Source organism: Paramormyrops kingsleyae, chromosome 5 (genome assembly GCF_048594095.1).
Source record: "Paramormyrops kingsleyae isolate MSU_618 chromosome 5, PKINGS_0.4, whole genome shotgun sequence".
In the NCBI taxonomy this organism is placed as follows: Eukaryota; Metazoa; Chordata; class Actinopteri; order Osteoglossiformes; family Mormyridae; genus Paramormyrops; species Paramormyrops kingsleyae.
Window position 1 is genome coordinate 26,151,235 of NC_132801.1, and position 72,089 is coordinate 26,223,323.

General features: G+C 45.2%; 1 protein-coding gene, 1 long non-coding RNA gene and 1 other non-coding gene across 4 annotated transcripts; 1 reads left to right on the forward strand and 2 right to left on the reverse strand.

Moving 5' to 3' along the window:
- Positions 1-23,392: 23,392 nt before the first annotated feature.
- meox1 (mesenchyme homeobox 1) lies at positions 23,393-30,731 on the reverse strand. Of its 2 annotated transcripts, XM_023814268.2 has the most exons (4): positions 30,646-30,731; positions 29,627-30,414; positions 25,320-25,492; positions 23,393-24,132 (listed from the first exon to the last, which is right to left on the reverse strand). In XM_023814268.2, the coding sequence occupies exons 2-4, from the start codon at positions 30,087-30,089 to the stop codon at positions 24,010-24,012; spliced, it is 759 nt and encodes a 252-aa protein (XP_023670036.1). In that variant the 5' UTR covers positions 30,090-30,414; positions 30,646-30,731; the 3' UTR covers positions 23,393-24,009. The 2 variants fall into 2 exon arrangements, with proteins under 2 accessions (XP_023670036.1, XP_023670037.1); XM_023814269.2 differs by lacking the exon at positions 30,646-30,731 and having other exon boundaries at positions 29,627-30,438.
- Positions 30,732-34,529: 3,798 nt separating this feature from the next.
- On the reverse strand, positions 34,530-34,720 carry LOC111845181 (U2 spliceosomal RNA). Its single transcript, XR_002838565.2, has one exon. It is a non-coding gene; the product is annotated as a U2 spliceosomal RNA (small nuclear RNA).
- A 33,918-nt stretch (positions 34,721-68,638) lies between these two features.
- LOC111845127 (uncharacterized) lies at positions 68,639-70,493 on the forward strand. The gene is made up of 3 exons (XR_002838555.2): positions 68,639-68,801; positions 69,434-69,579; positions 70,166-70,493. It is a non-coding gene; the product is annotated as an uncharacterized lncRNA (long non-coding RNA).
- The last annotated feature ends 1,596 nt before the right edge of the window (positions 70,494-72,089 follow it).

The following is a 72,089-nucleotide window of genomic DNA, read 5'->3' on the forward strand; positions in this document are numbered from 1 at the left end:
TACTGAAAAAACAATATGGACTGCTTAAGTATTCTTTTGACATATTTCTACAGTTGTCCTAGAACTGGGGGGGGGGGCGGGTGGGGATCTGTGCCGGTGTTCTAACATTTCATCCTACCTATCGAAACATCCCACCACAGGGTACTGCGCATGCGCACCAGGAAATCATGCCCCTCTTCTCAAGCTTGATGAACCATCCATCGATCTCTTACCTCAGGGCCTCAGATTTATAGCTGAGTCTTGCATAATTAATCTTATTTGTGTATTTTCAACGTTCACACATTTGAAATATTTGATTAAATACATTTATGACACTTTGCTATCAGTATCGCACTGATTTACTATCAATATTTTCCTGACATGAGTTCTGCAGGCTATATGATGTATCAGTATTGCTCACATATTTATGCCAGCGCATCATTATAAAGTATCTTAGTCTACTGAAATTGGCTGCCCAAGTATTTCTTAAAGGTAGGACGCTCTGATTAAGTATTTCGGTCTATCTTGATGTGCTGCCTGAAGTTTTAACACTGGTAATATAATTTGAGAAGGTATTTCAATCTGTTCCGATGCCCACTTATATTACATTAGTTAGTGCTTTTTAATTAGGTAGTATTATTTTTTTTTTGTTTATTTTTTTTGACTATCCACTTTCAGTGTCAGCCCATGAAAATGACGATAGCATTTTTTGGTAGGGTAACGTTTTATCTGTCAAAACGCATAGGTCAACTCAACAAGATAGGACAAATTGATAGAACACCGGCAATCAGAAGGTTGTCAGTTTGAATCCCATGAATGCCCGGAGTGATTCTACTCCATTGGGCCCTTGAGCGAGGCCCTTAACCTGCAGTTGCTTCATCCTGGGTATGACGTTAATCTACATCCAGCCCTGCAAGCAGGTCCTGCCACTTACAGGGAAAACTTGGGGGTTGGTGGCAGGTTTGGGACTCACAGTGTTCCATTCCACTCAAACTAGCTTGGTGCTGAGGTATCACTCACCACATGGCTGCACTCGGCTTCTCAATCCTGAGGTGGTTTGTCATGTGGTGGGTGTGGCAATGCGCTGTATCAGCATGTGCTCCTTACCTGGAGCTAAGCCCTCATATCAGTAGCAGCTGATCCTGCTGTAGCTATGGCTGCCGTTGTTTGCTTCAGCTTTGCGTCATGCCGGCTGCCATCCCCTAGCTGCGCGTAAATTCCCAGCATGCCGTAGCTCGCCGCGCCGCGCTGTTCGTCTGTTGAGTTTGCTCAAAGAGATGATCCCTGGCAGAACTGTAGCTGGTGATGTTGCCTGTTCATTCCAGACTGTGAAAGGGGGCCGCGAGGAACAGAGTGAGGTTTCTCTCGGTGAACTGTAATAAAAAACAATGCTGAAAAACAGAATGTAAAGCAAGCTCCCCTGGGTGTAAATGCTGATGCTGGGTGTGGCCTTAGCTGTGGGCACTAAGTGCACGTTAGCTTTTGGGCAGCCGATTCCCCCGTCTGGCATCACCAGATTCAAGAACTTTCTTGGCCAGATGCAGCAGGTGCTTTGGAATGTTTAGTCATTCAGCCACACTCAGCTACTAAAGTCTAAAGACAGTGCAACATTAAAACACAGTGCATTAACAATAAAAAACAGTGCAAAACCGAATATGTAATCATAGGCACCCCTAATACATTTCAGACACCAGACACATGTCTCGATGCATCTCTCCATCCATTATCCATACCACGTACCCAGGAGAGGGACATGCAGAGCCTGAATCCATGAACAGGATTCCAGTCCATCAGCGGGCACATGCTCACACTATTGACAATTTGCAAACACCAGTTCAAATCATTGCATTGTCTTTTGGATCGCCGCGCTACCTACTGCCCCACAGTTCTTAAACTTGGTGTAATTTTTGCTTTAACAAAAGGTTACTCAGGTCAGTATCCTTGGGTGTGACTGTATACGGTTATCTGGGGACGAGAATTTTCTTTTTTAACTGGCTGTAGTAAGCTGAAGAAAGGAATTCAGCCAAGAAATTAACACAGAAAGCGCAAGAGAAGAAGAGACCGAGGGAGTATCAGGTCATGCTGTAGAGTGCAACAGTACAGAGTGCAGCAGTACGGAGTGCAACAGTACGGAGTGCAACAGTACGGAGTGCAGCAGTACGGAGTGCAGCAGTACGGAGTGCAACAGTACAGAGTGCAGCAGTACGGAGTGCAACAGTACGGAGTGCAGCAGTACGGAGTGCAACAGTACAGAGTGCAGCAGTACAGAGTGCAGCAGTACAGAGTGCAACAGTACAGAGTGCAGCAGTACAGAGTGCAGCAGTACAGAGTGCAACAGTTTGGGCAACAGAAAGGTAATTCTGAGACCTTCCGGAGGCCACATAATGGAAGAGGTGTGGAACAGGACCGGTGCCCAAAATTTGGCAGCTTGTTGTTCCAGAAGGACAGCAGGAGAGCACTTCACCGGAGATCCACCTGTATAAACAGGTTCTGCAGGTAGCTGCATAGCATCGCTGGTAACAGAGCACCCCCTCCAAGCACCAAAAGTAATAAATAGTACCAGATAGTCCCTGTTAACCTCATGCCACCTGCCTGCTGCTGTATCACTTTCCCTTTTACGACACGCGGTTATGCGTATGTGGCCTTAGTTGTCTGCTTGAAGCTGAATGGGCATTTGCATGGGGGGGGCAGAAAGCTGTGCTGCTGGGGGCCTGGGCAGAAGCGTTTGGTGGACCCCGGGGGGGCCGGGCACCCCGCTGTTAGGCCCGACCCGACTCCTCCCCGCTGGGCCCGAGCTGTTTATCTCTTCTGAGGCTTTAGTGATTAATGGGGCCCAAGGACACATCCTCTTTGCCCCAGACCTGGGGAGCACCGCAGCTGAGTAAACAGCCGGCGTTATTCCTGCCGGCCCAGCCCAGGAGCAGAGCAACAGGTAGCCAAAAACACCACCCCCCCCCGGGCTCTCCTTTCCCCACGGGACAGAAAACAAACAACAGAGCAGCACAGGGTGTAGGGGTTGCGTAGAATTAACACACGTGTCTCCCCAGCCCAAATTCCCCAGACCGATGCCTGAGATCCTGCGAAGATGCTGCCTTCCGCCGCCCGGGCAGCCTCAGGTCGACCTCCGATCACAGGTCCGAGTCGCCGGCGTCGCCAACAGCAGCCAGTGCGATGCTCCCATATCCCTGTCCTTCCTCTCTTTGTGGTTCCCACCATAAACAGTCAGCCTGACACCTCATCTCGCAGCAGCATTTGGTTTCCTAGTTTCGTGAAAGTTTCGACGCCTCCGGTGGCACTTAGAAATCAGCCCCCGAAAAGGTGTGAAAAAGTGAAAATAGCACCCTGGCTGCTTTAAGTTTATTTAGGGACAGACACGGGGTCACTTATGTTTTACAAATCTCTGGTTTGATTTCTAATAATAAAATGTTTCTGCGCACTGTGTCCTTTTCGTAATTGTTATTGAAAGTTCTTTAGCAAGACTTTTAATCAGTTCCACTTTAATGGTGAAATTTTATTACCTGTTGTTTCATGTATATCCACAAGAAGGTGTTTATGGCTTGTCAGGAGTGAAGAGAAAATAATTTGTTTAGGGTGGACACAAGTGCCAAACTTTTGTTTCCGGTTCTGGAGACATAAAACATCTCTCCTCTCTGTTACAGCCTGGAACTAATCTAAGGCATCCAGAATCTTTTATTACCCACAGTGCCTAATATCACTCTTTAGGAAGGACTGTGACCATATGGGACTGGATGCTTATTCCTTATTTTTTTATCTCCACAAGAAAACACAGCAATGAACCCTATGTCTATAGCACGTCACTTCGAAGCACGAACAACGTCGAAGAAAATTTATGGAGTACAGCCAGTATAGTAATAAAATGGGCTGATATATTTTTGCATCAGCTGAAATTATGTTTGGATCGATGTCATCCCAGGTCTGGATTAATCTGCAGGATCAGATGACTACCCAGTTGCTCCTTGTGGGAAACATCTGCAATTGGTTGGTGATGTCTTTGCCAACATGCCCTTCTGCTGGGTTGGGGAGTGGTTGGACTTGGGGGGGGGGGGGTGCTGAGGTGGAGGTGTGGGTGTCACTCTGGATGAACCTTGTGTCAGCAGGCGAGGGAGCGACTGATGGGACCCCGAAGACCAGTGAGTGGCCTGAACGAGGAGGCCCCTGGAGACTGATTGATCAGGTGGGAGGTGGGGGAGGGGGGGGGTTGGAATGAGGGATGGAGAGTGAACAGAAATAGGAGCATTACGGGTGACAGCGAGAGGAGCCGTCGCTGGGCGAGGCTAGAAGGAGAGAAGCAGGATGGAGATCCGACGGGTTGTCAGATTCCTCCAGACTGACCCTCGTACCACATGGGACCTGATGTCTGGGACCTTGAACAGAAGCCCCAAGAATTAAGAAGTGATGGAAAATCTTAATATGATAGTCCTGACTGCCCTGTTGTCATTATAACAACAGCTAAAGGATAATGCATTTGTTTTCTATCGATCTGTTAATGGTGACTGTCTGTTTTGTTTGTCTGTTGGATTCATTGTGTAAATCTGCCGCTAAGTCTGCTGTAAGTGCCCCCCCCCCAATCCCGGTCTATGCCCACGCACCCTGGGTCGGCGGGGCGGCAGGGCGGGGGTGGGCGGTGCTCGGGGGGGGCCCCCGCGGGCCGGCCATGGAAAAGCGCTTTGACGTGCTTCCTGCTCTGCGCCGGCCGCCCTTGCAGGAGCCAGCCAGGGGGAGCACAAACAGAGGTGCTGCGTGAAGCACAAATCCCCGCTTCCTCTGAAACTTCCAGGCTGCTTTTCTCCTGTCCAAATTCCATAGCCATTAAACTTTCCTGGCAGGCGTTCAGAAAACAGCAGAGCCACCTCACCCCCGCCCCGTCTCTGCATGTCAGGGATCTGTGGCCTGGCTCCTTAAGTAAGGATCTGACTTCATACTCTTTTTCATGGATCAGATTCCCTCCAAAGTGTCTCTGCTCTGAAAGGGGTCGCGGTGGGGTGAGCTCAGGGGCTCCCTTTCCGCTGTCTCAGGCGGTGGGTCCCGTCTCCTCACGTGCTCTGAGATCTTGTGAAAGTGGCCGCCTGAGCAGTCAGACGCGCGGCACGTGTTCACGTGTCACACCTGCTTTACCGCTGCTCATTTAGCCCAGTGCATATTACACTACACTCTGGTGACTTCTTAAAGATTTTTTTTATTGCATCATGTTAAGATAATTAAATAGGGATTCTCAAGGATCAAGGGTTTTTATTTGTCCTTGAGAAAATGGGATACAGAAGTACAGCAAAATTTAGTAGCAACTCTTATAACAACATTCATGCATTCATATGCATATTTACATGCATAAATACACATTTACTTACTATTAATCTCTATGGGCATAACCCTAATCCAGCCTATGATAACCTTAACCGCTACTTAGCACTAACATTAGCTATAAGTAACCAAATAAAATACAAGACTTTTGGCATTTTTTCATTTTTTTTGCATTCCCTGTAAGCAGACCTCCAAGTTGCAGGGGAAAACTTGGGGGTTGGTGGCGGGATTGGCGCTCCAGCCACCGTAAAAACTTCACACAACTCCAGCAAAGCAGACAGGACTCATTTCTGTTCTCTGTGGGAGTAGCTCTGCTGCAGCCGCCCACAGGAAGGCTGCACGCACCATGAAGGGGATGGGGGAAAGGCCCCGGGGAGCTGCGTTCCCAGATGATGGGATTGGAACTAATGCTGAGGCGTCGCCCACTACACAGCAGCACCCGGGTCCTTATCTTGATAGATGCGTGGAACTTCTGCTCTTTGGCATGATGACCCATGCTTGTTCGGTTAGGCTTAGGTTAGGGTTAGGGTTAGGTTTCGTACACCCTGCATTTCAGTGGCGGCACTTTCTGAGGTATGCAGATCTCTGTAGGTGGGTTCACCTATTATTGGCCCGGTCACTCTGCTGGCTGCCACCTTGGTATTGAAGGTTCTTATCCGGCACAAACGTGAATATTTGTTTGCAGCCTTTGTCAATTTTCATAAAGCATTCAGCTCAGTTGATTGAGCTGCCCTGTGGGACGTCCAGAGACGTATGGACGGGGTGTTGGGCAGGGTCATGAAGTCCAGCAGCTGTGGGGTATCTATTGGTGAAGAAAGATTCGCTGATCCTGACCTCACCGACGATGCTGTGAGTCAATCGAGGCTCTGATCGGGGCTCTTGAGAGACTGAGCGAGGAGTCTGAGTGTCTGCGCTTGCGGGTGTCCTGGATAAAAACCAAGATCCAGGCCTTTAATGACCTCTTGGGCACAGTGTGTCTGACTGTGGAGAGAATGTCGACCGCATTGAGAAGTTCACTTACCTCAGCAGCGACATTCATGTCTCTGGTGACTCTTCCTATGAAGTCAGTAGACAGATTAAGAGAGCATGGGGGTTCATGAGATCACTGGAAAGGGGTGTGTGGCGCTCCGGGTATCTTTGCAAGAGGACGAAGGTCCAGGTCTTTAGAGTCCTGGTGCTTCCTGTCTTGCTCTATGGCTGTGAGACATGGACACTATCCAGTGACCTGAGACGAAGACTAGACTCCTTCGGTACTGTGTCTCTTCGGAGAATCCTTGGGTACCACTGGTTTGATTTTGTGTCGAATGAGCGGTTGCTAGAGGAGTCCTGAATGAGGCACATTACCTGTATTGTGAGGGAGCGTCAGTTACGGCCCTATGGCCATGTGACGCGTTTCCCTGACGATGATCCGGCTCGCAGGATCCTCACTGCTGAGGACCCAAGCTGCTGGACCAGGCCAAGGGGACGCCTACGTAACACCTGGCTGCAGCAGATAGATGGTCACTTCCGGAGGGTGGGACTGGACGGTGTGTCTACCTGGGGGGTCACCAGCCGGGATCCTGATGTGTTTCATTGTGTGGTGGGTGTGGCGACGTGCTGTACCAGTGCGTGCTCCCCAACCTGACCTGTCTTGATTGCGTTCATGGATTTTTATAAAATTAAGTTTCCAAAAAAATGTCCCTACAAGGTCAAAATAACAGTGCCACATGCACATATATGTACTCAGTTAAAGTGCACTGCACTGTTGATGTGCAGTGACAGTATTGTAAACAAACTACATGATCAGACCACTGTTTACTGAAGCTGTGGTACATTCATCATTTTACATTAATTATTTAAACAGTGATTTTACTGCAAATGGTTGTTTTTACTACTTAAGTAAACATTGAATTTAAGACCAGATTCACAAATAATAAGATCAGTACTGTTAAAGACAGATTTCATAATTAATTGGATCAAGTCTTAAAAATGCTATGCTTTAAAATATTAACCCATACAGTAATACTTTTCCTCACCTTTTCAATACAGTACAGTGATCCTCCGCTATATCGCGGTCGCGCCCCCACTATATCGCGGATTTTCCCCCGACACGTCACAGTTCTCTGCTTATCACGTACCTTGCTTGTGGTCCAATTGTTGTGAGCAAACTTTTTGTGAATTTTTCATTTTAAGTCCTACGATTTAAGGCTTAACCTATAAAAAATTGTTTATTTATATGGTCTTTATATATCGCGGATTTTCACCTATCGCAGATGGGTCTGGAATGTAATTTCCGTGATAGGCGGGGATCATTGTATAGCGACTGCAGTATTTTACATTTACTACCTATTCTAGACCTATTCTGCCTATTCTACTCCACTCATTCCAGAATATTGTTCAATTGTATACAAAATAAATGTGAAAATTTGCTTTGATTTCAGATAGACAAACTTCACAATATCACTGTCACTTACAGATGCGGAATTAGGAAAGAGGAAAGGAGGAAAGAAAAGCAAAAATAAAGGTAAAGGCTAGTTAGCTATATGGCATGAAGTTAAGTAACGTTTATTAAATAGAGTAAAACTTAGTAAAAACAATGTTAAGTGCACTTCTAATTATATAATTAAATTATTCTGAATTTATGAAAAAAATGAAAAACAAAAGAGAAGTCAGCACCATGCCAACTTTGAAGAGATGGAGACACGTTTCTCCAAGTCAGGGGAGGGCAGCCATCCAGGAAGGGCGGGGGCTTTCCCCCTGTCAGTCACCCCATCTTATCTCTCTTAACAATCCAGATTCCCGGGAGGATTACTGGCCAACCAGCTGCTGAACCCTGTTAAAAAAGCACAGAGCGGTAATGGAGTGAAGGACAAGGCAGAACGGCAGCCGCGTGGGATACAGGCCGGGTTTTACGACTAAACGAGAACAATCTGGAGCCGCCCGTGAGCCCGACTGGGGTACACTTGTGGGGGGGTTGGGGTTTCTAGGAATGCCAAAAAATAGGAAGAAAGAGGTCTGACACCTGTGCTGAGAGCCCAGCGTGCTCCTGGGGCCCCGTTCCTGGAGCACGGTGCTGTGAAGGGCCGGCCCGCAATAACTCAACCTGGGCTTCGTCCCAGAAAGCCGATAGCCTGGCAGGGATCGGGTTACAGACCAGCTCCAGGTCTCTGGGATGCGAGCGGCCAGCATGGAGTGCAGACTTCCCGTCAGACTGAGGCTAGCTTGAGTATAATTGCTGTAGGGCTAGATTTCCTGTTTTTGCTTATAGAAACTGGGAGGGAGTGAGTACTGGGGGCTTTCATTATGATGGGATGTGTGATGGTATGGGGGAAGGTGAGAGGGGTGGCGGCTAAGTGTCCTTAGAGGGTCTCTGGCGTTTCAGTCACCGTCTTTATTAGTGGTGTGACATGGTGTGCTGCTTAAAATTTAAAGAGATTTCTGTGTCTCTCTGGATCAAAATATAACACATTTAGACATGAAACAGAGCTGGTGCTCCTGCTGAGGTTAAGTGTACATAAACTCCATAACACTGCCTATAAAATTAGCAGAAAAGTATCTTGATAATTTTTTTGGCAATCAAAAAGGTAGCTTTCTGTTTGAATTCTGTGGAATATATCTTACTTTTCTTGAGTCTGAATTTGTCTGGGGATGAACAAAGTTTAATGCAATAGCTTGATGGATGTAATTCCAGTTTAATACCATGAATTAATATGTGCTTGACCTTTCTTCAAACCAGGTCATTCTGCACAGTTCAGTTGTCGCTCTTTGCCAGAATGTACTGAGATGGGTGACTGAAGAGTTTATTACTATACATTTTTTGGGCAACAAAAATGTACCGGTTCTGGTGTTACTCGATTCTCAGAACTGTCATCCAGACCATTCTGACATCCCTTTGTTAAAAAAGTCAATAACTTTTATAGAAAGAATGTGCTCCATTGACCTATTCATAAATGCTTCCTTTTGGATCAGTGGCTTGCAGTCAGTGCAGGTGGGACAGCAGTTTCTTAAATACTTAAATCCAGCCGTTTATCTCTTTTCCGGCTGAGACCTCTCCAGCGGAACTTCAGTTGTCAGTTAGTCCCCAAAGATAAATGTTTCATGTTTGCGGTCTATAGGCCTCCTGGCTGTATGTGAGGTTCCTTTCGGACTGCTCGGTCAGCCACGCTGTCGCCTTGCACTCCCAGGGACGAGGCTTCAGAGCCCCACCACTGTGCTCAATCTGCTGTTTGCATGTTCTCTCCATGTCATGTGGCTGCTCTCTGGGTGCCCTGGTGACAGCCTGCAGTCCAGACACTCGCTATTAGGCTAATTGGTGGCTCTGATTTGCCCACAGAGTTTCATTGTACATGTATGTGCCCTATGATTGACTGCCATCACATCTAGGGTGTAACCCAGTCTTGTGTCAAATAATGCCTGGGACAGACCCCCCCCCCCCCCCACTTCATGACTTTGACCACGATAAATGAGTAGAATATGGATAGTGAAATGGGGGGTTCTGTTTGACTAAAGCCTGATTTCTAGTTACACATAAAATTGGCACCGTTGCTATGCCATAGGTACAGCTTAGCTGTGTACTCTACGAGTAGCCTATGCTGTACCCTGACGTACAGAAATGTAACAGCACAGAACACGCATAAGAATAAATGCTCGCACTGGCGTAGGCCATAGCATAAGCTCTGCTTGTAGCCTATGAACAGCCATATTTCAGGCTTAAGGCTAGGGAACGAGCCGCAAGTTTCATTTAATAAAATCTTCTCACACTGTTTATTGTTGTTACCGCTAATGGCTTTTGGAAGCTACAATGTTTGATTAGCTAGTTTCGCTAGTCGTTCTAACAGCTACAGCCATTAGTCTATCTTGGCCAATCCGTTACTGGCAACACTGCCGTCCGTGTCGCTATTTCTGTTGGGAAAACGAATAAATCCAGCCCAGTCTGGCCTGGCTTGGCCTCGCTTCTCATTGGCGTGACATGAGAAGACAGATCCGAAGCTCAACTTGCTTCAACTGCTACAACTGAGGCTATAGGTACAGATCACCAAGAATGAGAAAGAGGCCAAAAGTCGACATGGACGTCCTCGCTGCCCCCAGGTCAGGAAGGCAAGAGAGGGAAGCTCTTATTTTCCACCTAGACTACAAAACGACACATCTCTGTCCTTACTGGCCATCCCTGCAAGCTGGAGCAGTGCTGACTGAGTGATTTAGTAAGAGCGTGCGGCGTCTGCGCAGGCTGGGCGTCCGCGCAGGCTGGGCGTCTGCGCGCGGCAAAGCTCCTGCTGCTGGGGCTTACGGGTGAGTAATATTCAGGGAATCTCGCTGTATATACAATAACCAAGCTAACAATGGCACACACATATTGTTACCCCCCTCTCCACCCCGGGCCGGTGATGAATGTCTTTCCCTGCCCTGCGTGACGGCCCCGTGTGGCCCCCTGGCCCCCTGCGAGCGCCTGTGCCCTGACCCCCCCGGCTTTTTAACCTGGGCGTTTCCTCCAGTCGGCCGTCGCCTCACTGGTCCGGCGTGTGATAAAATTTTAGAGGTTTTTTTTTATTTTTTTTTTTAAATGCACCGGTGTTGTTCCTTTGTATTGTTTTTCCACTGCTGGCAAAAATCCCTACTTCTCATGTTCTGTGAAAAAAGAGGGAGGGGTCTTGTTTCAGACAAAGGCCTCGGGGGGGGGGGGGGGAGACTCTAGTGATTCTGGAAAGACAGAGCAGCCTGCTGATGGAGCCTAATTAGATTTGTCCAACTGAGACTCTGCCCAGATTGTCCGCATCCCTCATGTGCGGTCCTTCTTGTTTTTGGCTGTCAGCATTTAACCACTCCCTTATTAAGATTTTCTTTTTTTCCACTACTACAAGTAGTAGCACTAACCATAAAAATTACTTGAATTTTGAATAGCTCTGCGTATCGGTAATGGACTCCCTGTGTTGCGTCCTGGGGCCATTTGAGGCTGCCCTGCATTTCCGCCTGAGGCGTTTTCTCTCTCTGTGTGAGTGGCATGTCCCAGGTGACTGACACGTTAGAGACAGCGGGAGGAGAAACTGAAATGGCGAGGTCTACACCACTACTGTCCTACTACACCACTACTGTCCTACTACACCACTACTGTCCTGTCCAGGAGACAGTGGTGGAAAAAGTACTCAATTTTCATGCTTAAATTACAGATACCAGCAGGGATTAAATCATTTGTTTTTTAGTTATCATACGTGTTTGCGATCACAGTCTTAAAAATGCAGCATGTTCTTTTGTCGTTCTGTTGTTTTAACATTTAAAGACAGTACAAAATAAATAAAAAAAGAAAAAGTAATTATTTTATATGGGTATTGTACATATCGTGTGGCTAAATAGTACTTGAATTTTTTTTTTAATATAACATGTAAATGAAACTTAAAAATGCATGAAAATGGCTTATCGCAAGTAATATTACTGCAGCACTGGCCGGGAGTCGGCGTATCCCAGCATGCTTGCGGGTAAATAGCCCCTGTCAGTAATTGTAAATAGCTCTTGTATTGTTGTTATGGTTATAGTTGCCTTTCCAATCGTGGCGTGTATGTTTACCCGTGTCTTGTGTGTACCCTGTCCAATCCTCGCGTGTTCTTAGCCTGTATAAATCTCCCACTGTGTGTGCACTTTACAGTTCAGCAACTGACCGCCTTGTGCATCCGCTGTATATATTTGGGTTCGGTGTTCGTAGAGTGCATGTCACAGTCTTGTTCAGGACTACAATAAAGAGCATGTTTTGTTCCGGCAAGCAAGTCTCCTTGCCCTTCGCTGCTCTCACAATGCCTCGGTCCGCCTGGCTTATTCATTTATAATGTGTCCGTGAAAAATTATCATCATAAAAATATCAAGTTATCCACAGATTGCTTGTACACACATCTTCCCTCTAGCAGAATCTAGATAGATTTTGGCACCAATATGGTAAGCAAAAGCTTTTCCACTGGGATACATGAACCAATGCGTACCGCGAAGAGAGATTAGTTACAGTGCGCTTCCAGCTCGCTTAGATTTTCCACTGCAGAAGGGTCGGCTTAGTAAAGACGTTGCCAGGTTTGAAGAGTGACAGTGATGTAAAACCGAAGAAATACTTATTAACTGTTCACGCAGTGTACATCATGATTTACTACATACAATTATTATTATTATTTTACTGTGAGATAATTTCCGTTAGCATGTCTATGACAATTGCCATGTTATTCAAGTATCAAACGCTAATGGAATTAGCATTCGCTTGGTAAATTTGCATTACAAATCCATTCCATTTCACTGTTCTGTAGTACTGTTTGAAGTAGGAGGACGTCAATTTTCAAATGTTTCGAGTTATGGGGAATGCATCAATACAGTACATCGAAATATGTGATAATACTAATAATTAATAGTATATCGGATATGTGTTTTTCCTTCAGATAATCCATGCACAGAACTCGATGTATGGGCTGGGCCCCCAGTGGTCCCTCAGCGCCCTCCGGATGGGGGGGGTGCAGCCAGCTGGCTTTGGTCACGCTTTTGCACGTCAGTGGTTAAGGCTTGACTACGGTTTGCACACTTCACAATGCAAAACCACCTGTTAGCGGTGCGGCTCGGTTCCTGAAAGCAGTGGAAAAGCACCAGTGGTCACGGTTGGAAGCTACTGCAGCACAAGTCGCGAAGTCAGGCTAGCACTAGACCTGTGCAAAATCACGATATTACCGGTAATCATTGGTATCAGAGATGTAACCTGAGGTTGCCGTCTGACAGTGACTAGCCGCCAATTATCACCGTTGCAGGGGAAATAGGCATAAGCTACACACAAAGCAAGACAAGAGAAAGTTTTAAAAGATATTTATAATTTGGCTTTCAGTTCAGCCTCATAATGGCGGTATTTGGCTAACCATCGCTACCCCCTGCTTTGCGAGGATCATACTTTCTGATTTGATCCGTGGTGTAAAAAGTTTGTGAACAGCTGCTTTAGATGGCCCACCACAGAGACGAAAACAAAAATGATGATCGACACTGTTAATCAGCAGCACCCGCCTTTGTCTCTTTTTGACTGGAAAGTAAAAAGCAGCCAGGGAATCTCTTCTGGCTTCTGACAAGCTGTCTGAAGAAGTGCCAGTCGGGTTAGGTCTGAGTCTCCCGGTCTGCTACATACACCTTCCATGCGCCTGCCTGCCAGCTGAATGCCAGTAGTTGCGGCTGGGGGGGGGGGGGGGGGGTGACCCTGAGCCACTCCTTCATTCGCACTATTCCTGAGATTAATAAAACTTTAATAAAAATGCTCTCATTTAAAAATACTTAAGAAGAACCATTTCACAAAAAACTACTCCATTACAGTAATAAGAGTAAATTTACTACATTACCTTCCAACCCCGCCAGTAAAGTATCTTACACTTAGTGCTCTAGTGGACTGCAGAGTAATTTGTCTGTCATAATCACGATAGCTGTGTTATCTTTTATTTTATTATGTGAAATGAGAGTCTAGAAAGCTATGAAATGCTTTATTGCGGGGAAAAAAACTCAAGATCGTGTGAACTGTTCCAAGATGGAAGCAGGACAGTTGGAAAGGGTCAGGCTCCGATGCTGAATTCCAGTTGAAGACGGGAGAAGGCGGCTCCCAGTAGAGGTCAAAGCTGGGACGGCACTGGCTGGTGTCCGTCTTCCATTGTCGAGCCAGACCATATAAGTATGCGCTTCCATTAGCGTATGGAGAGTGAAAAACTGTGATAAAGCCTGACGAATTCAGTCCAGGACCCCAAAACGGAATCTGACTGGCCATTCTGACATTGTGTGCCTGTGTAATATATACATAGAAGTAAAAATACAACAAACATCAATCCAGCTTCATTCATCCCCATCTGTTTTCTAACTTCTTCAGCACAACGACAGAATTACAAATAAAACCATGGACAGGCATCCATAAAGGCCTTGTGGACTGTGGGCATTTGGCATGAAGCTGGGATCATTAGCAGTGGCAGTCAGCCCCCCCTCCCCCTTCCACGGCGTCCAATCAGAGTCATGTCCCCCAGTGCATTGGAATGTCAGGAGTTTCTGATTGATGATGTCATGTCTTTCAAGTGACAGAAGGGTAGGCTGGTTGTAAACCGGTTTTTAGCTTCTTTTATAGTCTGTAGGTCATTGTGACACATTGATTTAGGAAGCATCAAACGAATGCTGCAGGAAAATGAAAGTCACATGATAGATAGATAGATAGATAGATAGATAGATAGATAGATAGATAATAGGAAGAATAAAGAATAATCAGACTGACAAAACTGGCAATAGTAACAATAATTAAGAATAATAATAACAATGAATAAAAGTAAGGTACTAAGAATACTTCACTACAGAATAACTATTTTGTGGTACAGTATTTGCCAGTGGATGCAGTGGTAGTGTAAGGGAATGAGCAAGATACTGCAATTTACTGCATTCTGCAAATATAAATGCTATAATACAATACTACTAAAAACACTGTAATAAATACTATAAATGCCATGAAACTGTAAATACTGTAAATAGAATAAATACATTTGTAAATACTGAATACAGATGTTGTCTGGGGCAGATATAACATTGAACAGAGTGAAGTTAAGTCAATTTATAATATTTATAAAATGTATTATTGGGCAACACACATGACATACCCCAACTCCTTCCCAAACCCTGTATTTCTGTCATTTCTGGGGGCTTGTGGACATTTGGGCTCACGGGACGTTTTTCGGCATCCGGGGACGTGCAGAATGGAAATCAGTGGGATCAGAGCATTAATATGAGAGGCTGCGGGGAATCCCTCCCAGACCAAACAGCCTTGCTCTGTGAGGTCGCCTGGGTGCAAAGGAGCCGCGAAAACAGGTGTTAATTGGATGGGGGACTTAAAGAGGAGGCGAAAGGTGGGAGTGCAATGTGTGACATCACCGGCCCAGTCCAGTTGGGGGAGCCGACAATAACAGGCCAGCCATTGTTCCTCAGGACGGCTCTACATGTGTTAAAAATCATCCTCCCACAGGCTCCGGTGGGAGATCTCCAGTGAAACCCAACACTGGGCCCTTCTCTGGGAGACTGTAAGCGGGAGGACTTTGCTGATGAAAGACAGTACTGGATGTAGAATAACACGGGAAAAGCTCCAGAAAATTCTAGCCTGTCACGCTACGAATGCGGTCCTGCTCTCCGTTTCATCTCAGGGGCTAAGTGGTAACGGGACCGCGAGGGGAGAATGGCACTAGTGCGTGGGTCATTCTCCTACTGGTGGGGACCTACAGCAAGGAGATCAATTGGTCTGGAGACCCACAGCACCATTGCTGTCATATAGATAGATAGCTGGATAGATAGACTTTATTGTCATTGTACCGATGTCCAACAAAAAGTTTTTGTGGTATACCATGTGGTATATAGAATATCATTGCCATGTCTGAATGCCAGAAGTTCATACTGTTTGTTCGGGACAGGAAATAAACTGGACCGCGGAGGCAGTGAAAATACCGTATTAGGCCAAACGCAATCTGTGGATGGAGATCTGTGGACCTTATGCTCCTCTATTCATCCAAGTTGCATCCGTGCATGAAGCTGGCGAGAAATCCCCGTAGTGTTCCCATGGCAATACTGCAGTACTGCGTGGTGTGCAGCCCAGTGCGTCGACCTGTAACTGGGCATCCTCTGGGACCCCCCCTCCACCCCACCCCACCCATGAACCACCACCGCAAACACACCAGCATGGGCCACAACCTTTCACCCAGCTCCGTGTCAGACAGCCATCCGTAACACAAGAGTGGAAATTGTCCTCTGGGACGTCAAGAGCATGTGGCGGCAGCAACAAAGCAGTGTTTTGTCAGTACTTTTTAACAGCTTCTAATCCTTGTTATTTCTTTTTAGTTTAATTAACAAAAGTTATTGTTGGGTTTTGAATAAAAAATATATATTTTTGCACTTATCTGATATGCATGGCAGCAGCAGAGAGAATGTGAATGAGACAGTTTGACTCAGGCAGGCACACGTACAGTAAGGAAGCTACTGTTAGGGTTAGGGTTAGGGTTAGGTTTAGGGGGCACTGACTGGGCCGGTTTGAGCCGCAGTGCTGATCCACACGTCCCAGCTCCCACCACTCACTGGCTTCCTTATAATATTCAGAGAAGCTTTGAGAATTATGCTAAAGCTGCTGGCTGCAGTCTTACACTGACCGAAGCAAACTATTTTGGGTGTCAAACAGCTTCCTGTTTATTGAAATAAGTCATAACTCCCTAAGTTCCTTACCTATAGTGCAGTAATAACCTTCAGTTTTCGAGCCCCTATTGTCATCACTGCCCACTCTCCCAGAGCCCTTCTCTGGATGAGCCGTGTGCTACGGGAAACCTGTCTGAATTCATGTGAGCTTTCCAGCCCTCACAATGAATCACGGTCAGAATCTGGAATGAGCCGCTTCCTCGCTCCCTGGTCGCCGCCTCATGGCCAGAGCACCATCCCGCCCAATCACCACTCCAGGAAGTGGGGCCGACACAGATGTCTCGCAGAAACATCTGGAAGCACAATGTACTGAAAACGCTCAGAGGAATAAACAAAATGAACATGTCATTTTGCATCAACTTTGCGGAGTGAGAACAGCTCAAAGGCGGCATAACAAGTCTGCGACGGTTCACCACTTATTACTTTACAGAGGAAAATCTGTTCTGCTTTATGACCAATTTTGCAGCAGTGAAGATGCGAGGATCACAGGCACAAAGCTCTGGGGATCACGCAGGCTTGCTTCTAATGACGGAAAGCCAGTGTATGACTTCATTTTTTTACTGTACGTTTTATGTAAGGATAATGCTTTGAAACCATGGAGGATCTTTGGCAGGTCTTTCACTTGTGCCCCAATAACATGCTGAAACCTTATTCTGCTTGAATCGTCTATAATGGCTCACTGTACGCTAGTGGCCAAAATTGTGGAAACACCTAGTGTTTTCAGCATTACGGTAATGTGTATAAATAATCAGAGAATGTTACAAATAAGTAACTTGAGCAAAAGTTGAATTAAGTTTTGCAGACTCTAGAACTTGTGTTTCCACAATCTTGGCCACTAGCGTATGCAGAGAGCTGCTGCTGCTGAATAGATCTGTTAAAAACAGGTGATATTGACACGTATGAACGGAAATGTCGCAAAGGTAAACGGTCAGTAAGCCAGAGACCCAGGGGAAGAACAGCAATGCTCCACATGAGATTGGAGCGCGGTAACCCCACTGTCCCTAAGTCAACAGCATGTAATATAAGCCATTTGGGGCTTGTGATCTCTCCTCACCCCTGCTGCACCACTGACAAAAAGCAAATAGGGCTGTAGGCTGTGCACAATGTTCGACAAACACAGGCTGACTCCTTGTTTTCGGGAAGGACCCAGGAGAGCCAATCAGATATTCCAGACAGTAGGAGCAGGGCTGTTGGCTTAGGCCTGTGACCCTGGCACCACTTGGCCCAATGGGCTGTCAGAGAGAACCAGCAGGAAGGCCGGGTGATTTAACACTGAGTTCCGGGACCCTACCCAGGCCGAACTGATTGAACAAGGTGGAAGCAGGAGATTTATCTGACTCAGAGGACTCACCAATCTCAGGGCAGGTTGGGGGTCGGTCAGAGAGGCAGTGTGGGAGTAGAGTCTTCATCTGCGAGCGCTCTACACACAGGCTAGCACCGGAATTACTCATTTCAACAGTTCTTCATTTCTAACCCATTTCCTCTGTTAACTCGCCACAAACACATACATCCCTCCACTCTACGCATACCCAGGGTTTTAAGCTTTTTTTCTTCTACTAAAAAAATTGCTGTCTTGGGAGGACATGTGGAAGACGCCCCCCCTCCCCAGCCTGCTTTTAGCCCGGGATGTTTGGATGGGGGCTACATGTACAGAGGGGGAATAAACTCACAGGTGGCCTACAATAACACAATTTTTATGGCCAAGGGGGGTAAGCAACCTTGAATATTTTTCTTCAGGCCTCTCCGTGACCCACGTCTTACATTGATCTTTGCGGAAGTCTGACCTGCCTGGCTATGGTTGATCGGGGGGTGGGGCTCTTAGTAATGTCCTCCAGAGTAATGACAATTTAACACAAGCAGAGATCTAGAGTAAGTACGGTTACTACTGAAAGGTAACTTTAATAACCCAAAATCCAATCATTTTGGACCATCACATTTGACACAAATTCCCAGATATCATCTGAATAATATGCATTTAAAGTCTTTGACAATCTAAGTGTAAGCGCCTCACAGCATCCAGAATCCATCCCATTTGTCACATTAACCCCTTCCTTTCTGCCTCCTTTTCCCTGATTTCATTTGGACATTCAACAACCTGCCATGAGTCCAGATGAAACAAGTAAGCACTAAGCAGTTCCCTCATTAGGATACACCCACAATCTAGAAAATGATATCTTAAAATTAAGAAAAATAAAATAAGACTTTTGCCTTAATACTCTTGCATATTAACTGAGGGGTGGCTGAAATCATCTTTTACCTCACTGTCACTCTTCAAGCACACACATGTGACAACGAGAAGAGTCTGAATCAGAAAAATAACCTTGAGTTCAAATCTGGAAAATGGAAAAAGATCCTCTTAAATAAAAACCACATAGTTCTTGCCCTGGTTAAAGCCAAAAAGTTTCAAATATTTGTTTCAGTTTGTTTGGCTTGTGGTTTGTATCAATAAACACAAAATCATTCATCCACTCCATGTACTGCGCTGTATGCACTACCTTAAATATCTGTGTTTCGCGAAGCAGTGAGTTTACTATTTTTTTTAATAATCTCTAAACACTTCAAATAAACAACTCATGAATCTGGCTCCATATATGTCATAGCTGTTATTTTTCAGAGCACAATCTGATTAAACTAAATTGACAATGAGCGTTGTACTTGCGTGTGCTCTGCAGCACAGTAAAATATATGATATTAAACATGTCATTTTCTGGTTTTGTCATCCAGTATTACTTGTGAAAACCGATGGGGCAAAGTGCTTTCAAGCTCTGGCTATGATCTCTGCCTCATGTCCCCAGTGACAGACCAAGCACTTTCTCACTGCTCAATATAAAATGTATTATTTTTTTGTTCAAATTATAAAATCCAGTGCTGGAAATGCATCTCATCAGAATCTGCTGTCAGAACTAACCTCGGTGAGCAGTTCAGATGTCACACAGCTTTGATGTCAGCACTGAAATGTTGCCTCCGTAAACAATAACATACAGTTGCTCCATATGCAGATGCTCTTCACAGCGGAGTCGGGCCTGCAGGACACGCTTTAATCCCGATGACCGCTTGTCAGCTGTGACCTCACCACCTCTATCCATCCATCAAGCCCAGATCTTCACACAAGCCTTCTGTGGCCCCGAAGAGCTTCAAATTAACAGTTAACAGTAGCCAAAATGCTCCTGCTCGAGATTAAGTCCAGTAAGGTATATAATGTTTCTTCAATTCTGGCACACCTATTGTTCAGCTAAGTATAACGTTCAATTCTAGGACGCTACAAATGATCAGAAATAACTTATCCTTCTTCGGACAGTCATGGGCTAGTCCCAGAATCCAAAACTCTGATGATAATGGACTGTGGTGTATTTCAGAGACTTTTTTTTTCTCCCTTTTGGTGACACAGGATATGCTGCAAAATGTCTACATCAAGTTTATTTAATATATATTTGACATAATAAAATATACCAGACCACATATGGTCAGTGCCAGCAATTGAAAACTTTTTTTGTGATATTTATCAGATACATCAGCTGCAAAAGAGAAAATGTTATTTTGAGTTATTTCCAGTTCCATGTTCTTTGAGTGTGTGGATTTTGCATGTTGTCCCAACAGGTCACACCCCCCCACTCCAAAAGTGTGTAGTTAGGTGAGGTTTCTGGTTGTGTGAATGTGTGCCTTGCGACAGACCGGAATATCCCTCCCAGGGTATCCCTTGCCTTGTGTCTTTCCCTGTGTCTTCTGGTATAAGCTCACGACTCAGTGCTATCCTGTACTGCATAAGCACTTATGGAGCATGGATGGATGTATGCCGCACGTAGGTAGGTGTGGATCTGTGTGAGACTGTGGTATCACCTCAATCATCCCATGAATACATTTTTAGCCAGCGATAGAATTTAAGATTATTTCCAGTGCTCTTGGACGCTTGCTTATGATATTAATAGATAGAAATGAAGAAATGTTTCTAAGATATATCCAAGACATTAAGGATGAATCATTTAAAGATGGTCCTGCTCCTCAGCCAGTAACTGAACATGAGTAACGGATTTGCAGAAAAGCTACTGGTTTGCCACAGGCATCCGGCACCAAATGTTTTATCTGGATTGTCATGACAGTTTAAGAACATTAATTTCACCAATCAGGAATGACAAATCCCACTGGGATTAAATTCTTTTTGTGTAACATCTTTCTGTCTGGGAAATGGAGGAGATATGTCAGTCACCAAGCTTCATGCTAATGATTAATGTCTGAGCCAATATTTAAAGTATAATTTTGTTGTTCCTGTATGAAAACAAAATAATTCTCCATTGGATATGCATGCATGTGTGAGCCTCACTGACAGCAGGAAGTTCCGGGTGTGTGGTAGAGATGGTCAATCGAGAAGCAGCACTTCAGCAATCCCTGCCAGTGAAGTCCGCAGCTTCCTCACTGTAATCTTGCACTCAAAAGTGATATCTGCTCACCACATTGAAAGACCATTATATGATTCTCCGGTTACATTTCAAATGAAGTCACTTGCTTGTCTTCCAACTGCTAACAAATGTTTTCTTGTGAGAGCATTTATTTAACTGCCCACAGAAAGGAAGCAAAGGTTATATTCACAACTCTTCGAGACCGGAGATATTTAAGGAATGTTCCATTGAAGAGTCTGCTTAAATAATCAAAGCTGCTTTAATATCGATGGTGCTGTCCTCCTGGTCTGGGACGCTTGCTCTTTTTATCCTTTCATATGCCATTGCTAAATCCAGATTATTTGTTTATTATTAGATTTTCCTGTTGTAACAGCACACTTTTTTTTCATCAAACATGTTGATGAAGTAAGTGTTCAACAGGGAGACCACATTCCATATAAGTGTCTTGCCCAAGCCAGCAGGTGCACTAATGTTTTGATGAGCTTATATCCGTTTTATTCATATTAATTTTAGTGATAAGCTGAGACAGCTCATTTACATCAGCGCTGATGTTTCACAAGTACCGTCTGTGCACCAGTGCTAAGATGTGTTAGCCTTGTACTTCACTTCCCTTTCTTCAGTTTTAGTACATTTGGTAATGCTTCACATTAACCACATCTTCAGAATAAGATAGGATAAGTTGACCTATATTAATCCCACAGTTGCATTGTTACAGCAGCAAAAGGTCAATATAACAGGAGCAATAAAACAGCAATAAAGGACTATACAATATATCAATAAAAAAACTAAACGATAAACAAAAAATATATATAAATATATGTGAAGCTATATATTTATGTCATGTCTTGATCATTGAAAGTATTATGAATGCAATACTTTGACATGTTAAGGTATATTTACATGCTGCTTATAAATGTTCTATGAATGCATAATGAATGCATTACGAAGGTGCAGTTAATGCAAAGTGTCACCATACATCTATATAAATATTATGGTTCTTGACAGCTTTCACATTTAGCAGCACATAGGGGCTGGTGGTTCATTGGGTCGCTGTGGCCTCACACCTCCAGGGAAGTGGGTTTGATTCCCTTCCCCAGTTCAGTGTCTGTGGAGTCCGCATGATCTCCCCTTGTTTGCACTGGTTTCCTCTGGGTACGCCAGTTTCCTCCCGCAGCCCAAAACCATGTGGTTAGGTGAGATGGTGTCTCTAAACTGCTTATAGTGTTTGAGCCGTGACAGACTAACATCCACTCAAGTGTGTTCTCAGCTACTCCAGATCTGACCCAAGCAGATATATTATTCTCAGTTATAATTCTGAGCAATCAGGAATGAGTGAAGATATGTTTTAAGTAACTGATGAATCAGTTTGAATGTGTTTCAAATTACTAGTTTTTCTGCAAGCAGTGACAGACTCAGCTCAGGTCTCGTGCTGTTATCAAAAATTGACAAGATGCTTTATTTTAAGTATTATAATCCCAAAACATTATGAGACAGACTAGACATCATCAGAGAAGGACAGAATTCAACACGAACAGAGTAATGAGTTAACAGAGTTAACTGAGCATATAGGCCACTGAGCCTTACACTCGAAATAAATAAAAATATAATTTTCTTTGGGATTCTCAGCCCTTTAGAAAGCACTGTCGGGCAGAAACCAGCACAGTCATTCACACTGAGAGTTTGGCATCCTACAGCAGCTGTTGTAGGCCTATAGATGTTGTCCTCCTGGGTCTGGTGCGTTAAGGGTTACGGGGCTTGGTGAGTGTGTTTGGAGTCATACCTCTGCTGGAAAAAGCGCAGAGGGCAGTAACCCCAAGGGCCTCTGTGCAGCAGGCCGGCCAGAACATAGGCCTGCCATTGTGTGTCCGACCGACTGCAACACTTTTCAAATGTCTCCTCTGGGAAGCAGGAAATTGGACGACTTGCTACCTGCTACAACAACATCCTGTATTTGAGAAGACTTGTTTTTGCCCATTCCAACCTATTATTTCCCCTTTCCATTGTACGGAAGCCGTCTGACCTCAAGCTCGCAGGCCTGTCCCACAAGGATCGCCAATCTGATCCTGCTCGCCGCTCCTCTGCCCAGATGCTTCCCTTTTCGTCTTCAGAATGAAGCAGGGAAGTGCTTCTTCATCTTAAGACGCAATTAAAGGCACCGCCTGTGCACATTCTGTAGAGCGGTGCAGTAAGACCCAACGTTTCAATCACATACTGTCTATTCTGCCTGCTTGTTGTTAGCAACTTAGCATCGTCATTCCAGGCCAGTTAAGACTGAGTGATATATCAGCAGTAATAGATTCTCAGAAGAAATGTAGAAACGATTTTCCAGGAAGTGGTATTGTTTTCGTGCAGGCATACATGCTTGCTGAATCGAGAAGTTTGTGGCTGAAGCTTTAAATGACGCTGCGCGGTTTTTGTAAAAACAATGAGCTCTATTAAAAACTTGCACAAGCAATTGTGGGCCAAAATGAAACGCTTTGTAATTCCACCCCCCATAACCCAGAAGGAAGTTATAAAGGCCTTGCTTAAAATTTTATAACATTTATTGAAGCCTTTAACTGCAGGTCTTAATTTGCTACATCTGTATTTCATTTATTATTAAACTTTCAAATGTAAAAACATAGAAATACAAACAAAAGTCAAAGTTTACTAAAAAAAAAAAAAAAAACACCACAACATATCAAAAGCCAGTTGAATTGGCAAGTCTGGAATGGCTGTGAAGCTTTGGAAGTTCTGCAAACTTGGCAACATTTACAAGATTTTTTCATCAGAAAGCTGAAAATGACAGATGCTTTTCATCGACCTTAACTGCTCACCAGATAAAGTACTTCCATATACAACAGTAGAGGTAAACTGAATGACTGATTTACATTTTCATTGGACTGATGATACCAAAACATCTCTCCTCACTTTTAATCAGTTCTCATTATAAAAGAGTTGAATGTAGATCATAACTACCTGGAGAGTGTGTACAGATGAAAGCACTTTGCCATTTGTTTATGTGAGAAGGAAAACGTACAAAAATCACTGCAGATGCACAAGTCTGTCAGTCAATGGGCGCTGGCCACTCCAGCGACCAGGCATCCCAAGATGCAATGCGGCATCAACGGGCATTCAGCTGCTGCAGGCTGGCTCAAGTCCGTCACTCTGAGCTGGGCGAGGCTGCAGAATCGACGTCGTCTGTCTCCAGGTCGTGCGGAGAGGCGGGCTGCCCTCCTTTCACTCTCTTCCATTTCATCCGTCTGTTTTGGAACCACACTTTCACCTACAGATGGCAGACAGGGATTGTGACCAAAAATCCAATAAAATCAAAGCAGATATTATACTGCAATATGGGAATAGCAGATAAGCAGACATTTCTTCATTACAGTGTCCATTATAAAGACATCACTGGAATTAATGCTTCTACTGCATTTCCTGTGATCTTTTCTTCCTTTCTTTTACTTGACACTACTTTTTTGGTTTAATCAAATGTAACATCATTAGAACTACTTATCTAATGGATATAACAAAGGAAAAAACGGAAATATCTGACTAACTATCCAGCTCGGGACAATGGAATGTGTAGAAATGTATAGGTACTGTGTTCAGTCTGTGGGACTGTCATGGCATCATTTCCTGTGAGCGCAGGCTGTATCCTTCCTGTGTGGGCTGGACTCTGGGGAGGCCATGTGAGACCCCTGTGCATCCCACTCTGCATTCCCCACAGCAACACAGGAATAAAGACAATCTGTTCCCACACTATTTTAAGCGCATTACTTCGTCTGATCCTCCCTTGTCATTTTTGTGTGCAAGATCTCTGGCTGCCAAAATATGTAGACTTCATTGGAAAAACACAGTGCCGAGTTGCAGAGGGGTTTCAGAATGAGCGCGGGGTAGTGCTGGGATCTGGGGTTTGGACCCAGAGCCTGGGAAACTCATCTCTGCTTGGCACAGACTTTGTGACCAGTCTGAAACTGACCGTGCAGAATGAAGCACTGGGGAGAGTGGGCTACGGGTGAGTGGATAGGGTCAGCATCTCACAGACCAGTCAGGAACCAGTATTTGAAGTCTGTAGTTATAAAACAGGTTCAGCTTGGGTGGATGCTTGAATAGATCTTTTAATAAATTGTAATATATACTGGGTCAAGCTATATTGTGTTTCATATATAGCCTTTAGCAAAGTGAGGTACTATGGAAACTGTGGTAGCCAGTAATTAATTAATGTTACTAATGTTGCAAATTAAAACAAGAGCCCTGTAACTGGGCAGAATGAAATGGTGATGATGAGGTTAGCATTTTCATAATGAAAGTTGAGCTGAGTCTTTACACTTAAATGGAAAATCTTACCCAACCCTTTCACATTGACTGCCTCTGATTGGCTGTCCAAACCATTGCTATTTGCGCAGTCGAGTAAATGGAGGGCAGCTCCTGCAGGAAGACATGGCTGAGCAGCCGGGGCTCTGTGCGTACCTGTCGCTCGGTGAGGTCCAGGTTGACTGCGATCTCATAGCGACGCAGCCGGGTCAGGTAATTATGGTGGGTAAATTCTGCCTCCAGTTCCCGGAGCTGCTCTTTGGTGAACGCCGTTCTCTCCTTCCTCGCTTTGCAGCCGGAATCCCCCTTAAAGGTGGAGTCGTGAGTCTCTGGAGGAGCAGAAGGAAATGGCACTTCAAGATCTTGAAATATCGTGAAAAAATCATAATCTGCTAGTGGCGTTTTGCTATGATGCCCTGGTGGTTGACAGTAGTCCATTGGAATTGGCCCAGAGGGTCCGAACGGGTCTGTACTGGCCACCAGTATGGCTGTTGGTCCTGTGATCTGACCTACTGCCACTGCAGGACACACACAGAGACGGCCGAAGACGCATTGGGGCCGGTGTGAGAGGGGGTCACCGGGGAGGGGGTCAGTGGGCTCCAGTTAAGGAGGAATGCAGCGGAACGCCATTAAAAGGGACCACAAAGAGCAGAGTCCCCCGCTGAAAGTTTAAATATGAAGACCCCCTTCCTCTGAGATCTATCAGGCCGAACAGAACATAAATACGATTTACTGCCCAAAGTCCCTCACAAACGCCAGCAGCCACAGTCAATATCAAGCCTGTTCTTAACCATGAAATTTAGCAAAATCTTGCCCAGTCAAGATCCCAAACGCATTGTATAGTTTATGCTTAGAGAAAAGTACTAAAAGAACATTTATAATAAAAACTAAACAAAACAAAACAAAAAAACACCTGAGCAAAATCAGTCCATGGAAGCAAATGCCTTTTTATTGCAATTAAGTGTCGGGCTCTCTGATGTGATGTTGCATCATTCTCAGACGAATAGCAGCTGACGTAATGCTGCCAGAATGCTTATAATTTGTCACACTGAGAACATCTTTGTGTAGCCCCTGCCAAATTGCGTGGTCAGACTGCTGTGGGTTACGCTCACAAAGCCAGATGTGCCTGACTGGGGTCTGACTATCTGCTAACTGCCTGGAAGTCAGCAGTCTGCAGTAAAGTAGCACATGGGGTGTGTTATTATTATTATGATTGTTGTTTATACCCCTTTATTGCATGCCACACAATCTCAGCATCACCACCAAATGTGTTCGTCTGGACTGTAAACGCGGATGCAGGAGTAATCCTTGGGTGGACTGCCGGTGAGGACATCAGAAGATCTCCTCATAAATGTCACCAAACTGCCTTACAGAGGCTGCTGCTGTATACAGTCTTTGGGGTCAGACGACATTTGGCAGAAATTTGGAAAGGGTGGTAAAGTAATTCGTCCTAATTAACACCAAACTGGTCTTGCTGTTAGGGCTCATTGTAAAGATTTAATTGCTCACAAAACAAAACAAAAGCACAGATTTAAAATTACTGCTTCATTCTTTTCCTTTTTCATGTTTTTAAACAAGATTAGAGTATCCTAAAAAACTGCGGGGAAACTTATAAACACAAATAAAAAAGTATACAAAGAAAATAAATCTATAAAAAAAATATTGTGTGGTTGGGTAAGGTTTTGATTAAAAGCTAAAAGCTGTTTTGCCATCTTGGCAACCCAGATGACTTTTAAATCAGTGCAGAAAATGCGAAGCGTGTGAAATGTGCCTGCATTTCTGCTGCCTGGTGAGGCATCACTGCTTATGAATAATGTGCGCAGGTGGATCTGATTAGGTCGTCAGATGTCTAGAATGTTTCATATCACCCATCCATACAGTGTCTGTGCAGACAGACACAGGCGGTACATAACTGAACCAAGCTAGTTTATTCTGAACCTCATTTTGTTTATTTTGAGTCGGCACTGCACACGTGCAAAGGGCTCGTGTTACTACCGAAGTATGGAAAATGTCGAGGCGTAATCATCTAGAATTGAGACAGCTGGCAAGGTCTTTTAGTCAACGTGGTCGGGCATATGTGGGTTGTAATAAGGTCACATTAAGGTGAACGTGAACGCACTTCCCCATCTCTCAGGAGATGGGTATGTTAGGCCAAGTCAGCGATTATGGGCAACATTTGAATAAAATGTGTATTGCCCTCTGCATATCATTGGGCTGCCTGTCTCTTTATGGACACATGTGCTGTAAATCAGAAAAATTAACATGTCTGTATTGTATAGTTCTAGATGAACACACAGACTGTGATAGCAGTACATTACAATCCAGAAAGGATATATGTTTGGTCCAATTTAATAGTTAATGTCGTACACACCTTCAGACCATATTAAATCATAGCAATATGATGCAATATGCCCTCCAGGGAAATTTATCAACATAACAACCAAGTCTATTTCCCTGGGACAGAGGGAGGATATAATACTTGAGTTTATAATTAAAATGCATCTGTTTAGATCTCTGCTCTGCTCTTTCCTGAAACAAAAAAAAAAAAAAAGGTAGCTAACCATTGTGCTGAGAAGTTGATACATTTCAGTGCCGAAGAACTTGTGGTTTGACTTTAAAAAGTAGCTCCAAATAATAAGTGGACCGCAAACTTAATTTCAGACTGAAATTATCTACCAGCGCACATGCAGCTGTGGGCTGATAATCAGAAATCAAATTGAGCAACACAGATCGTTTACAAAGGCTGACCATACTGATTGGTGTGATATGAATTTGAAAGTGAATGATTGCCCGCTGGGTACTGCTGCTGTCTGCACTGGCTCATTGTCACCGTAACCGTGTCCATTACTGTCAATATTGTGCTGTTTAGGATCAGAGATCTTAATATATCTGAGCACTAGAAGATACAGGAAACACTAATGTGCTGCAGTCTTTCCTTAAGTACAACCAATCTTACTAGAGTGTCTGAACATTGTAAATTAGTTATACAGTGATGATGATGATGATGATTCACCAAAGTTCAGGATGGCACAAAACTCATTATTCACATTCAATTCAAATAACATTTTCCACAATTTTCTGCATTTCTGTACCTTAGATATGAGAAAATAGATATCTTACTGTTAACTGGATCCACTGTAAAGTTACAGCTATCTGACTGAAGGTCACAGGTTATCAATGGATATGATTGTGAGGCAGATGGTCAATTTCACTATTCAAAAGGAAGTGATACTGAATGGTATCCAGTTTTGTAAATGTCCCTTAGAGAAGCATAAGTGTCATTATTCACGTTTTGACTGGAGGTGTTTCTGCAGTGAGTCAGGCTGCCAGTTTTGAGTGCCTATGAGTTACCAGCATCCCTCAGGTAGCTGATAGTCCAGCCAACACCTCCTCTCCAGTGTAGCACAGTGTGGCACAGTGTGGCTCACAAATGCTGTGACAAATAGAGCAGATGATAACTGACGAAGGGGGGAATCTGCTGATGATCAATGATGATGGGATGGGAAAGGGATGGACAGCCGACTGAGACAAATGGAGATGATTATATCAGCAAAAAGGGGTAAAATACTGCTGCTACTACTACTATTAACAACACCACCAACAACACTACTACTACTACTACTACTACTAATAATAATAATGAATCCACCTATCTTCCAGGCCTTTACTCTTATTGGTGTTATAGGTACAAGCAAAATGAGAAGTTGTATTTTGTGAAAGTGTATTTTGCTTATGTATTGATTTCCTGAAGGCCAGTGTGTTTCGCTGTGCTCTTTACAAAGGTAATGTTTTGGAAATAGAGCAGAAAATCTTTTTTACTGTGACCTAAACTGTGCTTCTGGATCAAAAACATATAGAGTTGAGTAACAAAAATGTATTAATATGAGCATAGTCTTTCTGCTGCCATCTGATTTATTTAATTGAGCAGGCCAGTGTGGCTGCTTGTTAGTGTTTTAGATAGCAAATTAATCAGACATTACAAATCAGTATCAGCTATTTTGATAGTCATGCTTCTCACCAAGAATATCCACTGATCCCTGGACTGTGATCAGGAATTTTGATGCGTGAGCGCCTGAAGTGTCTGTTCTCTCACGTCTGTGTCCATGTGAGGGGAACAGGACTGTTTAATGCGCAAGTGATCTGACACTTAAGGTGACAATTTCGAGATCTAGTTAGTGTTTTTGGTATAATTCAGAGAGCATAGAGGTAGACTAGGGAGATATTTAAGGTAAAATTCTACAATTCCTACCATACCTGCGACTAAACTTAATGCCAAACTGAACATTTAGTCATCAAGCATGTTGCACTTGACAGCACTTTGTAACTTTGTTGTTTGTGTGGCAATGAAAGACTCCTGTCCTGTACTGAGGGAACCATGTCATGAACATGAATCAAAAATTAGTGCCCCTATCAATGAGCCTAAATCAATGAGAATCAGCCAATGGAAATGAATCGCTGCTGACCTGCGACCTCCCTCTTCCTCTTGGACGTCTTCTTCTCCGTCTCAGTGGGCGCCATACTGGGCGGTGAATACTCCCCCTCTAGGCACCCGGGCACCGGCCCTGGTAGCCTGTCCAGACCCACGTCATCCACCTCGGCCGCGCCACTGCCAGCCGGGCATGGCTCCTGGCCCCGGGTACGAGCCCCGCAGGCGGGGAACTGCCAATCGGGCCGCTGGTAGCCGGGGCCTCCGGGATCGCCGTACGGCCGGTCGTCACGGGGGTAGGCGTGCGGGGCTGCCGACACCAGGCAGGAGCCTGGGAAGTCCGTATAGGCCAGGAACTCGGGTTTCTGGTGCAGCGAGAACGGGCCCTGCTGGTACGGCGGTAACCCCGGCGACGGCACCGCTGAGTGCCCCCGCATGCACCCCCAGATGGCGCTGCCCGGGTGGGCGCTCCGCATGCAGCTGCTGGCGGGCTGATCCATGAGCCGGAACACGCAGGGAAAGTCTCTCCGGAAAATGTTCAGTCTAGGACGAAATTCCAAACAGCATCCAGCTCCAGTCAGCACATGAACAGAGGCACATGGAAGCCTGTCTGCTCTCCCGGGTCTGGGTGAGGCTTCTCTCCTTTAGTGGCCGTGATGCCAGGAAGACCATCCAGGGGCTCTCTCTCCGGGCGTCTCTATGCTACTGTGCAGGCTGGCGGCTGAGGGGCCCGGTCACAGCCTGCTGCATCCTCTCGCGGCTCCCCAGCTCCTCCTCGCAGTGCTCAGGCATTCCTGGCCAGAGGTCCCACCTCTCTTTTAAAGGCTAGGTGGAAAAGAGTGGCAAGTTTATGGAGTGTAACGTGATCTCGAGGAGGAGGGGCCCCGCGGCCACATGTTGGTACCCTCCAACCAACCCTGCCTCATCAACTATTAATCATGGGGGAAATTTTATATGCACATCTAATGGGATTTCCAGGCGCAGACTTTTAAAGGAACATTGTCTGTAAAATATAAAACGAACACCCACATGGGAAAGGGGCGCTCGGTCTCTTACCTCGTTGCCTCTTTTTTTCCAAGACACAGTCTAACCTCCGCCGAACAACATCTGGAAAGCAGTGCCGGCACGCACACGAGCATGTGCCCCCCCCCCCCGCGCATCCTCCCGGGTCGCGGCTTGCGTTTCGGCTGCGGCGGCGCGTTCCGTTAATCGCGGCCAGGATGCGGCCGTTCACACCTGAGCTCTGCGGAAGCGAAGCAGCGCGAAGCGAAAACCAGCCCCGTTCTGCCGCCAGTCGCTCTCTCGCTGTCCCGCTGCCAGCCGGCTCAGATCGTGCTGCCCACTTCATATCTTACAAATAACGGTTTAGAAATCCCTGTATTTTCTTCTGTATTTTAATGGCATCTTAGTGACTGACTTTATTTTAAGGTTTCCTGAAGTTTCACTTAAAATTTCAGCATTTTTTTTTCTTTGAAAACCTCCATACTTCTATATTACCGGCACATTTTATTCTGCGGGTAAAATGAATATTCGTATAACTAAATGTTCAGTTGTAAGGCAAATTAATTTATTTTAGTGCAATTTTTATTAGTTATATGAGTTATCTATATAATAAATAAATTCACTATATGAAATATTTTAGATGCATCTTATGTACATCCATCATGCACATTTGGTTTTGAGTTGTGTTTCTGTTTTACTGACATATAAGGGGCTATTTTTTCCCAGCTGGTGATTTTATCCTTGTGATTTTTTTATGTTGAATCCATGCAGGCACGCAATCCATTAATAAATTTCAACGCACTCTAGAATTTGAATGTGCTGTGCTGTAGCATTTCCAAGGTTACAGGACCATTCGCCGTCCACTTGGACCTTTGCTTGACTTATTTGGTGACCGTTCCTCCGTTCATTCTCTCAGCCGTGTCCTCCTGCCTTGTGGCACCATGTGTGGAGCGGAGATCCCGCGGAGTGGGACTGAGAGCCGGGTGGGACTGAATGAAAGCGGACCTGCCCAGACCGCAGCGCTCACAGCGTCTGGTTTCATCTCCTACAGGTCAAATCAGGCTTCTCAGCCACCCTTCGGCATTGATTCTCGAATAAAAGGAAATAAAACAATTGACACTTACATAATGGGAAGCACAGAAAGGGTAAATGTGTAGCTGTTTTTATTAAGTTTATGTAAATATGACTTATGGTTATCTGATGTTTTAATACATTTCTTGAATATACATCATGACTCCTAGGCTCCTAGCAGATCAAGCTGTATGTAGATGGACGCATTTTCAATACATCTTGGTAACCATGTTAGTATTTTTTTCCTGAAGTGTCTCTTACGGTGGACTAAACTGTAGCTTAAAATAACGCTTATGGACTTGCTGGTCAGATATTTCCACTGTAGTCTGTAGCATTGTTTAAGTGGAGTCATACACATTTCGGATGCATGGTATACTCTGTCACAACCAGGAATGGAACACCCCCTTAATCCTCAGAGACCCCCCCCCCCCCCCCCCCCCCACACTCACACACACACACACACACACACCATGAATTTCACCAGGCCACACTTTCTACGGTTTGTTTGGGCTGTTGCGTCAGTGAAAGTGTAAAGTGTCTGTGTGGTTAGACTTAAATCCTTTCCATTTATCCAGCAAATAGTTTTGCCGTGATGCACGCTCTCTTTACTGGCATCTGTGGCTCGACCTCGACCGCGGGGCTCTGCGTCTGAAGCCGAGGCGGCTGTTTTGTACGCGCACATGGGGTGCGTGCGGGTGCATGTATTACAGGGACGGAGAGGTGATGAGAATGAGTTTAGCTAGTCAGGCTAATAAACAAACCTCAGTAGCAGCAAAAAGCAATTTGCACAGCAGCAAACGATAAACAATAAAAGCTGTTTTTTTAAGTGGAAAAATGCCCCCCAACAATTATGAAGTAGCCCTGATATTACAGAGATGCGTAGCGAGAACTGACATGTGATGATGTAAATTTTTGCGGTGCTTCAGACTCTGTATTTAAAAAGCGGTACAATATATTCCGGCTGTGGAAGTTATAATATCGGAGCAGCAGATCTGCTGGGAATCGTCGTGTGCGCATTTCAGCGTGTCACACCACGATCCCCCCCGCCCCCGACAACCTGTCGCTGTCACTCTGCGCCTCCGGACCCAAAGCTGCTGTGTTTTCTTTTGATCCGTCTTTGTGACACAGGGGATCGACTCTGACATCAGTCACAGCCCAGACGTCCGCCCCAATCTCGGTTTACACTCGGCCCCTGGGAAGGAGACGGCTCTCTCTTACTGCCGCCTTCCCAGCACTGGATCCTGCCTTTTTTCCATGAGTCACCCAGTCCCTTCATCACTACACATCTTTCATTGAATCCTTAGATGCTAAACAGCATCATGACAGTGACTTAAGGTGGACCGGGGTAATCACCCATACTTTTTGATCCTCTTATGTCATACATGCACATAATAAATACATTCAAACAATCTGCATAATTTATGAAGGAATCTATGAAATTCTACTGTGATTCGGTGGAAGCCGACGTTTTGATGCTGCCCCAGAAGAATCTGTGCTAAGCCAGCCGTCCGCCGCTCTCACGTGATTCGTGGGTGGCGGCTCTTGCGGTAACCCCCCTAACGGGGTGCTGTGTTGCTCTTGGCCCGTGTTTCATTTCAGATGTGTCATTAGCATGAGGAGCGGCGTGCAGTGCGCCTCGCAGCCCGCCCAACGTTCCCAGCCACGCCGTGTAGTAGGCCAGATATTTGACACTGCATCTTTCAGCTGGTACCCATCGGGGGCGCCTGGTCACGCCAAATAGACCTCCTCCAGCAGGAAGAGACTCAGCAAAATATGATACTGCTGCCCTCTAGTGGAAGACGAGGCAAACACGGCCTCCTTTGGCTACCATTTCAGCCTTTGTGTGGAGTGCACTAATTCTGAGTAGTAAAAAAAGGGTGTGTTCCCAAAGACTGATGTTTAGACTCAATACTGGACAAACTGCCACATGTATTTTTGGCTGGAACATGATGTACTGTCAGTGATATGTTCTCTTTCTTATTCAGTGTCTTAAACCAGTAAAAAAAAAATGACCTGCCTTGGCTGTCCTGTACAGCCAACCAAATGTCTTTAAAAATCATTGTGGCAGATAAGAAATACGTGAATTACAGCGGCAGCTGAACTGTTAAAGAAGTTGTCAGCATATTGTCTTAAATAGTGATGGCTTCAGGGGATTTTACGATCGTTCAAAATTTTAATAGGCTTTGAAAAGGTTCCAGGCCCAGACACGAGGATAAGCAGCTGGAAGAAGGATGGATGGATGGATAATTTAAATTACATTTTACGAGGAAGGCTTTACATGGGAGTAAGCATAGTGAGCATGAGACAGGAGATTATCCATTAAAAGTTTCTGACTTTTATTGTTGTGTATTTTTTCTTTAATAAATAACATCAGTGGCAGAGAGTAGCCTAGAGGTTGTGGCGAATTAATTCACTTAAAGACCTAGGAGAGGTGTAGTCCTAATTGAAAACGATAACTGACTTTAATTGCTTCAGTACAATAACTGGTTATATTGATAAGAACACAAATTGAAATTGAGTTATCAATTTACTATTTTTTAATATTATTGCTTTTGGGTGGGAGACAGAGTATGTGGGGCTTCACACATACAGCGGGGGGAGCCAAGCAGGGCCTGGGGGCCACAGCGAAAATTAAATGACCCTTTATTTGCCATTTACACATTATCCTGTACTTTGGAATGCTTCCCTTTGCCTGCCAATCTTACTCCCCAGGAGAGACTCGTACAGCCAGCATGCAGATCCCCTGGAGCTGAGGGTCAGGGGCCTTGCTGAAGGGCCCACAGACATGTGACTATTCTGGCAAGGATCAAACTAGTGATCTTCTGATCAGGGGCATGGATGCTCTCCCCACAGAGCCCCTGGGGAAGCAGGGGTGGACCGTTCCTGCAGGCACCACAAACCCGGGTCGATGCGTGGAGCAGACGGGGCAAGTCCCACTTCTGGGTCCCTCTGCCAAAAATTTGTATAATACACGGTCCCCCTCCATGGAGGGTGTATCAGGTACTGAACTTATAAGAACAGATACTACATTTGATCTTACCCAAAAGGCCGAGAAAATCCTGACCTTTCTGAAATCTCCATCATTAAAGCTATAAGACATGATGCTATCTATTGATGGCTCTGTCTGTATGTAGCATCAATACTGGAATAGCCTGCTGGCAGTCTGGTAAACAGCTGTGTTTATGAGTCACTATTGATTATCATATATCGTCGGTGACACAGTCCTGGTTTTCATAGTTTTTGCATCAGCTGCTGGAGGAGAAACAGGCCATTAAAGTAACAAATTTTCCCATCTTGCAAAATCCAGCTCCATCTTGATTCAATTTGTCCACCTCGGGCCCCAGCAGCCCCCACCCACCAGTGCGCTTCCAAGGAGCTGAGCATTGTCCCCCCCCCCCCCATCCCACCCGTCCGCCCTGGCACTTGGCTCCTGACTGCATTCCCAGCTCTTGGCAAATCCGCTCCACGTCTGAAGGGAACCACCATCCCCTATTCATGGAGTGCCTTCCTGTCACGGGGAGGGGCTTCCTGCTGCGAGCCGGGGGGGGGGGGGGGGGGGGGGGGCTTTGAAGCATCCCATCCAGCGCACTCCCCAGGGAATTCTCAGGATCAGCTGTGTCCAGCCGGGGCCGGATCTGTCAAGGACTTCCTGCAACAACAAACAAACACTTACGTTTGCCCTGGAAAGCCGCAAGGACAGACTGATGTTTTATCCATTGCGTCCAAAGCATCGCACTCAACACACATACATCACAGGCACATTTTGGAAGGATTCTATCATTTTCTGCCACTTTGACATCAGCCTTCTTTAAAAAGAAAAAAGACAGAAAAGTATGATGCTGTTTAAACCCAGAAGCATCACATCCTGCTTTCACTCCTACAGGACACGCTGGAGTTTGTCTGTTTGGATCATACATTTTCAGTGGTGCAGAAAGATGGTAATGTATTCATCTACCTGATATGTGATGTTCACCAGGAACCCAGAAGACGCTCCTGGTGATATATAGACTCTGGAGAGACTTTATATTTATACCTTTAGTTGTCAATTATTGGGCATCCTTAAAATATCTAATAAATTGTTAAGACTAAATTTATGCACAAAATTCATAAAGCTCAGGCAGATAAAGTGAAAACCAGACACAGCTGCGGAGAAGTGGACTGCCTAGTTCTATCAAAATGAATTTGAAAGATAGCTCGTTAACGCAATACTGTGCGCCTTGCCGCTGGTACACTGTGTGTTGGGTTACCAAGGTGACGTTTGCCGCACTTCTGCATATTTCCACATTCTCATTTGTGACAGTGGGGCTTCCACAAGGCCCCACGCACCGTACGGTTCAGCTTGATTTGTGCCAAGTCGTTACTACATGGAAAAATACAACAGAACTTTCCCCCCCAAGAGAAGGACATGAATTTGTGCTATTCTCTTGCTTATGCAATTTGGTGTGCGTGTGGTTTTGTTTACATGAACAGTGCAGTTATAAACCTGGTAAAAACAGAGTCATTATCAGGATGATTATATTCTGAGAGCCTGCAGAAGTGTCCCGGAGAGTTAAACTATAATTTACATCTGTTTGCATTCAGGACTGACTACAAAAATATCATGAATAGACTGATGGCTGGTGTTTATATGCCCTAAGAGGAAGCGATGTGTACAAACTTCACCATTGTCTCATCTTTGATAAATGACTCTCTATCCACCGTGGCCACCTGCTTGACACCAGGACATTCACCTTCACGTTCCTTCAGCTCCAACGCTTTGCAGATCCAGCAAAGGACCCAAGTCTGTCACTGCGCATGTTTAATTACAGTGTGCGAATTTCAGGAGGATACATTACTGTCAAAGGTCTTAGGCAATCAAGGAAAAAAAATGTTTAAATGATCTTCGTGTCAGTGTAAGACCACAATATTATGTCTGTCATAGTGTGCCAGCGTAGCCATTTCAAAACCTCTCCTAAATCAGCCCAGTATCTGCAGCAACCGTCCAATAAACTTTCTGACTTGACCACCAGCACACCTTGGTTGTTGAATGGATGCCCCATTAAGTTATTTAACTAATTAAGTGGTCAAGAAAGCTGATGGTGAAACTTAATGAATAAAAATAATGGCTGAATAGAGGTTTGGGAACAGAAGCGGTGTTCATCTAGCCATCAAAAATATGAGCAACTTTTTGGAGCACAAAAGAAATGTATTTTTTATTGTTACTGTTAAATTCCATATGTTAAATTCTGTTTGTTTCTGAGGAAATATACATTTACTACCCAGATAAATAGCCTTATACATTTCCTTTGACTGCCTAAGACTTACACAGTACTGTGAAGGCCAAGAACAGCGAGAACTTTATAAAAACAAAGCAACAATGGCAGGGATGTGGCGGAGCTGAGGCTGAGCGGTGACTGGGGAGGGGGAGCTGGCCCGCTGACTTCCTACATAGTGAGTCACTCAAAAACGACAGCAAGAAAAGCTCCAGATGTCAGGAGGAGGCCTGGTCCAGGGCCTGTCGGTGGCCGCGAGGGCTTTGTCTACCTGCCCTGCTAAAGCCATCAGTGCTTCCCCACGGCGCGGCCGGTGCGGCGGCCTGGAGAATTCCCGGAAGCATCCACGGTGGCCTATGGCGTTTCCCGAAGGCGCTCCATGGCAGGGTTTTCCGTAATTGTGCAAGATGCCGCTCCTGAAGGGGGGGGGGGGGGGAGGGATTTAAATTCTCTGTAGTGTGGGAATCAGCACTGGAGGGAGTCCTTTGACCCAGTGTCCGCTGTGGATGTTTTTCCCTCTTCAGGGGTTTTCCCTCTCCTCCTATCTATCCATCCAACCACACTTACTTAATATTGGGTCATGGGGCAGCCTGTGGCAGCATAGGACCTCCCTGCATGGGATGTCAATCCAATACAGGGCACATGGGCACACATAGACACTACAGGCAATCTACCGACGCTTATTAGCATAACTGTGTGTCACTGGACAACGGGAGGGAACTCATACGGCACTGGCAGAGCACTGAACCTCCACACATAGGGATCCAAGGCAGGATTCGAAGCCCTAACACCACAGGCTTGGGTCAATGACACTACCCTGCTATCTACTGGGGCTCCACACCACCACGCCCCCATGTGGCACTCTGTATGTACTGCATAGCAGCGCATGCATGGAGCACCTAAGTCCTGTGACCTAAGATCTGCCTCATCCACATGTATTTACTTAGCAGTTGCAGCAGTTTTCCTTCCTGCTTCTGTTATTAAACAGCGTGACCGAGCTGAGACAGTAGAAACCTACGACTATTAGGTTCATTACCAATGAAAATATAATCTGAAACCTTCCCTAGTTAGAATACATCAGGAAGTGGTCATTTACACCCCCAAGAGGTGCCGAGGTGAAATGGCCAATCAGAGCACTGCACTGCTGGAAGGCCAGTGTTCGCAGGCTGCCGTTACATCTCGTCACCTTGCAGTAAACGCGTGTGAGGTTGTTGCGAAACCCCTCGCGCAAGCGAGCTTGGCTGCCTCTCCTCCCTGAGACAACACTGCTCTGAAGCCCAGAACAGCCAGCCACCAGATCTGGCCCCTGCAGCAGTAATAGAGAGCTGCAAATCTGAGCCCTGCTGGGTACGTCACTTAAGGAAAAAAGAACCTCAGCACATTGCATGTATCAAGATTATACTAATATAACAAAGCAGGGGGGGGGGTCTCGGGGGAAGACTCTTATGCTGAAAATCAATGTTACGCATCATATCATCATATATTTCTGATAACCAATAATTACCAAATATATATAGAAAAGGCAAAAAAAGAAAAAAAAAATCCATCTAATACAAAGGTGCTTTTTGTCCAGTTTGCAAAACTGGTATAGAAATATTGCAGGTTGTGGGTTCTAATCCCACGTCTGCTCCATGTGTTGAGTGTGCATGTTCTTCCAGTGTTGTGTGACTTTCTTCTTGCAGTCCAATGCCAGTGCATTTCTGGGAATTGTGTTCTCTGAATTGCTGACAGTCTATATGCATGGCGGTGACCCATCGTGCCCCATGGGGTGCATCCCTGCTCAGTGCTGCCTGGGGTAGGCCCCGACCCCAACCCTCCTCAAGATAAGAAGTTGGAATATTTTCATTTAGTGTGTATGACTAGAAATGTGATCGAAGTTCTCTGGATCAATTTCTAAGAGGGGATTAAGTATAGGACTGGAATTATTCAGTAAAATATCCAGTTATATAGAAGGATTAAGTTCACCATGCATATAAAATACTCGTTTTTGCTTGCACTAACATTCACAAATATTATTCTGGAATGAAGCCCTGAAATAACATTTTCTCAGTAACTGGTAATTTTAAGAATATAGTGAGTGCAGACAGATACAAATCATAACCAAACATACAGTGGGATTGTTATGAAAAAGATTACGAATACCTTGCCATTTACATTCCGTTACCTACATGTGTGCTCCAATGACTTAAGAGATTATGGCACTCTGAAGTCCTCTGAGTGAAGGCTGAGCTTACAAACGAATACAGTACTTTCCTCTGTATTTTTAATGCAGTTCTTTTGGGCTTTAAATGTCTGTAAGTCGTGAAATGAAGAGTTACAACGTTAAGGGCCTTATTGTGAAGCACACTCGTGATATCAGACTTGGTCACTGCCGTTGTGGGACTTTGCACGCAAGTTTTTCCACTCATCTGTACTCCACCAAACTTCAAGTAATGTGACAAATAAAATGATTTTACCTGATATACCGATATCACCGACAGATATCATATTGTAAGGCTTTGCGAGCAAACGCACACTTGAAAGTACGAACTGAAGTTTGCGACAGCAATTAACATGCAATGTTGCCCTCTGGTGGAAACAATTATCAAATACCTTTATACTGAACAAGCGGAACTAAGGCTTGTCCACAAAAAGTAATGACTGAGGTTATATGTCATAACGCAGTACAACTTACTTGTTTTGGACCATTTTGGTTACACAGGTCTTACTAGTCTTGTCTTATTATCCTTCCTTAGGCTACCTGAAAATCCTGGTACACGTTGTGAAAACGGGCGATGATCAGTCTCATTTTTTCTTCTCATTTCTACCTGTTATACTCCAATCCTGTGATGAGTCACAAACCCCATCACAGGTCCCTGGATAAACCCACGGCTGCTTGGCTAATTGGTGCCGATTCCCTAGATCGTAACGTTGGTCAAAAGCGCCCTTGTCTCAGTTCCGCTCTCAGACACTCAGTCACCAGTAGATGTCGCTGTATAACAGTTCAATCTTCCTACAGTAAGTGCGAAACATTGATCCATTTCTGCAAGCTACATTGTTTGACTCGTCTCCGGGATGTAATCTGGATCGGTAACACTTGATTTGACGGAGCACAAAAACTTATTAATAACTCAGTTAAGTACAAATCATAAACAAATCATGAACATAAATAGTCGTTACTTAAGACAAAATAAGCCTCATGATCTCATGATTCATCAATGATGAACAAACATGAGATCAGTATTTCACTTGTGTTATTCATTACTTGTTCCTGCAGTAGTTCACAAGGATTTACAGAATTAACAAGTATAGTAAAATATAACTGCTTGAGATAAAACATGCGTCACAAATTATTAATAATGTATTAAGATTAGGTCAGTATGTTAATAACATTTAGTTTGCGGTTAATGTGGCTGAAACATAAGTAGTAGCATAATGCTGTATCATTTGTGTCCCATCGAGTAAAGTATTATCCCTGGATCTCCTCTGATGGATGCATGTTTTTTGTCTGTTTTAGACAAACATCCCACTGTACTGTAGTTATATTGATTTCAGGGAGGAGGGCAGATAATAGATAACTGGGGGAGTGGTCCCAGGATAGGGCACCAACCAATCACAGGGCACATTCAAACACAGCGGCGGAACAACTGCACACTGGATCTTGGGGCAAAAATGGACCATGCCCCCCCCCCCCCCTTTCCAAATTTACACCTAGGGCCTGCCTACACCAATTGTAGCAGTTGTAGATGATGAAATTTAAGTAGCAGCTAGATATCATACCCATCATGCACTGCAGTAGTTAGCGAATTCCACAAACATGTTTTTTTCCTTAAATACATGCCTCAACAACATAGTTTGACTACAAAACATTACAAACTATTACATTTAAAATTGTTTTAAGTATTGCACCAAATATTTTTTCTGTTATGACTCCCACCATAATGAGATTGTATACATAAAAATGAGAGATATAAAAGTAATATGTCAAGAAGTTGCTGGTATCTTTGTGACATTAGTGTCTTAAGTGTTGCTAATGCTTCCATGTCAGATTTGCAGTAAATGACGTGCCCTGCGCCTTTACCCATGTCACTTAAGTTTCATACAGTGATGACGTTATCACAGCCTCGAAATTACTTTACTGATGAGTAAAATTGATGAAGACAAGGTTCCCAGCAGGAAAGGCTCAAACCCTGAGCAAATTTTTTAGTGCCGAACCAATGGACAGGTTGGAAGTTTCCACCCAACTTGAAAACAGCTGCAGCTTTGGCCTCCAACTGCAGCTCAATTTAGTGTCTTTTTTATGGTAATAAGTGATCTTCCTAATAGCTCTGACTTAGACATGCTAGAAGAGTTGTGTGTAAGGGTTGCCCTGCTAATACAATTTCATGAAAATAATAGAGTAATTGCCACGCTAATTTGTGCTATGGTTAAATTACAAGCATGCTATAGGGTGTCATTAGAGATTTTGGGCCCCAGGAAAGCATACCATATCGGGCCCCTAACCCAGACCAATCATATGATGTTCCCCTGTGCTCAGGGGCCCTTGGAATCGTCCTAAGTGTCGTCGTCCCCCCCCCCCCCCCCCTTTACAGCTCCCAGAATATCAGATAATATGGATATACTTATGGCCTTCTGGGCTGGCTTTATTGTGAATAATATAAAATCCTGTCTATCATTATCCAAAGCTGGAGCTGCAGCCTGGATTCTGGAGGAACTTGAAGCTGTTGTTTAGCTCAGCAAAGCACCCATGTGTGCATGATCCCAGTCAGAAGTCTTGGAAGGTGTGTGAGTTTGGATAACGCAGCTTCCAGTACATAGACTCTGCCAATGCCTGCAGTCCTGTTTTTAGCATTCATTTCCTGCTTCGGCTGTAGCTCTTCTCATGCTGCTTCTGCATTCACTCAAAGTGAAGATGCAGATCAAGGGAAGGAGATTCAGTCCATCTTTATGTATTGTGCTGTGACACCCCTCCAGTTTCCATCACCACTTACACAGGCTCAGGTCAAGGTCAACCAGGGGCCTATTCCAAGAAGTACAGGGCACCCAGGGCACAGGGCAGGACGCTAGTTCAACCTGCTCATGGGAGTTTTACTTACATATAAATGTTATGAGGGCAGAACGAAAAATGATTGGTTCAGAGAGATAACCAATCAGGTGTCTTGGTCCTGCCTTCTCTAGTTGCTTGGACCCACCTCATCTACCACTTGATTGGATGTCTCTCGCACAAGCGTTCATCAACGGGGTCACACCCACAAGCAGACGCATAAGCTGTGTCCCATTTCAGGGTCTGCCACCTTTTAAGGCAGCATTGGAAGGCCACATGTGTCACAGCAGTGCGACAAGGCCGTCCCATTTCAAGAGAGGTGTCCTCCTTTTGCCAGGCCATGAAGGATACCCCCGATGGATCATTTGTGGCCCAACCTATCCCAAAGTTCATTGCGCAGATTTTTAGAAGGACACAGCCTATAAAGGTTACGCCGACAACATCCTTCGAAGGATACAGCCCCTGAATTGTGACGCAGCTACAGATTTAAGTGATCACAAGTCTTTGGACTGTGAGAGGAAACTGGAGTACTTTGAGGAGACCCACACTATTACACATTACAGACTAATAAGAGCTGGGGACAGGAATCAAGCCTGCATTCTTGGAGGTGTGAGGTCACAGTGCTAATCACTGAGCCACTGTGCTCCCTCGTGTTGTCATTTAATAAGTCAAAGTAATATAAACAATATTGAAGTCGAGCATATACACAATTTCATGTAGAAATTAGCTTCCTTATTTCTGTACATCATAAAACCTACAGCCACCCTTTCTTCAGAACACACCGCAAATATTTCCAGTCTAGCAAATTGTTATGTCTGAAATATATTATTGACATGTGTAGCTGAACCAAGGAAAACTTCTCATACAAGCAACGTGAGCAAGATAGATGTTCATGCATCTCTTTTTGTGTAATAAATGATGCCACAGTTTATCCTCAGCTCACTAGGGATTGCTTTATGATTACACGCTGACTTTAGAGCAATTTGAACAATTCACAAAACTTTGTGTGAGGTCTACATTAACACCTGGCGGAGTGATTACTTCCTCCTGAGAACAAATGATTATACTTAGTTTGAAAGGATTAGGTCTTTAATTTATGTGCTTAGTGTGGGGGAACAAGCATGATTTTTTGTGAAAGCCACAATGAAATATTAGATGGACAAATGCAATTATATAACAAAAATAATGTTCTGTGTACTTAGGTCTAAGTGTGACTAACATTAGTTGTTATTCATTATGTATTAGAATATTACAATAATTTATCTCAACTTAGCAACAGTTTCTGACTGTTGAGTACAAATAGCAGCAAAGCAATAAACTGTACGTACACATAGGTAGGATAATTATATGGAGGACGGTAAGATATTCACTTTCAGTACCTATGCATATAGTGCTAGGTCACAGTGAGTTGAACAGGTTGTCAGTCCCTCACGGGGTAAACAGGCCTTCACACCTACAGGCCATTTCACGACATTGATTCACAGGAAACATCTATCCAGACATGTAAGCCGCATGTCAGTGCCCAACCCGGGAGAAGTGTGGCCACAGGCCAACCACAGAGCCCCCACCCCAACTTACAGCCTAAAGCTAGCAAATGTAGTGATATTTAAAAGTGTTTTTCAGCTGTCAAGTATAAAGACTTGCAGATATATTGAAGATAAATGATACATATGGTTTCTATTGTTTATCTTCACGGTACCGTGTGTGTTCCAAATGCATTCGCAATCACTCTTTACATGCATGCTTCTTGCCAGGCATAAATTTATCATGGAAATCTGCCAGTTCTACACAAACATTTGTTTTCCGAAACATGTGTTTAGATTGAAAAGATCCTTAAAGCGGTGCTCTCGCAAACATTGCTTTTGGGAACCACAATTGAAACCCGCTTTCGCTCCATCATGCCAGCTGAACCGTTATGTGGAAATGACATGAGAGAACAATTCAAGCCGTCAGCACCTCATCCAGTGTGCGGACCTAGGATACATTACCTGCCAGATGTGTCTGGAACTCAGGTGGGTGACATCGCTTAGAAATCCACGGAAAACATCTGATTCACCCCAGGGCACGAAGAGTACGTAGCACGGTGGTTCAAGGGCTGAACTCCTGACCACAACGTTGCCGTTTTTCTCTCCCGGAGAGGTCCCTTTCAGCTGCTCTGTGAGCCAGGAGCTTCATTTAAGTTGCGTCAGTGGATGTCAAGCTCACATGATCGAGTTGCACGCTAATCCACGCAGCAATAATAAACTGGCTGTTGAGCTGCCATCTTTTACTGCACCCCTTTGTGAAACGATAGGAACGGCCCGAGGAGATTAGAGGAGCGAGCCAGACGTGCACGCATGCCTCTTTGTCCTTGTGGCTAACCTTTGCTCTTACATCCGACAGTCTGCTTTTGTTCTGAGCTGTGCAAAAATCTAAATGGCACAATTCAAATTCATATATAAATAAACGCACACTCATGCACAGCTTTTGGGAGTAGATGTACAAAATGGTTTAGTCTTATATCTAAATATTTGGTTAAATTAATTAAAAAATCTGAAGCATTTTTCTATATAAAAAGCAAATGAGTTACCAGACAAGCAAAATTAATATATATATATATATATATATATATATACTGATTTCACTCACAGCAGTGAGAAACAAATGACCAGCATTGTGTCAATAAATAGCAACCTCTGTGTTCCCGTTATTGTGAAACAACACAGAAAACTGCAGGTCAAATGAAAGACAATGAGTGTTTGATCAAGGCCAGATTTCTGTTTTTTTATTTTTAAAATAACAGAAGTTTTTATTTTTCTTTCGCCTGATCACAGGTCAGATTGGACTGGAGAGCTGTAGTGGTACCACAGAGAGGGCACTGGGAGGTTACTCTGGTCCCAGAGGGACACATTTCTCCAGATGCATTTATTATGAAACCAGATACTGAAAATGCGCTCAGTCCATTTGACAGCTTCATTGGCAGCTTTGGAATATTATAATTCAAGTATTTGACAGGAGAATTCTCTCATTTGTTGTGGCAGTAACTGGGGACACACAGAACCTGTTTGGAATTAGCGTATGACTTTCTGTTAAACCTAAGTCCAAAAAAAACAGCTTTTTAAATATTGAAATGCCGTCCCTTCATATGAAAAAGCAGCAGTTTAAATTTACTGTGACTCTAAACCTTGACACTGGATCTCGTATTGGGGACAGTACAGCCGTAGGGACTGCAGTGTGGGACTTATAGGTAGTTTGTCACCTGCAATAATTACAGATCAACAAAAATAAGTCCAATATATCCAAGTGAAACGTGTTTATACATATGCATTAAGTTCTGGTTCTCAGAGCAGTGCTGGAAGACCCAGGCGTACGTTGCTTGAGGTGACCATCACCTCATTCACAGCCTGATTCACATTGTCTTTTATGAATTCTACGTTTAAGACTAAAGTTATTTTACGATTTTTTTTGGGTTTAAAAATTAATGCAGCGGTAAATGCAGTTAGTTCATTTCCTACATACCCTAATAGCTCACAGCTCCTGGCAAATCTTCATCTGTTTTCCGTAACAGCTTCCCCCTTACAAGTTGACGGAGAGCCTGAAGTCTATTCAGGAAGCACAGGACACAAGGCAGGGGACACCCTGGGCATGATGTCAGTTCATCCAAGGGCACCAACATGCGTGATGACAAATTAAGGGCTATTTTAAAGGCAACATTGCATCCAGCTGCAAATTTTGGGCTGTGAGATCCACAGAATAAGTTTGAATAATCCATCCCAACTGCAACCATAATGCTGTGTGAAGAAGGATAGATGGATAGATGGATAAATGGATGGATACTTGGTCAGATAATCTATACACTGATTTTTCATAATCCCAATGGGTAAACGTCTATTCCTGCATCTTCTAACCGGTCATGGTCTTCGGAAGGCCTAGAGCCTGCTACAAACAACAGAGACCACAAGGCTGGGTATACCCCGAACAGCAGGTCACCAAATTCAACCTGAACAAACAACAGAGACCACAAGGCTGGGTATACCCCGAACAGCAGGTCACCAAATTCAACCTGAACAAACAACAGAGACCACAAGGCTGGGTATACCCCGAACAGCAGGTCACCAAATTGAACCTGAACAAACAACAGAGACCACAAGGCTGGGTATACCCCGAACAGCAGGTCACCAAATTCAACCTGAACAAACAACAGAGACCACAAGGCTGGGTATACCCCGTACAGCAGGTCACCAAATTCAACCTGAACAAACAACAGAGACCACAAGGCTGGGTATACCCCGAACAGCAGGTCACCAAATTCAACCTGAACAAACAACAGAGACCACAAGGCTGGGTATACCCCGAACAGCAGGTCACCAAATTCAACCTGAACAAACAACAGAGACCACAAGGCTGGGTATACCCCGAACAGCAGGTCACCAAATTCAACCTGAACATTTCAGGCTCCTGTTTGAAGCTACCGAGAGACACAAACTGGATTGGTCACCCATCTGCAGCCTTTTGGAGAATGTCCTTTGGGAGTATGTGGTGACGCAGCCATCCGGTGCATCCCTGAGATTTCATAAGGAGCCCGAGTGTCGTTACTGTGGGTGTTAGACTATCATTGGATTTGCACACATTTTCATGTGAAAAATATGCGATTGTGCGCCAGTTTATGTTTCTGCTATTCTGTGTGCTGGTCTTCCCGTCCAGATTTCCTCGCTGCATAGGCAACAGCAGGAGGCTCCGCTGTAAAAAAAATATAATAAAAAAGTACTAACACAGGCTGAATCATTCCCAGTTCAAAGACACAGAACATGGTCACAACTCACTCTGGGCCATAAACAGGTGATATTAAATACACTCTTGCCAAAAGAGCATCTGAGCATTCGCCAAGTCGTGAATCATAGACTACAGATGATACTTGCATTCTTCTTAGCATTCATCATGCTAAAATATCTGATAGACATGAATTACACATCATGGCTACATTGCTGTGTGTCATCATGCTAACATATCTGATAAACATGCATTACACATCATGGCTACATTGCTGTGTGTCATCATGCTAACATATCTAATAGATGTGTAACACACATCATTGGTGCATTATTTTTATCTCATTAATATGTAATAGGTTGCAAAAAATCTCCTGTGTTCGATTGGCCTCCCTTGTTGGGTGTCGCCACGCCTTTTGCCTTATGCTTCCTGGGATTAATTACAGTCTCACCAGACCCAGTGCCAGAGAAGCAGCTGAAATTCAGAGGCTGGATTTACAATTACTCACTTCAATGTTCTAGAAGCCCTGATAACATTCTAATGCACATTTTTTTCACATCTCCCTATAATCTCTTTATTACTGCAGACCCCTCTTGGTCAATTTTGCTCTACACTGGCCAAGAGTAAAACATACCACTATCTGCCATTAGGAGGCACTGCATGACTGTGATGAGACACACCTTTGTTTCCTGGGCAGAAAGTTGCACATTTGTTCAGTGAACTCTTGAGTGTTATCCTGTTGTTGCAAAATTACTAAATTACTAACACATCTCTCAGCGCTAACAAACAGTGCCTGACTTAGCAGCCTGTGTCATGACAACCCTGTCATGATAAATGGTGCTTGTTATTTCTAAAACACATTTTTTATCGATATAAACATACGCATGACTTGTGACAGGATGTAACCCTCCACTAGTTGGAGAAGAAGAATAATTGGAGATAAACGTTAATGCTTTTGCATCTAGTTGATGGGCATCTTACACTGTTGCCCAAAACTGTTTCAGGAGTCCAAATATGTTACCACGATGTAGCGTCAACCATCGTAATATTAAGTTGGACGTTAGGCCCCGAATAAGACATTTTCCAGATTTTCCTGCTGGTGATGTCGGGTTTATAAGGCCGGTGTGTGCAGGCCTGAGCGTTCCCGCTCACGTGCGCCTTGCAAACGTGACGATTGTTCCGCGTGTGTCCTGACAGCTCACCCCCAAAGGATTCCCCTCCTCCCTGTCCTCTCAAGGTCAGCCGTCCACGCAGTCACCCGTGACCGGGGGGCCTACGAGGCACTCTGACCCCCCCCTCAAAGGTAAACAGGATGTCCGTGCAGTTCATCAGGCAACTGACAGCACTATCTAAATGTGCCGCCCATTACCCCCCGCCCCCCCAATTGGCCGTTACAGCAGGATGCCTCTACATGGAGCATGTCCCGGATATTCCCGAGAAAGTGAAAATCAGGAGACTGGAGAGCTTCCCTGGCTTCCTCTCTCCAGGGCCTGCCTGAGCCCCCGGCCCTTCGGAGCTGCCTTCCCAGCAGCTTCAGCCAGGTGTCCGTGGCGGCTAACAAGGGGTTAAATCCGCTCCCTCCCAAACAGGAGCAACGAGAGCACAAGCGGGCTTCACCTTAAATTAAACACGGTGCGCTGTCATTTCACATTTACATCAGGGCGTTAGGCGTGACTCGGCATGGTGAAGACCCGTCGTCACGCATGTACAGCTGCGCGGGGCCGCACCCCAGAGCGGGGCGTGACAGCGCTCGTGTGCTCGAGCCTCGCTGCTGCGGATCTGCGTCTCCATGTGTCAGGGCTCCCCGCTGATTCAGTCCTGCGCTCTTTGCACAGCACTCCTGGAAAGTAAACAGAGAAAGCCATCGGAATGTTATCCTGAAAGCTCCTAATTTGCTGTGATTGCATTAATATTTCGGGCTGAAATTGTCCTTTTCCCCTTCCTTTGGCCTGTGTTTATTTTCTCCTGGTTGCTTCACTCCTCCTTGCCGCTCGTTGCACTCACTATTTGGGGAAAATTAAGGGCGATTAGCTGGCAGACGGATGCCCTGCTGTTCCGGTCAGCCCAGGGGCTGTGTTGGGATCCCTGGAAGCTGAAGTGGCTGCTCCCCAGGGAGATCAATAGAGAGGGGAGCCATCCGTAGCTCCGCCCACAGCCTGCTGAGCCTCGTGTCTGATTGGCTGTCTTCTGGAGTTCACCCAGTGTTCACCTCTGAGGCCTGCCTCCACACTCCCCTCCTCCGTGGACTCGGGTTATGCAAATGTGTTTGTATGTGCACTTGGCATGCAGCTGCACATATTCCTTCACATATCATGTGTGTGTTTCCACGTGTGTCCGTGTCTGTGGTGTAGGAATGAAGTTCCCATGAATCCACACTGCAATCAAACGTGAATTAGTATTTTTATGGAGAATGTCTGCACAAATAAATCACACATGAAAATGTGTTTTGTATTCCGTGCGTGTGTGCCTGTGTCTGCGTGTGCGTCTGTGTACACCAATCCGTGAGTGTGCCGGTGCGTCTGTGTGCGTGAGTGTGTCCGCACACCATCTTTCATGATTGCCCATCTGCCGGTTCCTAATGATCGCCGGAACAGTGGAGCTGGGCTGTGCGGACAGTAGATAAGCCGCCCTTTAGCCTTGGCACCAAGTCCGCTGTAACTCCTGCGGGGGAAACTCCAGGTGGCAGGAGCACGTGCAGCCCAGGGAGGCACGGGGGGACCCAGCACATACACCATGTGCCGACGGAGAAGGAGCAGCTGGGTCTGGCCCACCTGCAGCTAGCTGGACCCGATTTCATTTAAACCCAAAAAGTCGAAGCTATAAAAACAAGACTGGTGAGCAGCAGAGATCTGACTCGTCCTGTGAGAAAGATTTCGGGACGTGTTTGTTTAGTCTGTCTGGGACGGAAGCGGTTTGAAGCACGCCATCTCACCAATCCTGGTACATCTTTATTTATCTTTATCTTGGTTTTCATTGATGGTTCCTGTGGATGCAGGGTGGCCAGTGGATGGAGGGGACAGAAGATGAGCTACCAACACAAAGCTGGTCCGTGGCACTCGGGGTATTAGTTTTGGAAAAGCAGAAATTGCAGAACCTACACATGAAAAATGTCCCCCATCTTTTGACGTTCTGAGAGAACAGTTTGACATAGTTTATTTACAGGTAACTGTCAGTGTATTGGTATGTATTTGTTGTTTCATCCATCCATGCTTTTACAGCTTAACTTGGCCTGGGGCCTATATCAGGCAGTACAAGGCACATGGCTGGGTGTCAGTCCATTACAGAGCACACACACACACACACACACACTGCCAATTGGGAGTTGGTGTTTGTTTTTCCATCCATCCATCCATCCATCCATCCTTTAATGGCTTGGCTTGGTCATGGGTGGGGGTGGGGGCGGAGTTAACTCTGTGTTAGTTGTTGTTTGGAAATTGACTTGATTTTAAGAAGTTCCACCCATTTCTCCTCCTAGAAGCAGGACACTCTCTCTGAGATCACATGCTCACCCCCCCCCCCCCCCCTTATTTTCATATGATTTATTCTCCTGTCTGTTATGAGGAGAAGGTGCTGCTTTTACACCAGCCTGAAACACTTCTTTTGTCTTTGGTGGAACTGTAGGAAATGGGTCAAGCCCAGGGGTGGGGGGGGGGGGGGGGGGGCGTGGTGATGGAGTGAGCGAGTGCGGAAGGAAAAGGAGAGGGAGACTAAGTGTGTGTCCCCTCTGTGGCGTGTGCGGTGGACAGCGGCCTGCCAACAGAAAGTCTCTGCCTCTCTCTCTTTCCCGATTCTCCGTCCCTGTCTGTCTTGAGTTTATTAAATAAACAGTGAAAGATCTGCCTCACAGGCAAGTCTAAATATTTGAAAACCAGATTGGCAGCCATGTTCCGATCCCACAAGGTTAAAAAGCTCAAGCAGATTCGCTAGCATGTTAAGGGCCAACCAAAGTATACACACAGTCAAATTAGTTTCTGGAACAAACTGCATGTTACCAATGAAAAAGTAAATAGCGAGCAAAGGATGCATAACATAGCCTATATAGCCAATATAGTCTGATATATTTTAAGGTAAAGTATAAAGGCAGACCTGCAAAGCACATGTATAGGATAACAGGTACCCTGTGTGACCAGACTGGCTGAGCAGCTCCTGGGGGTCAGTAGAGCGATACAGGGACCACCGCTGTGTATCACATCGAGTTTGTATTGATAACCTTTGTTTCTTTCTGTGCTGCCCTGTCCGACCCTGCCCTGTGCTGCCCTGCCTGACCCTGCCCTGTGCTGCCCTGTCTGACCCTGCCCTGTGCTGCCCTGTCTGACCCTGCCCTATGCTGCCCTATCTGACCCTGCCCTGTGCTGTCCTGTCCTGTGCTGCTCTGTGCGGGCCTGTGCTGCCATGTGTTGCCCTGCCCTGCCGTGTGGCCCTGTGCTGCCCTGTCTGACTCTGGCCTGTGCTGCCCTGCCTGACCCTGCCCTGTGCTGCCCTGTCTGAACCTGCCCTGTGCTGCCCTGTCCTGTGCTGCTCTGTGTGGGCCTGTGCTGCTATGTGTTGCCCTGCCCTGCCGTGTGGCCCTGTGCTGCCCTGTCTGACCCTGTGCTGCCCTGTCTGACCCTGCCCTGTGCTGCCCTGTCTGACCCTGTGCTGCCCTGCCCTGTGCTGCCCTGCGGCCCTCTCTGGGGGCAGCTTGTGCTCTGCGTGTGGAGCTCCATCCTCCCACTTCCTGTGGGCATTTTGTCCGCCGGGCCGAATGGCCGCCTGCCTTATCCGCCTGCTGTTCCCCATCCCTTATCTTCTTGTGCTAAGTGTAATTGCACACATCCAGTGGTGCTGTTTATACAGCTCTCAAAATGGTCCAGTTCATTCACAGGCTGCCCCCTCGCTGCTGCGCTCTCCGTAAAGGGCCCCCGCGCCGCGTGCGGCTCAGCATCCCCGCTGTCAGTGACGGACAGGAAAGCACCACCAGTGCAGCCGCAGAAGCGACTGCAAAGAATCACCAGGCGAGATCAAGTCCCTGTTCTCGTAAAGAGCCGCTTTCTTGTCTTAAACTCGTCCAAAGTCTTGCTGCACTTTTACAGCCGGTTTTTCTGAAAAGATGAAAGCAGAACGATAAGGATGTATAAACAAATTTTGGTAAACGGAAATCAGCATTCCTTACATACCCACTTTCACTTCTGCACTGTTTAAGATTACGTAATCAACATTGAAGTCACTAGCATATTATTCACTATATTATTAAACTGAACTATGAATTGATTAATTTTATAAATAAATTTAGCTTATTTGTTCATCTTATTGTATTTCAAGCACACCGATGGCTATATCCTATTCAGATTCAGAATTGCACCCTAATCACGTTCAGTTATACTATCAACAAGCCTTCAACTGTCTCCAGTAACTCAAAAAATAATAAAACCAGCACATTTTCTATATTTTTTAAAGCAAGCATAGAAGTGTTATTTTTTCAAATTCATCCAAACGATCCATTTTACATCACAGCAGGCCAGGAGCCCAGCACAGCAGGCCAGGAGCCCAGCACAGCAGGCCAGGAGCCCAGCACAGGGTACTGGCTGGGAAACACCTTGGATAAGATGCTTTCACATTACTCATTATTTCAATTTCTGTTTGAAGAACAGGATTGGAAATAACACTTAGGTCACAGTTACTGTAATACGGTTCGTCATCAACGCGCTGTGGGATTCTCCTATAACTCTAAGTCCTTTTGCATATACCTTTAATAACCCCTTGCTTCGGTTGTTAAATGTGCTCTGCGAATTGTTTTCAACAACATAAACTAAAGCTACTCAAATTACCCCAAAGTATCGTGTGAGAAGTTTATCCAAATATTGACAACATTACAGTAAATCAGAGATAACTACGTCTTTTATTTATGTTTTAGATGTGTAATTTTGTGATATTAGGTTTCAAAACACAGTAATTCTTGCTGTGGCAGCTTGTCGTATTTTAAAATTGCCCGCAGTTATAATGCACGCCAAGTGGTTTGGCTCTCTCTGCCTCTGAATAATAAGAGGACATTCCACAGAAAAGCCCCCCTCCCAAAATTAGCGGTAGGGGCATGTGTCTAAGACCGTGTTCCCCAATCCAGTCCTCGGGAATAAATAGCCAGTCCACGTTTTTGCTCCCTCCCAGCGCCCTGCCAGACAGTCCACGTTTTTGCTCCCTCCCAGCTCCCTGCCAGACAGTCCACGTTTTTGCTCCCCCCCAGCTTCTGGTTGGGTGGGGGCAAAAACATGGATTGCCTATAGGTTCCCTAGGACCAGATTGGGAAACACTGGTCTAAGAGACCGTACAACCCATAATGCTGAGCAGTGGAATACATGAGCTCCGGGTTGGTATGACCTACATCCAAAGTGTCTCCATAAAAGGACATGTGAGAAGTGGAATGGTATTAGGGGACAGGCCTGATAGTCCTTTGTGAGATGCTAATTATTAATTGACAATTAATTGGTTCATGGGTAATTACCATTGAGTGGTGATAATTTGGGATACATGGTATAAAATAGGCTCCTACTATTTCTTTGGGAAACAAAGCTTTGGAGGTGTGTCTGGTCCACTCCCCTGCAGTACGTAAAATCCACATTGCATCCCTTACTCCCCCGTATCAGGCTGGTGTTTTTAACTTCATTACAGGAGTGACAGAATGCTCACTGTTCAGCCCCTGAACAAAGGAGAAGTAACAGACCCAACACAGCTGATCATCACGAGTGAATTTTAAATGCACCAGTGCTGCCTGCTTCCTACCAACACCATTCACTGTTTGTCACTAGTGGGCACTGCATCAATGATGAATGCGACAGAGCAACACAGTCACTGGACTGACTGAGCAAACACATGCTTTTACCCCCAAAAGCAACATAAAATTGATAGCAGGTTCGCACAGTCCCTGGAGCAATTGGTGTTAAGGGGCTTGCTCAGCGGCCCAAGAGTGACATCACATTGTCAACCTGGGGATTTGAACCAGCAACCTTCTGAACACAGACAAAGCATCCAAACCCACTGAGAATCCCACATAACCCCCCCCCCCCACACACACACACACACACACACACACACACACACCCATGCTCAGTAATGTATTCAGCCAACACAATGAGAAGCCTTAACAAAATACACCACGTTTTGGTTATAGTATCATAATATTATAACCCATTTTCAAAAACCATCTCCCCGGGGCACTGGGTAGGATCAGCGCTGAACAGGAAACTAATATAACACAGGGCACGTCCTGTCACACGTTTGCTAAGGTTCACGTGACTGTGGGAGGAGACCAGAGCAGAGCACCAGGAAGAAGCTCATAGGAGCACGGGGAAGACGTCCAAATTCCTCGCAGGGAGAACTGCTTCCAGATTGAGGCCTGTGCTCCGCACTGCGCTGCCCGCTGAGATGCCATGCCACCTTCAATTCCAGCTCTAGCTTGAAAAATCTCTGGGAAGGAAAACAATGTGAACGGTGACTCATTCTGGACATGTGACATGAACATGATATTAAAAGGGAATACTGAGCGCTCAGCGCTAACACTGAGAAGGCTGACCGGGGCATGGGGGGGGGCGTCGTTTGGACGCGTTAGCACAAGCGACACGTCATGCCAACATGAAACGGTGGTGTGTATCGCAGCAAGAAGGTTTAACAGAAAGGTGCACCAATTGTTTAACCGGGAAGGGTTACAAGGCCGACGAAACACCAACATCCTTATGCTAACGATTCAACGTGGGCTGAGTGCGGCCAGCCGTGCCGCTGACATCACAGCAATAGGGTTAGAAAGCCACCACACTGCATGAAGAGGTTAACCAAGGCCCAGTCATCTCAGGAGGGGGCAAGCAAGCTCGATCCATCTTGAGCTGATTCTCGGTCCAAGGTGCATGGGGATTACGTGTACCAGTGTTTACTAACTCGACTGACAGGCTTACCAGTCTGTGCTGTCAAATCACTGCAGATGATTCTAAATGCAGAAGTACAGTATGCCTGGTATTCAATCAGCCTACACTCCTTGTTTCTTACATAAAGTATAAGCCCTTCATGACAGCTTTCAGAGCCATTAATGAGCAGACCCCCCTGCTCCTCAAAACCTACATTGCTCATCCTCTTTGGTTAGCAAACCAACACCACTTGAAGATCCCTCTATTACAAGAGAAGTTTCTCTCCAGATGTTTCTTATGTGTGGTTCCCCGATGGTGGAATGAGCCGCCAAACCACAACCGGTCAACAGATTCCCTTATCTGTTCTAGGAACACCTCTACTAGCCTGTACCACTCTATATTCCCTAAATGCTCTTAGTGTTGAACTTTGTTTGTCAAGTTGATTAGCTGTATTACTTGGTTCTTGCTTTGTTAGAAGTTACTATGCAGTTCCCGCTCCAACACAGCTTGCACTTGTACTGTACCTGGTTATTCACTGGAAGCTCAGCCTAGCTGCACTTGTACCTGGTTATTCACTGGAAGCTCAGCCTAGCTGCACTTGTACCTGGTTATTCACTGGAAGCTCAGCCTAGCTGCACTTGTACCTGGTTATTCACTGGAAGCTCAGCCTAGCTGCACTTGTACCTGGTTATTCACTGGAAGCTCAGCCTAGCTGCACTTGTACCTGGTTATTCACTGGAAGCTCAGCCTAGCTGCACTTGTACCCAGCTAACTCCTTGACGGCATGTAGTGTGCCATTTGTATGTCGCTTAGAACAAAAGCATCTGCGAAATAAAATGAATGGTAAAATAAAAAAATGTAAATAAAATGTAGTGGGTGGGATTTCTTCAGTCTGGCTTGATCTTGGGCAGGGACTTATCAGCTATGAGCATGGTGGGGGTTTGCATTACGCAAGCAGTCCTCACCCTGCTCTCGCCCAGTTTGGAAGTGTAAAAGATTTGAAAGCAAGTAAGTAAATTCTTCTTTAAAAAAATCAAGTCTATTTTGAATAATGCTCAGAAAGAGAGAAAGTGGCAGGGGTAGCCTTGGAAATCTGGCCTGGAGAAGAGAGTGGGTGAGTTCACCATTTCTGCTGAGGGTGATGAGCCACGCTGGATCGGAGGAGCTCTGCTGGGCCCCCACTCTCAGCGGAAATGCCGGGGAGGTGGAAATGATCACACAATGGAGAGCTGGGATCTGCCGTCCCATCTGCCACTCAAAACGAAAGTTTAATCGATGCTTGAATCGGCTCCATGGTTTCATAGCTACATCCTCAAACAAACAGAGACCTGGAATGCCGAGGAGGAATCCTCACAAGTTGTTTTGTCACCCCGAGCCATGACAGATCTGCCTGACAGAAATCAAGAATGAGCTTCTGGATTTTCCAGTCCAGACTCACCTGGAACCTTCTTGCCTCATGCTGGGTTGCCAGATGCTGCAGGCGAATTAACCAGCCTCACCATTCTCTACGGTGATGAGCTAATCCAGGATGGGAGACACTGTGAATCGGGGTCTACCCGCGGGCGGACTCCTGGTGGCTCCCCAGAGCAAGCCGAGTCGGAGGCCAGCGAAAGCGCAGGTGTACTGCTGACCTCATCCATTTCGGACGGGAAAGGTGCCACGAGGAAGGGGCCTGTCATCGGGCCCTTCGAATTCGGGCAGCAGAGCCCAAATGAGAAAACGAGCATTTCCTCGGAGACCCTTCCTGCAATGAGGAATTAGCCCATTTACATTCCCTGTTTTTGTATTTTTTAATATTTTTTTTTTACAGGGCTGGGTCACAAGGACTGCACGTTCGCTCCAGATTTTTCAAGTTTACCTCATTTCAAAAGCTGATTCCAGAAGTTGCTTCATCTCACATGGTTTCAATATGGGCGTCCTGGGGTCTGAGGCAAGCCTCATGGGAAAACAGGCATCCAGGCCCATGCTGGGTACAGGAGACCAGGAGAAACCTCTAATGATGTTATGCACACCGCTCTCCCCAAAGTGCGGAGCCGCGCGTACAGTCATGTCTAAGCCGTTTAGCTTGGTTTCTATCCACCCTTGAACAATAATACGACGCTGAAACATCCATCAGTCGTTCCCCTGTTCTTTTCCTTAGCCAAAGTCCTTTAGGTCGTCAGACAGAATCGCCTTGAGTCTCCAATGGAAATAATGGAGTCTCCTTGTGACTTTCATTGCCAGGCAAAATCAACATCTTATAGGAATGGGAAGAGGAACGTTTGTGTGGATAAAGCTCTCAGAGGAAGGAGGGAATTTGCTTTGTTTTCTGTTAGGTTTGCCTCACAAGGAAACCATACGTGGGAAATTCATTGGTGTTGATAATTGGGGAAGATCGAGAAAGAGGTTTTAAAAGAATAATAATTTCTGGGGAATGCTGTGTGATATGTGTCCTGCCAGCCCCTCGTAAACATGCCGAAAGCCGCCCATTTGGCCAGCGAGTGTTTTCGGTGTAGTCTGGCGGGTGGGGGTGGGGGGGTGGAAATCGGGGTCACCTCAGGTCAGAGCCCACTAGTGGCAGGGGATGTGGTTCCTGTGTATAATACCGCCTGCTGATAGGGGCCCCGGCCCCTGCCTGTCATCGCAACGGCGTCTCGCTGACGGCTCAGTGGGGCCATTTCACAGAGGTGTCGAGGGGCCCCTGGAACAATGACCACCCCCCAAAACCACAGCATGTAAACACCTATATTTTCATTCTCGGGGAGATCGAGCTGATTATTTAGGTTACCTGCTCCTCGTCGCCCCCAGCTTCTCATCAGCATGGTAGACCTACGTAACACCAAACACCAAATAGCCATCTTAACTCATGCAACTTTTAAGCACATACCTTTAAAATAACTCAGGAATATCATTCCTGGGAGCTGGATAAAGGCTCATCTTAGACACAGGACGTCAGCTAAAACGTTGGCATAGGTGCAAAAATAGCAGCGGAAACGTCATCATGTTCATGCCATATATCTGCCGGTTCTAAATAGCAGCGGTGTGGTTACGCTAACCGCCCAGACTGATCTGATGGCTGGGGGGGGGGGAGAGAGAGATAAAATCTCAGGCACTGCTGCATTCTGTGGCAAACAAGCCACAAATGGTCGGGGAAATGCACTAAAGCCCCATAGACATAAACAATGGATGTAGTGGGGTAATTTGGATATGCTGCCGCCATTATTTCAATTAAGGTTCAGTGCCTATGGCTCCATAGGGTTTTCTTGGATATTTTTTTTAGAAAAGCAGAGGGTGAGGGGCAGTGATGGGGGTAAATAACACTGACATCCCAAAAAATCAAGACAGGGGTTGCAAAACATGATTGATGTTATTATTATATTATCGGCAGGTACAGTACTGACTGCACTGACAGTATTCTGCCCGTTTTGACAATTTGGAGATAATTGGCGGCCCAGTTTCTCTCTCTTGCATATGCTACCAAAAAAGCTAAATAAAAGCATGGATACTACGCTGTTGGGTAGCACCTTCTTTTATGCAACATGTTTGTCTTTGTCTCATTTCTGACGAACACCTTTCTTGAAACAGCAATGCCCTTTCCGGGTGTTGAAAGAGAGCCCATTTGTGAGATTCTCATAAACGCTCTGTGTGTGGCACACGAGGGGAAGTTGATTTAGTGTCACCCTTCCAGCCCCCAGCCGCATAACCGATTACACAGAATTCCTCCCCCCAAGTTTATGTCTGAAACCAAGCATGAGGATGACTGAGACAAACCTAGAGGCAGTTTGGGGGCTTTACAGAGGGAGTTAGCCCAGGCAGGATACCCGTCTCAAAGTAAGGAATGCCTTTCGATGCAGTACATTTACGACCAAGAGCACAAGGCGAGACAGAATACAAATAATTATGTTGGGGTTACTGCGACGCAGCGATCCCAGAGATCAAACCGGCGCGTTTTTACGACACAGTAATTCTTTCAAATCCGAGGCGTAATTAGGAAGCAGGAGAGAGCGTCGAAAAGCTCTTTGTGTCGAGGGGAGGATGTTTCTCACTCAGGAGGGCGCTGATAAGATCATTCACGGTGACGGGCTCGAATAGGCGTCCGACCCTGAGCGTTGTTAAACGCCTGCCTGCCCCTGAAAGGCACACGGCAAACAGCAGGGTTTGTACTGTCTCCCACTGACACAACGGGGCGACAGAGCATGGGGAGTCTGCTCTTATTTTAAAGGGAAAAAGATGCCCCCCCACACCACCACCACACCCAGTCACCAGGAAAAACGACAGATGACAGGGTAGACAGGTAGAAAGACTAGGCCTGTAGCCAGAAAATAAATTTTATAGGGGGTCTGGCAATTGTACCAATAGGTCCCTCTTGGTAAATTTAACCGATTGGGGGGGACGGGGTTGGGCTCCCTTCATAGATTTTGCCAATGGGAGGGGTTAAGTTGTCGTACATTTTGCATTTTATTATCAGGCTATGTGCCTGAACGTAAAATTATTTTACTAAGTGTCTATGTGCCTGAGAAAGACCCAAAGAAACGTAGCAAGGATGGGCTGAGCTGCCCGGCTCTCGGGACACTTCAGGAACCCGTGCAGATGAAGCCAGGAGTGGATGAAGCGGCGAGGGGCTCTGGAGGCCCCGTTTTAGGTGTCCGGCTAGGTTCCTACCGCCAATAAAGCTGCCTTCTCCCTTTCATTCCCCGACCCCCAAGGGGCCCATTACAGACTGCGGATGTCACGGGCCGTCACGCTTGTTTGGACCTGCCCCTCCACCTTGTTTGGCTGAGCATTTCATTCATGGCAACACGGGGGCAAGCTCCTAGGGATGCCTTGAGGAATGCTGGGATACAGATCTTGTGGGGATATTGGGATCTGTGAGTGGGGGGAACAGGAAAAGCTCTGCTCCCACCTCGGAAAGCTGCGTCTGAGAGCAGCAGCTTAAATTTGGGTTTTTTTTCTGTCTTCACAAAGCAATTTAAAAAAATCACATTGGTAGTTTTATTTTCTATCCATCCATCTTGTATTCATTTATTTATTGTGTTGTACAAGGGAGAGTCAGAGGGGCAGGGCAGCCAGTCCCTGGGACAAGGGGGGTTAAGAACCTTGCTCAAGGGCCCAATGGTGACATCAATCTGCCAGCGATCGGATTTGAACCAACAACCTACAAGAACAAAGTCTTAACAGGCTGAGTCATGTATCTTCCCCAACTCCTTGTTTTTGTTTCCATTACAGAGGTACTGTGAGTCGGAAGCAAATGGCACAAGATGGGCAGCATCCTGCATAGAATGTACCGGATAGCGGTGCGGACACGCAAATATGTGCATGCGAGTGTGGAATGTGGAAAATGGATTAATAGATCAATCGATGCACAGATGGATGTTGTTGTTTTAAGACCAGCCATTTCACATTGTTGAAGTTTCTTTTTATTTCTGCTTTTATTGGTGTTACTGCAGGAAATCGTGTCATTTTACCAAGTACAACATGATTACTTAAAATTACACTGAAGAACATTTGTTACTACATATGAAATTATTTAGTGATGGCCACTCTGACTAAAAAAAGCAAATGCTTGCATATGTTCTGTTACTATTTATTTTAATAATGGCTCCCTCTTAAGTATAAACATGCTGCATGTGAAAATTTTGCATTATGACATAAAAGACAACGTGTTACCAATTAGTCACTTTATGGTCCTTTTAGCGAACACGTTAATGTTTTCTGATATTGATGTGAACAACACTGCATGTTTGTGTTATTCTACCAACCATTCATGCAATCGCAGGAAACGCCTTTAGAACCCTGAGCACACCTCAGGTGCCATGTCACTCTGACATCCCCCCCCAACACAAACACAAATATTCACTTTTTTTCTTGATTGCAGCCTTCATCAGCCATTAAGTGTTCGACTGGCATGTTAACTGACAGCTGTGTCTCCCAGCTGCCTTTTGGATCTCATTCAGACAAGACTGATTAACCTGTAAATAGCTATTTAAGTTAATAATAATAAGTTAACTAAAATAGTTATCCTTTTTGCACATCACCTATATGCAACATGGTATATAATTTATGTTCAGTACCATCCATGCATTTCTGCATCCACTCACCAGTTTAGAGTAGCTGTGACTCCATGTGAGGGATGAGGTGGTTCTCAAAAGTCTTAGGCAGTCAGAGAAAATGGTGTTTAAATGATTTTCATGCTGGTGTGAAACTATGAGATTATGCATTACATTATGCAAAAAATGCATGTTTGGCTGATTAATACCTCATTGACTTTTTAAACTAAGTTAATTGAGCTGGTCGTGATATTTAACAAATATATGGAATGGCTGAGGTTCCCCCGAGGTGAGGTTTGGGAACCGAAGCAGTGATCTTCTAGCCGTCCAACAAGGTATCAGTGATCGGTTGGAGAACAGAAGAAATTCTGGCTTATTTTTTTAATTGGGTGACTATTAATTTGCATATATTGTAATACTAAAAAACTGAGTTTCTGAAGATTGTCTTTGACAGCCTAAGACTTTTGCAGAGTGCTGTATACATTTTCCCTCCTTATTGCCTTCAAAGAGCTCATCAGCACCTATTCGCCTCACTTCCTCCTTGGCCAGAGTCCGTCCAGCTTCCCACCAGTCTGATGTCCCTAAAGGGTGTGCAGGTGACACAGCAGGCACTGTTAGCATGGCACTGATCAGAAAGATCAAGTGTATATTAGATATTTATTCTTATGAATTTGTATTAACTTCACAAGAAATCACTGTGTCCTTTGTAACTCTGTAAATGTTCAAATTCAGTTAATATTATACAATGATACCCAAATGGAGTAATTATATAGTTACAGTAGGTCAATAAATCAAAACAGAAACAGCACGCATTTCCGTATCTTTTTAACCAAAACTATTTCAATGTGTGCTATGCTGACTGAATCTGATATTTATCACAAAGATTATGATTGTGACCTAGTACATCTGCAAACCACCTGTGAAATATATATTAATATACCCCGCTTAACAAAAGCAGTTTCTATGAAACATTTCCTAAGCTGAAATGGTGTAAAACAAAGAAGCAATTAACGTTAATTTATAAGATGATTTTTGTGCATTCACAGACCGAAAATAAAAACTTACCAAATCATACCAAATAACACATAAAACCTAAAATAACACTAACATATAGTAAAAGCAGTAATGATATTATAAATACAGAGCCTATCGAAAGTACAAATAATGTGTGTACAGTGTATTCTCACTTACCAGAATCAATACAGTCATGCGTAGCTTAAAAACTGATGTGTTCTGAGAAATGCGCCGTTAGGCGACTTCATCCTTGTGAGAACCTCATATACCAGGGGTGGCCTATGCAGGTTTTTGGGATGGCCTGTAGGTCAGCTGTTCAGACCCAGGTGTGAGGACTCTTCAGCCAATCAGTCATCTAATTAGTAATCCAATTAGGCTACGTTCCCACTGCCATGCTGAAGTGACTAAAAACTGATTTTTTGCCTTAATGTGAGACAGATCTGATCTTTTCAGGGCTGTGTGGACACGCAAATATGATCTTTTCAAATCAGATTTGTTTCACTTTCATATGTTCTACTAAATCTCATACGTATCCGATTCGCGGCCATGCGACCTGAATGTGACGCTCAGATCGGAATTCATGTGGCTTTTTGCTTATACGCATACGCTGACATCATCAGCCTGCACCGGCAGCGCGGGAAGGTAAAAATGGAGGAGAACTGCGATAACAGTCAGTGGAAGGATGGAGAAGGTGGGGATTTAATTGATATTTGGGGAAATTAATCTGTTCAAGCTAAACTGGAAGGAACCTATCGTAATAGTATTTGAGTAGTATTTGAAATAATTGCCAAAGACATGGCACAGCACGGACACGAACGTGGCTACAATGCCAACGAAAAATAAAGAGCTTGAAGTCAAAGTTTAAAGAGGCAAAAGACCCGAATCAGCGCAGCGGTCATGGCCAACGTGCCAATTTTACGACCAGCTTTTTACGCGTGTAAAAACGTATCAACGTGCGCATGCATGATGTTTCGGAGGACCGATGCGTTCACATTACAGTCAGATACAGGTCACTTGTACTTATGAATGTGAACCGTCAAGATAGACAAATCCGATCTGAGCAAAAAATTGGAATTGAACGATGTGGCTGGCAGTGTGAACGCAGCCTTAGGGAGTTGCAGCGAAAACCCGCATACACACTGACCCTTTGCAGATAAAGATTGGCCACCGCTGTCATACAGTGTACTTATACCCTACTACATGGGCGTCATAGTACCCGCGGCTATAGCCCCGAGTACTGTCAAGCCAAGCCTTGAGTATTTCGCATTGAAAATGGAGAAGTGCCTGTCTGAGGATGGGAAAATGCGGTGTTATAGTAAATCAACACACAGACCTTGCAACCTCTGAATGACACTGGAGTAATCAAGCGCTGCACGGTGCACGAGAAAGTTGGAAGTCGCGCGCACCCAGATTAACGCTCTGGTTTTTAAAACTTATCAAGCCTTCTTTGATATTTCAGAAGAAAGCGCAAAGTAAATCATAGAACGTGGTTATTCAATTCAGTTCAAGTAGGCTTGCTGTATTAGGCGCTTTCACATCGAAGTTCCGGAACCTGGTTCCTGATTACAAGTTCCTGGGCTGTATGGACCGGGATGTTTTGTAGCTCCTGGCCAGTATCGTGTGTCGCTTTTACACCACAAAACAGAACCTGGGACCTTTATGCTAAATACGTATGAGACGCAAAAGCTCCTAGATTAAACTTCACACATGATTCGAAACCATACCGCCACTCTAAAACAATGGAAGATGGACAAGTCAAACTGCTATTTCCATTGTCCCCGCATTTACACGTAACTTCCAAGTTAACGCCGCTCAGTTTTGCCAGGTCCAGCAGAAATCTCCAGCCCAGGATTTGCTTAAAATCCGCCCAATGGAAGCTGAAACCAATATTTGAAATTCCAGTATACTGTATCTCAAAGAAATAAAACAGTATTTTGCATGTTGATCACATTCAAATGTTCAACATTTTAAAATCGCAGTCAAACACAATGACGTCACGTAGACGGATGCACTTTTCCCTGGGCGGCCAGCTTTGGTCAACTGGCTGGAGTGAGATTAGTGTGCAATTCTGTGCACACACATTTACATGTAACAGTTTTATTACCATGTAAATAGTCCGTAGAGTTTGTAAAGTACCCCCTATGATTCTGATGTAGTTAATGTTAGGTTTATAATGGAATAATATGGATTTGCTGTAAGATTTCTTGCATGAGAGTCTGAAAACGTGAGTGTCAGGCCAGATGCGTGAGAGCTGGCAACTCTGCTTTCCGTGTGCATCTGCCTGTGACTTTTGGTGGCTAGTGATTCAGGGGTTGCATCCTTTGAAGGGCACGGTCTAGGAAGGCATAGCCTTTGCAGGCTGAGTTCTTCACAGGTCAAACAGAAAGCGTTGTCAGTTGGGACAGCTGTTCCCATCCTTACCCTTGAGTCACGAGGCACCGCTCCTATTACCTAACAGGACACACCCACGTCACCTCTGCGCAGGGAATCTTGGGATGTGTTGGGCTGCGAAGCATAAAGATGGATGCATTTCTAGGCTGCGTTTGAATGACTCTTCGAAATGGGACAGCCTTGTTGCACCATTGTGATTCATTCAGGCAGCTTTAGAAGGACGTAGCCCCCGAATTCGGACACAGCCATTGACCAATAATCTTTGGTCTAGTCTCCATTTAGACAAAGCGTACAAGAATCTTCCATGGAACTCCAGTGGAACTCCAGTGAAGCATAAATTCAATGGTTGTCTATGCTGAATTTGTCTTGGCTTCAAAGAGAAAATTAACGTATATGTGGTCGAAGGCAATATGTTGTTGATATGTTGTGTCATCTGTTGTGTAACATGTGTAATATGTTGTTGATCAGCACTGTGCATGAGTATGTGTGTCTGTTCATGGCCCCTGATGGTGGCCTGCGGCTGAATGAGAGATGAACAGTGGTTTTTTAAGATGCATATCTGGATGCAGGAATTCAGTTCCAGAAAGGCTATCCGAAATCTGCAAGTAGCAACCCCTTGAGCCACGAGAGAGGAAGCAGTTTTGGTAGAATCAGGTCCATCAGTGGTTTCACTAATGGATTCCTAAAATTGCTCTGGACAAAATATTTCTGCTGTATTCCCTCTTCTCCACTCTGGCTGTTCTTGTGACTCATATTCAGTTTCTTTTTCTTTGCATTTTGGTATCACAGCCCCAGACAAATGAAGCTTGTGCTCAGTTATCAGAGTTGAGCATCATAACTGATTGCTCGTATCAGATACTGACTCTGTGGTATAACTCCTTAGGATATTTAAGCATCACAGTATTGAAGCAGTATTTACACATAATGGTCTTCTTTGAGAGGATCAATTTTTGTTAAAAAAACTCTCAATTACAACATAGTTCCTCCTGGTCCAAGCTTTTGTCTCCACGCAGCATCCACAGCATGTAAATCGCACTGTACGTGCAGTTGAACGGAGCACTTGACCCTTTGCGCTTTATAGTAAGACTCTCCTTGATGTACAGCAGCAGCAACAAGACAAGTGCTGTTCTCTTTGAAGAGATGGGAGCACACTATAGTGAGGACAGATGTGAGCTATTGTTACTTCTTTGGCAAGGCCCATCTTAATATTTCAGCGAGGGATCCACTTTGGAATCTCATTAAGTCTTATCTACAAGACGATGGATCATTCCGATGGGCCGGTCTAGATGTTGAAATGTCAAAACTCATCCCGGGCTTTGAAATGCGCAGCGCGGCGGCCAGACGGCAGTTTTTTATTCCACTGTAGAGTTTGGCTGCAGGCTGCAGTGTAATTTCTCCATGTTAGTGAAAGTTATCTTCTTTAGGCGATGATTTCCTCCTGGCTACTCGGAATTGTACTAACAATTTAGATACTCTACCGGGGGATTAGAATGAGAATAATTACTGTTTGTTTTCAATTCCCAGACAAAGCATTGGTAAAACATACAACGCAGATGACTGAGGGGACCTCAGTGTAATAGTGCTGATTATGAGGTAACTCCTTCCATCAAAAAGTACCATTTAAAAATGGTTAGGAGAAGAGAAATTTGTCGCTTGAGAGCGGCGGTCAAAACAGAACCAGGGTGATTAGCAGAGACCTTACATTCTTCTGCATGGAGGGCAGGTTGGGATCATTATTCAGTTTGAAGGAGCTTAGCTCATTGTAACACGCCCTTGTCCAGTGTGCAAACCACGAGTAAGCTCTGAGCTCAGCCGAGAGGTCCTCCCTCTGGAAGGAACCTTGCTCTTTCCCGTTCCCTCCTTCCATCTGTTCTTGCGGTTAGTGGAACCTTCAAGCTGGGTTCCTCCATAAGACATGGCACATGTGCCTCACTCAACCTCTCAGCCTCCCAGTCTCCCCCGGGCTCTGGACACAATGTGGGAAAGATGTGTTGTGTTTTAACATGCGCAATAAATCGCCTGTGGAGGGTTTGTTTATCACTTACTCAAATAATCAGAACATTAAATATTTGGCCCGAATAATAATCATCCATTTCCACCACCCTTCCCCCCCAAACAGGCTAATTATATGAAAATAAGCCAAATGAACAGGCCATAATACACACTTTTGCGGTTTAGATAAAGATCAGCATGGAGACATACAAAGCCTGACTCCAGACGGGTTTCTGGTTTCTGAACCTGAGATTAAAATAAGAAGGATACAGTTCAACAAAGCAGCGAGACTAAATGCCGTAAATAACTAACAATTCTATTGTGTTGATAAATAGCTTTTCATACACTAGTGGCCAAAATTGTGGAAACCCTTCCAATTTTTAGTGATCGCAGAACTTAATTCAACTGTTGCTCCAGTTCCTTATTTAATCAACCAATGTGTGATGTTTGTAACATTCTTTGATTGTTTATGAACATTACCACCAATATCTGTGTGGTTACTTTTAAAGAGTAATGCCAAAAATGCTAGGTGTTTTCACAATTTTAGCCACTAGTGTATATTTATTAGCATATTACATTGTGAAATTGATTTAGCACTTATTATTTGAATTGGTACTTCTCCAAGTGTGATGTAGAATAAAAGGTGAAGCAGAATATGTGCACTTCCATTATATCTATATTTTAAAATGGCACTTAAGTTATTTTCAGATTTTCAGATGATAGAACCAGCCTCAACCAGTCTCGGAAATTAAAGGGAATTATGGCAAGCTCTGTGGAAAGCAAACATTTAAAAAAGACATTCCAGGCATTTTAAAAGAAGACATTAGCCTTTTGGGCATAGATGGTGAAAATATATAACTCTTTTTAACTTCAGTTAGAGAGGAAGTTTCTGACAGATGACAACATTGGCGGGATGTTGGGATCAAGCATTGGCCATTAATCTTCCTTAACGGCTCTTCACAGAGCGCCTTTCCTCCGCTTGTGTCTGGTGTTCGTGGTAGTGGTGCGGGGGGGGGGGGATGTTTGTAAACGATGATCAGCAGAGGAGGGAGCAGCACGAGAAGACGTTCCATGGCTGGCGGTAGTTTATTGGAATTCTGGAGGTCGTCCGTCTGATCTGACAGGCCAGCGGGACGGCAGGCCGTGACCTCCAGCTGCAACCCCCCTGCCCCCTGCTGCCCTGGCCTTTCCCCCCCCAAAGACCTAAAAGCCCTCACCGTGTGGGGCAGATGGATCTGCAATACCCCAGCCTCCCTCATGCTAGGAATCGTGAGAAAGTGAACACGGCTAGCACTAATTTCACAGGTTCACTGTCACGTTCTCTTGCCGTTTACATCCAGGTAATTTATTTTAGTCTCTGGTAATCCATTCTCATATGAAATTTGGAACTGTAATCTAGTTGCCCATAAACTTTGATCAGCTAATAAACTAATTTTTTGATACCTATATATACAAAAGTATGAGTAGCAAAAAGAATTTTTACAATTGAAGAGTCATATGACCATGGTGCGCCATAAACAGGGGAAAGTTAGGGCGATTCCAGGGGCCCCTGACTGACAGGGGCCCTAAAAAACATTTGGAACGTAATTGGATTGGTCTGGGTCTGGGTCCCAGTATGATATGCTTTCTTGGGGTCCAATCTGTAGCTGCACCAATGCATGTGACTAGTATTGGGGTTGGCTACTTTAGCAATTTGGGCTGAATTGGGAATAATGAAGTCTAACTATCAGTGAGAATATCATGGAGAAGCTGAGCCTTGCCCAGAATGTCCCCTGAGGGCTGAAAAAGCCAGCCTGTTCTGTCAGGTCACCATCCTGAGCCCTGGACCTCGCTGCTGGAGGCTTGCTGTCGAGCTGGGTGGAAGAGCTGACCCAAACCCCTAAATCTGCCCCGGTGTCTCTCGTCGAGGTCTCCGGGTGTGCGCAGACCCAGTTAGGAGGTGGTCTCCTTTTATTCTGCTTCATTTCTTTGTTTCTTGTTGAGTGTGAGAGAGGGCGGGGAAAACAGACAGAGGAGCAAAGCTTTTAATGTAAGTACAGCAAAGGCAGCCTGGGGGGATTTCATACATGAGGAAGACATTATGAGAAGGTTTAAACTCAGACCACCAACACAATAAAGTATTCATTTTTCCTTAATGGCAGGTTGTTGGGAGATGTTAAGCCTAGTTTCCTATTTTATAGTAATGATATCCTCTCTCTCTTTCTCCCTCTGAATGCATTTCAGAGCCTGGGTGTGTCCTTCCGCCTTAAACCATGTTTTTAAGTATAGGCTGAGTTTTGTATCTGTAGATATAAAGGAGTTGTGGTATAGTTTTTCAGGAGCCCCCCCCCCCCCCCGCAAATGCACCGGTGGGACCATTAAAGGAAACTCTATACGGTGTCCCTCTCTTTAGAGCAGCGTGCCCGCGTACTGGCCGGCGCGTGGTCACCGGGATCGGCAGAGCGGTATTCCCAACATTCCCATAGGTGGGCGAGGGGCAGGCTGTGCTCCCCATTCCGGGGTCCCAGCACATGAGGGTCCTTCCTCCACACCACATCCTAGCTCAGGAGCCAGTTTCCAAGGGCTCTGCTCTTCATTCTTCCTGTTTGCCCCCCCCCCCCCCCCCCCCAACAAAAATGGGCTGAATTCTTGCTCTGAATCTCTCTGCTGTATGTTTTAACTCACATAATAATCAATACATGGATGTCATCTCCCCAGAACATGCGTCACCGGCGGAGGAATGGGCGGGGCTTTCCTGGCCGTGGGCCGCGGAGCCGCACCTGATCAAAGGGACACATCTTCTGTCCGGCCGCTGCGGCGGCGGCGAGTGGCGGGATAAACTGTTAAGTCACCGCTCTGCTTTGTGTAACGAACACATGGGCCCGCTGGACGTGCAGGCGGATTTCGAAACACAGAGCCTCCACCGAAAGGCCCACACATTGAGTCATAAAAGCAGACCTTACGCTGTGTGATCCAAGCCCACCAGTCCATATTTTTGTCAAGGCATCCGCAGAAATGCGTTTGATCTCTTGTGGGTGTAGCTCACTTCATCTGTTAAATGCTAATATTTTAACACAGTGCTGTGAACCAGAGGTGGTGTGGATGTTCTGGATGAGGGGCGAGTTTAAGGAACAAGCCTCGATACACTTTTAACTGATTACTAATCGTTAAGGACATAGCGTGGTCTTTCCTTCTCCGATGGAAGTGTGAAGCAGATCGGAAGCTATCGTCCTGTTTTTGCCACATTCCAGTTGTTTTCCTCTTTGGTAGAGAACACTGCTTGTTTCATTCCCGAGGATGTCTTGTGGCATGGATTTTTGCACCATCCTAACAGATGCAAATCTTGCAAATATGTTTCAATATACACTATTACAAATGAATATTTGAATAATGAATAATGAATGTGCACATGTTGGCATGGCCTGATTTGCTCGGTGCTTGCTTTCGTCTGAACGAAATCTTCCCATGTCACAGGTTGAAGGATGCTCTGTGTCTACCCAGCAGCAGAATGCTTTAATTGCAACGTTTGGGCTTCAATACCTGCCTTGCCTGCATAGGAGATTGATAACATGCCTTTTTCTCCGTGGAGGGAACTTACAATGCTTCATGCTGTCTGTAAAGTGAGTAAAATTCAAATATGATGCTGCCTGTCATCACCGTCCCGCTTACTGCACTATGTTAAGTCGGCCCTCACTGTCAGTGTCACTGCACCGAGTCACCTGCCGCCAGCCGCAGTTACCTCACTCTGACAGGATTGCATGTCATTTATCAGGAACTTGCTCTGGATCTGCAGTTCCGGAATGGAAATCCACCCCAGAGGAGCTGAGGTTCTTCTCCTCCACCTGATGATACATAGTGACAGGGCCTGCCATAGTTAATGTCACTGCCAGTGTGCGATTGTCATGCGGTAGCTGGACGGGGAGGTGACCCGGAAGGCATCACCCCAGGGAGGGTGTGACAGCAGCCCTGGTAATAGGAGAGGAAGGGGAATAGGGCTCTTTAATGCCCAGTGTAATGCTGGGAACAGACCACATTCACATCCTTCCCGAGTGTCAGGAGAAGCTTCCAGACCTCTGTGGTGGTGATGGAAACAAACATCGGTCTGTGCCTCATGTCCCCCCCCCCCCAGCCAGATGTCCCAGCTGGGAGCGGAGGACATGCTCTCTTTCATCGCTGTTGCATCGCTGCCTTTGATCCCGCCTGCAGGAATGCTGGACGGCGTCCGGGACGATACTGGGGCGATTCCCCTCCGCCGCCGCCGCACCATGGACAGATGTTGGAGGATCTCGACAAGGGAGAGGCTCTCCTCTCACTGGTGGATGTTCAAAGCGGAAGACGGGTGGATGACTTATTATGCTGTGCGTGGCGGACAGGGATTGTGGGGGATTTTAAGCTGCCTGTTGCATGAGTAGGCCTGTCTCTGCAAAGCCTCCGCCGTGGCCGGGACTCATTTGCTCCCAATCTGCCTGCTATCGTCACCTGTCCCGTGCTGTTACTGCTGTCTGCCCCTCTCTGACTGATGGCGTGTCTGAAAATCCACCTGTGCTTACATATGTGCTGTGTGGTGTCATTGGGGGGGGGGGGGGGGGGCTGTCTGGGTGTGGGTCTCTCCACTTTACCGTCACATGGTACTGGGCCTCCTCATACCTGACAATCCCGCTTTTCCGGAAGGCGTTGTAGGCATGCTGGGTTAGGGGTGGAGCCAAATCTGAATACGGATGAGTATTTTATGAGTATTTATTTTGTACAGATATTTTTTTTATTATTTGTTTTTGGGAAGTAAAAATAATAACGTCAAATAGCTGGTGTTACATATAACTCTGAACACAGTGGGTATTTGTTCTCTGCCTGCATATACTGATACAGAACTTAGCCAGACTAACTAATAATACCAATAATTCCTTATAGCAATAAGAAACATGTATGTCATGCATTTATTATTTACTGTAATTTTTCATTATTGCCTGTAAACTTTGATAAGCTAATAAATTACTGTACTGTAATTTACTATAATTGTTCATGATTTTAATGTATATTCTCCCTCTTTATATAAAGTATCTTGGCTTTTAATAGGGAGGACAGGTACAGTGTTATGTGTCACGTCCTGCCCGCTATGTCCAGCTGACCCTCCTGTCTCCCTAGAGCGACCCTAACAAGCCACGCCTGTTACTTGTTTGTCTTGATGACTAAAAACCTACCTCGTTTGGAAGTACTTGGATTAGCCAATGTATTCACTGATGAGACTTCTAAGCACTTATGTAACTCGCTCTGGCTAAGGGTGTCTGCTAAACATTGTAAATGTTTTATTTCTTATTCCTAAAAGTCATGTTAATCACTCCCAGCTGCCTCTCATTAGTTCCCTCGTTAGACCCATATAGACATGCTTCCCAGTCCTGTGTTCTCCAGTCCGGTGTCATTGACGACAAATTTCCCTGTGTGTCTTTCTTAATTTTCAGTCCTCCCATTTTGATCCCGCTTTTGTTTCCATGCTCTGTTCATTCAAGTTCAAAATAAATCCCTTTGGTTTTGCTATGGCGCCTGCCCTTGAGTTCTTCATCCCTCAAGTCATGACAATATACTGTATAGGTACGTACCGTATATGTTAAGGTGAGCATTTGATGTTCGCATAGCGCCCACGTCGCCTAATGTCCTGTTGCACAGAACGTAACCTGATCTTGTGTTCCACCAGATCTCTCGGTTAAGGGTTAAGTAAGGTTTAGTTCTTGGCATACAATACTTGAGAGAGAACTGTTTTTATTCGTAATGTTTTTTTGTTTGTTTATATTCTGTGTGTTCATCATCCTCCAATCAGGGCGGATGGTGGCATGGTTCACAAAGCGTTTATTATTAGGATTAGGAACTGAATGTTATGTTTAAAATGATTTTCTTTTCAATGATGTTTATGGTTATACATGTTTATTATAATAATTATGAGAGCTGTAATGTAATACTGGTTTATGTTTTTCATAAATCCAGCAATAGTTTACTGAAGAACACTTACAGTATATTAACACTTTAATATGTTAAAAAACTGGATTGTTACACCTTTTTCTACTTTTATTCAAATATAAATACAAATAATTTTCCTGCCTCAACAAATGCAAGAATAAAGCAGGGTAAAGCCAAAAGA

What these genes read in the sequence shown, in the direction of transcription:
- meox1 (XM_023814268.2), bottom strand. Translation starts at nt 30,089, where the DNA reads ATGGATCAGCCCGCCAGCAGCTGCATGCGGAGCGCCCACCCGGGCAGC. An exon ending in GAGGAAGAGGGAGGTCGCAG is followed by an intron (nt 25,493 to 29,626) that starts GTCAGCAGCGAT and finishes CTGCTCCTCCAG; the next exon opens with AGACTCACGACTCCACCTTT. An exon ending in TGGACCTCACCGAGCGACAG is followed by an intron (nt 24,133 to 25,319) that starts GTACGCACAGAG and finishes TGCCATCTGTAG; the next exon opens with GTGAAAGTGTGGTTCCAAAA.